Source organism: Doryrhamphus excisus, linkage group LG10, assembly GCF_037039965.1.
Source record: "Doryrhamphus excisus strain RoL-2023G ecotype Guam linkage group LG10, RoL_Dexc_Guam_v1.1, whole genome shotgun sequence".
Classification (NCBI taxonomy): Eukaryota; Metazoa; Chordata; class Actinopteri; order Syngnathiformes; family Syngnathidae; genus Doryrhamphus; species Doryrhamphus excisus.
In genome coordinates this window covers 5996467-6049367 of record NC_136366.1, presented here as the reverse complement: position 1 = coordinate 6049367, position 52901 = coordinate 5996467, and the positions used below count along the sequence as shown (strand labels likewise).

Below are 52901 nucleotides of genomic sequence, written 5' to 3'. Positions count from 1 at the left end.
GAAACACCAGAGCAAAAGATGGCCCTGTGTCAAGTGTGGCTGGGGAAATCTCTGACTCCCATCCTCTTTCAGCTCTGCTTAGAAGCAATAGTGTTATATAATGTCGCCATCTGCTCTTCCTGTTGATTTAAAAGTCAACAGTGGCCCATGCTGGATGCCACAACCGAGCAAGTGGATATCAATTATTTCCATCCCATTTGCCTTGTGTCTGACATACTTTCTCCATAAGGGGTGTTTTATAGCCCCCTTTGTGTTAGTGTGACTGTATGTGTTAATGAATATGATGGACTTAACCTGACTCTACTTGCTGTTTGACTAATGCTCTTGTAGGAGAACAACATCCAAACAAGTAATACACTTCATCAGTACAGTATTTTCATTCTTAATTTAATTAGATTTCCATGTACTGTAGTGAATACTTGCTCAACTATACATGGCAACACAGTGACATCTAGTGGCATAAAAAAGGATAGCTTTATTCATCTCCAAAATAAATGAAACGTAAACAAAAGCCACATCAGTCCCATTATTTCAATTAAAGATTACACTCATATTATTACATAATTATGCTTACATATTATATTTTCTCACCGGCATGCTGGAGCCTATCCCGAGAGGCGGGGTACACCCTGGTCGCCAGCCAATCACAGGGCACATGTATACAAACAACCATTCACATCCATGGACAATTTGGAGTCACCAATTCATCTAACAGGAATGTTTTTGGGATGTGGGAGGAAAAAAAACAGGCATATTTATTTATACTAATAATTATTGTTGTTATCATATTCATGTTTTGGGACAACCTGGGCTGTTCAGCCAACTTTTACTTTCCACGTCACGTTTCCACGTTTACTACATTTCACCTATGTAATGTTTTTTGGATCGCATTAACATTGATTGGCTATATGTTTTAAGACCCGCCCTCGATTATGTCATGCATTAAAGTGTATGTATGTAATGTATTCTATTAACATATAATATGGTAAAATTATGGACTTTGCATTAAAGTCCGAAAATGAAGCACCTTCCACAACTTGTATACATTCCAACTGGGCGTGGGCTAACGTAAGGACACGTCTCATTGGTTGATGATACCAGCAATCACGCCTACCTGGTACGTTATTGGCTGAGGCTATACAAGTCAAGTGTCACAATATTTCCAGAGGAGGTGGGTCAGCTCCTAGTTGACAAAAGCGATCTTGTCTCTGACGAACACTTTACCGAATATAAACAACCCCAGGTCGTGTTCTGGATCGGGGACACGCTGGCGAGTGTGTATCTTAAACGGTAAAATCGCCTTGTCTCCGCTGCGACGTCGTGGTCTCAAGCACCGGACTCTTCACCACCAACGGCACGACACAGCAGACGGCAAAAGAGAGCGAGAGAGAGAGAGGGGGGGGGAGAGAGAGAGAGGGGCAGCGGCAGCAAAGTGGGACTTTATTGTTCGAAGCTAGCTAGCTAGCTTAGTGTTTAGTGGTGTATCGCTGAGGATCGCTGGCTTTATGGCTGCGAACTACGAGCCGATATATGGACTTTCAGAAGATGAGGTAAGTACACAAACCGGAGCTGGCTCGATCGTGTGCCGCTGGACGGCAAGACAGCAGTAACAACACGGATGCTTCGGATGCTAGCATTAGCTAGCGGTCTAGCTAGCGAGCCCTCACCCACATTCCGTAGTAATGTACAAGCTGCTGTCAGTCACTTTCCTGCTACCGTTTTTTTCTAGCAGTTTACCTAAATTCGTTCCAGGGCATCAAACCAACCACAAGGGAGTGATATGTTAATCAATGCGAATCAAGTAATGACTAATCGGTAAAGCCCAGATGTGCATACATAATATTATGTTCTGCTTATATGGGATAGCATCACCTGTCATCACGAACATTGAAGATATTTTCCCATCATATAGAGCTATAAAGCATGCGCCTGAAGATGCATAATGGCTATCCTAGCAGTTGTCATCACAGCTTAAGTGGGTCAGTAGAGCTGATCCCGATTAATGACTTTTCACTTGTTCCTTTTTGGGATGTCAAGAAGCAGATTGCAGGGGCGTGCCTCAGCATGATGAGTTACCCCCTCAGCGTTCCATCAGTCTTCTTATCTGCCACTATCTGTCACTACAGGGGGAGATTTGCATGCTTAGCAACTGGCTGGACTGTGCAGAGTTTCAATACTTCATAGCCTGGCATGTTGTACTAGTAGTGCATTGCATATTTTGCACACCTTTTTAATTGAAAAGCCCTTGCATTTGAATGAGATGCGACAGAAACGGAGAGAACACTGAGACGTGTACTCTGAAGGCCAATAATATCAATATATGTTTTTTCTTGTTTAGTTTGTGAGCATCATTATAACACGAGAAAACAAGTTTATTAGATTATCAATTTTATTTTTTACAAGGTCACATCATACACAATGTTTAAAGTGAAAAGATGAAATTCTAATGACAATCGTTGATCTGCTAATTTGCATACAATGACATGTCTAAAACGATAACAAAGTGAACTGCTTGACAATTAATCAAAATTAATTTTAAATTTGCATGCATCGACTTCTTGTTGATTCTTGTAAGTAACAACGCTCAGCGCTGCCGTCTGTTGGCATCTAAACAAACTACACACATCCATCCCGGGCGCAGTAATATACCATCGATCGTGAACGCAGAAATCGATCGATTTGTGCGCTAACGATGGATCCATCTCGGACGCAGCGCTATCGATCGATCGCGCAGATCCATCGTTAGCGCGTAACACAAACGTTGATGCTATGAAATTGAAATCCCATATACAGATGCTCTTGACGGGCTTAAGATGTTAAACCAGACCTGATTTGACTACCCAATAAGCTGGATTAAACGTTTCTTTCTTCTCCAGCATGAAACCAGAGTGCTGCGGGTTAAGGTCATCGCAGGAATTGATCTGGCTAAGAAAGACATCATCGGAGCCAGGTGAGTTTCACAGAGCACGGAGTTGTATTTTATTTGTGAACACACCACACAAATATGCCGTGAAATAAGCCGAGTCAAGATATTGATGCCTGATCTTTGTCGCACTTTTGCCAGCTAAAGTCTTGAAGCTACAATTTCAAACACAATTAACACAACACGTTGGTCATTTGTAAAAAAAAAAATTAATTAAAAGGCTGAATTTTCAAGTATTTTATGTAGCCTCTTTGCTCTTTCAGGTATGTATGTGATCATAACGCCCAAAGCGATATATTTTAGTCAGCAATTCTTCCATACTGTCCTTGCCTCCTGTTTTTCTAGTTTATGCCTCCTTCCTGCTCTTTCCTCAGGTAATAGAGACTTACCATTCTTTTCTACACAAGGTTCTTCTCTGTAGTTCAGCATCTTGTAGGTGCAAGTAGAGGAATTAATGAAGCTGTTCTGATGTCTGCTTTTGCGTGGCGTTATGCAGGACCAAATAATGCCAGAACTGCTTCACGGATGTGGGAAGTGGTGATGACACAGCATATTTAACCCATGTCGTGCACTAGATGTGAACACACTTGACAAGGTGCAAATACGTCAAATACGTGGGAGTGTGGTTATTTTGTACCAAAGCAGATCATTAAAAAAAAAAAATGTAAACACCACTTAACACTGTAGCTAACGCAGCTATGCTAGCATTGCTATCCTTTGTGTCGTCCTGTTCCACTCTTTAATGTTACACCGTGTTCCCTGTTGGGCCTGGAATACTTTGCATAGTATGTTCTGTTCTTTTCTGTTCTTTTATCTTTTATGCCCTGAGCAGCCACTTTTCAAACTATGCTAGCTTTACATTAAGTTGCATCATTCCAAAAACATGCTAGGTTAATTGGCGACTCCAAATTGTCCATAGGTATGAATGTGAGTGTGAATGGTTGTTTGTCTATATGTGTCCTGTGATTGGCTGGCGACCAGTCCAGGGTGTACCCCGCCTCTTGAATTAATTCCAAAAACATGCTAGGTTAATGGGCGGCACGGCGGTCGAGTGGTTACTTCACAGACCTCACAGCTAGGAGACCAGGGTTCAATTCCACTCTCGGGCATCTCTGTGTGGAGTTTGCATGTTCTCCCCGTGCATGCGTGGGTTTTCTCCGGGTTTCCTCCCACGTTCCAAAAACATGCTAGGCTAATTAGCGACTCCAAATTGTCCATAGGTATGAATGTGAGTGTGAATGGTTGTTTGTCTAGATGTGCCCTGTGATTGGCTGACGACCAATCCAGGGTGTACACCGCCTCTCGCCTGAAGACAGCTGGGATAGGCTCCAGCACCCCCCACGACCCTCGTGAGGATAAGCGGTAGAAAATTAATGAATGAATTCCAAAAACATGCTAGGTTAATTAGCGACTCCAAATTGTCCATAGGTATGAATGTGAGTGTGAATGGTTGTTTGTCTATATGTGCCCTGTGATTGGCTGGCCGCCACTCGCCTGAATATATATAATAATCGGTAGAAAATGATTGAATCAGGTTCTATGGTTGTCGTCATAGTCCTCCCCTTGACCTTCTATGTTGGTGTGTCGAAACAGCTTGTAAAAGCCAAACATCTAATCCTTTAGATGTATTTTTGAGTAAAAACACTCTTAAATGGCCAAGCGTCTCATTTATGGTGGGAAAGAAGTGAGTTAGTGCCTTCAAAATGTCATCTCATCACCTTTTGTCCCATTCTTTTCAACCTCAACGTCACTTTTATACGATGTTGCATAATATTCCGCTTTGTTGACTTCTTGTTTTGCATCATAAACCTCCGACTGTTCCGCTTTTATTTCCCGCTTGTGCAAAGACATTGTGATCAATTATTAATTTACACCATGCAACCACCAGTCAATGCTTAACTTGTTATCTCCATGTCTCAGGGTTTTGAGCCACTGTGTGCCTTAAATGTCAACTTATTTAAGTAGGTGAGGAGAACGTTATAAATTGGTTTATGTGTTGAGGTTGGGTTTATAAGTCATTGTGTTGACATTCGAGGTGTTCACATGCTGACTGTTTGAGTCCAGACGCCATGATAGTTGCTCTCATCTCCTAAGAGCTGCAACTGAAACAGCCCTTCTGTTCTCCTCAGCCGGCTCTTTCTTTTTTTTCCATTTTTATTTTCCTCCAAGAAGACAAGTGAGAGTGTCAGTGAATTGAAGATACAGCAGGCCAATCGTTTCTGTTTAGTCAGAGCACATCACAGCAGCGCACAAACACGCAATTAGAGTTTGTGGGTTCCCGGAGGCGATAATTAGCAATCAAGTTCAGTTTTTTTTTTTTTTTTTAAAGGTTTGCAGTGGTATGAACACTAAAAAGGTAGCATGCTGCCTATATTAGCATACCAAAATGAGGGAATTATCTGAATTGAAATTCTCACTTTTAAAACACAGTACGGCCACCTTAATGTAACATTTATAAAGAACCCTGTCGCTGTGCCTTAGACCCGAACAGTGCTGTATTATATATACTACAGTCTCCACTTTACCCTTTGGATAAAAAGAAGTGTTTTTTCAGTGTGAAAAAGACAGTTGTAAAGGAATTTTGGAATGGACATCTGTTTTGAGTCTTAAAGGGGAGAGTTATTGTTCAGATCACTGTTAATTGTATGATCCCATCAGCGGTGTACTACAGCAATAGTGACTTACTACCTCAGTTGGTTCCATGAGTTCAGTTCCGGTCAGAGATTCGTGATGAGGAACTTAGTTCCGCTAATGGCAAATTCCATCCGCAATTCCATGAAAAGGGATATCATAGCGCCTTACAATCAGGGAAATCATAAACTGAGCTCATTCAGCTTCTTATACGCTAGCTGCGTGGGACTCGTATTCTTGCTGAAGTGTGATAGTAGAAGTATTAAAGAAAGATGCTTTAACCCCGCCTCCTCCGGACTTTGCAGTATTTGCACCTTGCATATTTACATACAATCCGAAAGGCAAAACGCTGATATACCGAGCTTGCAAGCTTGTTGCTTTATGTCATAATTGGCAGAATAACCAATGAGAACAATTGATGTTTAATTTTTATGAGAGTATTGGCTGATAATTATTACCCACAAAAAAAAGCTGAGATAAACAAACAAAATTTTTATTTGATGTATTGTCTCGCTTAGACTTTAGAGTCAATAATAGCAAAATAAAAGTCAAAATTCTACTACTCTGACCCCACACACCCCCCAGCATGGAGTGTTTTCTCACCTAGTGTCTGGGAGAAGGCTCTGCAGCATCCGCTGTAGAACAACCAGGTTTAGAGACAGCTACTTCCCCCTGGCCATCAGACTGCTCAATGCCAAATAAGCCCCTCTACCTGACCACACACACACACGCAAAACTTGAAATTTTTATTATTTATTCAAAATTATTTAAATTATTTGTGCAATTTACTGTTTACGCTGTTCATTGTTGTTCATATTTGATGTCATCTATTCTCCACATTGTTATGATTATTATTTATTACTATACGGGAGCCAGGCAATGACATTTCGTTGGCAATTTCACTGCTGTGATATTGTGCAATGACAATAAAGGAAGTCTATCTATCGAGGCTTCCATGTGAGGAGCATAGCTGTGCCTCGATTTGAGATCTTCCCTGCAGAATCCTCTTTTAAACCAGCCGGATGTCTTTTGGGGGGGAAAAAAAGCACACATGCTGTTGATTTTTTATTTTTTTTTGTTTCCGCTACTTATGGCAGTGGTTCGCTCTTTCCATTTTTAGCCCCCACGCCTTGTCAATAAGACATTACGGACCTTATCTCCCATTTTTCAAAACGCTAGCAGTTCTTATCTGGGGGTATTCTGGGTCGGCTCCAGTTACAGAGCTGTAAACAAGCAAGCTCTCAGGTGGTGACAAAGTACTTATCTAGCGCAAAGGAATTTTTCCTCCTCCCGCTTGTGAAGTTCTAAGGATGAGAGTGAAACGCTGGCTTCCAACAGACAATGCGACACCTGCGTTTGGTGATTTTAAAGTGACCCTCACTTCCTTTAATTTTTATGTGTCTTCAGTAGACAGCAACGCATATAGTTATCATCCAATTCAGTTCAAGTCAGACATTCAGGAAGCAATTAATGATGCTAAGAAAGGTTCACTTTTATCCTTCTTTCAATGTAACGATTAAATTGCTGTGTCCCAAATAGCACAGGTAACAATAACATGATCACCAGAAAGCAAACTGCATGAGCCTAAATCAACAGCACCTCCGATTGTTGCAGCCAAGTAGGGCAATTTAGTTGTAATTGCTTCAAGATGCACTGAATTGACAATTGCACGCAATCAGCAGCAGAATTCTTAGCCATAAATTAGTGGACTAAATAGCGTATCTACAGTATGTCCCAACACGAAAGCATTCATTCCCAAAAGCAGCATTTATGAATGTTAAACTTTCATAGACATTTAGGGTTAATGGAAGCTGTACTAAAAAAAACACCTTAATATACCTGTAACGTACAGTATTTAAACATGTTGTGCTTGCAAAAATATATAATAAAATTATATTATTTTGTGAGGAAAAGGGTGAGACTGATTATATATATATATTTTTTTTTCTGTGAAGTCTGATTTTTATGGTAATGGTAATTTATTTCATTTGAACATGCATCAGATTACAATTGAATGCATCACATAATCAGTTCACAGTTCCAAAAGGAGTAGGAAGAAGCAAAGCTTATTAAATCCTACCCCTCCATCTGGTACTTTTACAATCAGTAACTGTTACATTTGTTCACTTCCTGCTTTCCTAATATGGTTTAAGTTTTTTTAATTTTTAATTTTTAATTTTTAATTTTTAATTTTTAATTTTTAATTTTTAATTTTTAATTTTTAATTTTTAATTTTTAATTTTTAATTTTGTCTTGTTTTGATTTGTTTTGATTCCACATACTATGGCTTTTTAACGTAGTCCTAGCATATAAGTGTTTCAAATGTAGTTCTTCCCTGAGGATCATATTTCTCCTCTCTTGTAGAGAAGTATTGGATGACATTTTTGGCTAATTATAGTTAATTATATAGTTATTTAGTTATTTTTATTTCTTATTTTTGTTTCTTTCTTCCCTCCTGCAGTGATCCGTACGTCAAACTTTCCCTCTATGTCGCGGATGAAACCCGAGAACTCGCCCTGGTCCAGACAAAAACTATCAAAAAGGTAAGCTGTGAATGACCAAACGACACCTGCAGCATTCTCCAGTTTCTTCTTGGCCTCTGCTGAAGCTTAGCATGAGCTCTAATTTGCTTTAACCTTATTAGATTAGCCATGCCGGGTCTAATAATGTCCTCCTACACCTGCAGTACACAATTACCGGCTAGGTACTTACATTTGTCTCTCGTCACACATGCCCACTTCAAATCCAGTTGCTTTAGGAAGAGGGCTTTTTTTCTTTACAAGCGTATTTGCCAGGCTTTTTTACCCAAGTGGGCTATTTTCAGGTGCAAATGTAACCACAGCAGGGGAAGCTATTGCTTTCTGCTGTGCAAACCTCACTCTGAAGATATTTCACCTTTCAACATAACTTCTTATTTATTACCTGCATTGTGAGATGATTTCAACTGGAAGTCTTAACATGGGACTTTTTTTATGATTGATTGCTCGCTCACCAAGCAATCAAAGCTTCCATCTTTAATATTACCCAGGCAGGCAGGCAGCCCCATGCTCCCCCCCTTGAAGCAGACATATGCTGCCAGTGGCCATGCTTGTCTTACAGGATATAAATAGCTGACAATACACTGCTATGTAGAGCAGAAAAAAAGAAGAATCACTGCTCCTCTGTGGACTTTGTGTCTTTTAAGTGGGACACCTTTTCATCTTTGTTGCAGAGATGAAAGTTTTAGCTTGTGGCAAGAGGAATTTGATTGTGTATATTTAATCACCCTTAAGGCCGTGGGTTCGTTCGGTTGACGCTCAGCACAGATGAAAATGTTGCTAAGTATAATAAATGGTAATGTTTAAAGGACCAAGGGCGTAAGATCTCTGACTATAAAATACTGAAAGTATAATGGGAAGATGGTTATTATAAATTAACTCATTCAGTCCCAGACATTTTTCAGTACCGGCCATTTCCGACGATGTTGACCGACTTTTCAATGCACGCTGAATATTGTTTTTTTCTGGTTATGTAAACAATGAATCTACCAAAAGAAATATTAGACTCTTGTCTTTCATCAGAAAAAGAGTTTATTTCTACCTTGTGTCTGTGAATGCAGCGGCAACTTTGAACTGAATGCAGCATTCAGGTGCATTCAGGACTGCACTGACAGCAGTTTACTCGTTTTGATCCTTCTTGTTGAGTATGAAGTCCCAGACATTTTTCAGTACCGGCCATTTCAGACGATGTTCACCGACTTTTCAATGCACGCCGAATATTGTTTTCTCTGGTTATGTAAACAATGAATCTACCGAAAGAAAGAGTAGACTCATGTCTTTCATCAGGAAAAAAGAAGAGTTTATTTTGTACCTTGTGTCTGTGAATGCAGCGGTAACTTTGAACTGAATGCAGCATTCAGGTGCATTCAGGACTGCACTGACAGCAGTTTACTTGTTTTGATCCTTCTTGTTGAGTATGAAGTGGCCATTATCTAACTGGAATCTTTCCATGTCCCAACTCTAAACTCTTCAAAAACAAAAACCAAAAAAAACACCACCCCCTTCTTAATAGTATCAGAAGTACAAAAATACATACAATGAGTGATAAATCCTCATTTTGGGGTTCATCTCCACTCAGTGACGGGTTCTCACTGCTGCGTCTTGCCGGGATTTTTCTGTAAACTTTTTTTGCATTCAGACTAACCTTGTGAATACGTTGTGTTCCAGACTCTCAATCCCAAATGGAACGAGGAATTCTACTTCAGGGTGAGTGGTCATTAATTTTTTTTCACTTGTTCCTTATTGAGTCATACGTTAGGCTTCCTCTTTCCACAAGATCCTCCACCATGGCGGGCTGTCTTTTGCGCATTTTGATTAATGGAGCATGTGGTTGGAGTTTAGTCGTTAGAAGTCACTGCACTGTATCATGTATTTCGAGATCTTCCCGACTGGCTGTGGACAAAATGATCATAATTCAACTTCAGTCCTACGTTATTATATTCTAAAGATGAACTTGATGACATTATTAACACTTGTCTTATTGTTTTTTTGTCGCCAACGCAGGTGTGTCCACAGAATCACAGACTTCTCTTCGAGGTGTTCGATGAAAACAGATTGGTAAGATTGAACCTTCCACCTTTTCATCAGGTGCTAATTAGCATCCCAGCCTTTATATTTCCATGCAGTCATGCCTTTTTTTTCCACATTTGTTTACAAAACTCAGTTTCCATTGTACAAGACATGATGGCTTTTCCAGTAGTGCTATGACTCTTTTATGTTTTATAATTTAATATCAGGGTGGCACGGCGGTCTAGTGGTTAGCGTGCAGACCTCACAGCTAGGAGACCAGGGTTCAATTCCACCCTCGGCCATCTCTGTGTGGAGTTTGCGTGTTCTCCCTGTGCATGTGTGGGTTTTTTCCCAGGTATTCCGGTTTCCTCCCACATTCCAAAAACATGCTAGGTTAATTGGCCACTCCAAATTGTCCATAGGTATGAAGGTGAGTGTGAATGGTTGTTTGTCTATTAATGCAAAATTAATGCATGAATGAATGAATTTAATATCACCCAAATGTAATGTCATGATCATAAAAATGCTTTTGTTTGCCGGCCTTTACTACATGCTCACGTCGCCCTTTGGAATCCCTTTACTGTATTTTTTTTTTACCGCAGGAGTCATCATTCATCGATGCCTTGCCAAATTTAATAACATTGGTTTTGAGAATTGCAACTTTTCTTTTGCCGGTAACAACAATCGTCCTTCTATGTCATTTTCCTAAGGAAAAAGCAAGTTTCATCGACTTGTGAATCTAAGCCCTGTTGCCGTAGCAACAGTATGTAATGTCAAGTGTTAGCAGTTGAAAACGGCACACTTGATGATGAATTCACTAATTCACACATCACCATTCACTTGTAAGCCATAATGAACCGAGATAGAGAAGAACACAGTGTTTTGCTGTGGCTTTCAGGTGTAGGACTTTTGCCGTTTATTTCTCATGGTTTCTCAGTAACTTTAGAACCTGGAAGGTCATTATGACGTTTGGTAGAACCATTAGTGGATTCATCCCAGGATACAATTTATCTTCCTGGCTGAGTGTCTTCTTTTTGGGGAGATGATGAACACCAACTCCTGTTGTGGTTTTATGGACATACACAGTGTGTGTATATTGTGCTCCCACAGCATAGACTGGGGGGGGATTGCTGGGATACTTCCAAGAAAAGGGCAGCTCCCCCCCCACCCCCCCCCCACACACACACACAAGTAAGCCTTGAGTTGCAGTGGAAGCGGGATGACACGTGAAAGTGGAGCTTAAGCAAGCTTCCAGCTCTCTCCTTGTGCTGTATGTCGGAGGAGGGGCTTTTCCGACCATCACTGGGTGCATGCAAGGACATCGGTCTGCGTTATTTGGATGCACCTCCTTACACTTCTTCAGTTATGCTTTATTTTATTTGTCTGAAAGGATGAAAGATTGTTTTATATTGGCATGCGTGTAATGTTAAAATTTTAACAATCTTTACTGATTTTTATTTATTTTACTTTTTTTTTTTTTACTAATTTTACCGATCAGTACATTTTGGACGATTGAATGCTTCCAAATTCATGTCAAAACAAAATTACAGTCATCCCTCACCACTTTGCACATTGAATTTTGCAGTTTGACTGTATGACGGTTTTTCAAAAATATATTAATTGAAAAATTATGCTCTTTTGTGGTTGAATACAGTTGATTATTCGTCCAAAACTTTGCATATTTTAGCAGTTGTTTCTTTGTTTCTTTTACTCAAATCAAGTATTCACGCATACAAACAAACAAGTGAAGTAAAATACAGATTTAATGCATTCAAAGACATTGATGATATGTAGTATTCTACACTGGTCACTAGGTGTCAGTATTGTTACTGTAATGTTTGGTGAGATCGTTCAGACTTGATCGCCGGAACAGCAGCATTATAGTGCAGGTTTCAATTGCCTCACAACTGGTGCAATAATCACTAATAACCTTCTGTAATCAAAACAAACCAGCTACTTTTGCAACCGTCACCCACGCAAAGATGAAACTCCGCTGTGAACCCATTACATCATTTCCTGTCCGCCTCTTTCAGGTCACAAGTCGTCTTAAACGACTCATTTACTCTTTATTTAGAAGGTTATAAACAGGTTTTCTATGTTCTAACTGCGAAAAAATTATATATATATTTTGCCAAAATTCACTTATGGTCAACGTGTTGACGGTGGTAAAAGAGAGATTACTGTATATAAAAACAGTGTTGTGCATTGTTTGAATCCAGCTGGTTATGTCATTGGAAAGCTGGGCTTTGTGCCATCAGACCACACATTGACATTTTGTTTCTTTTATTCTCGACACTCACCATAGCATTCCTTGCATACAAACTTGTACTGACCGTGCTTAACACTGTTGGCAGTGTCTCCATCAAGACTCCTCTTCTGTTTCATAGTCGGTATAGTCATTGTGGCCCTAAGGGCAAAGTGCTGTAAAAGCACAATTTCCTTTGCTGAGTCATTGGTGTAGTGGTAATGGTTTTATTTCATTTGAACATGCGTCAGATTACAATTGAATGCATCACATAATCAGTTCACAGTTCCACATGTCCAAAACGAGTAGGAAGAAGCAAAGCTTATTAAATCCTACCCCTTCATCTGGTACTTTTACAATCAGTAACTGTTACATTTGTTCACTTCCTGCTTTCCTAATATAGTTAAAAAAAGATTTTTTAATTTTTTTTATATATATCATATATATATATATATATAGCACATCATGACTGGTTCAAGACTCCTGATCCTTGTATTTAGCAAACATCAACTGCTTGTATTGTTTCTTGAATTTGCTTGTATCATGTTTATCAGTCACAAGACCGATTCAAGTGCTTCAGCACCTGATTTGTGGACAAAAATAGCATCAGTGGACAGAGAAGCCTAGAAAACTAGTATATGTGCTTAAGTTCAGAGGAAACTATAGAAAAGGGGTCACCAACGCTGTGCCAGCGGGCGCCCATGTGCCCACGTGGACCACTTAAGGCGCCCCCGAGGCATCTTCTAAAAATAGCACTGATCACAAATTATCATTGTTATTTTGTGCTTTAAAATTTGAATCAGAATTGCTTACATGAATGTATTTTTTTTATCGTCTTATAACATCAAAAATTAAAACAAAAATATTTTATAACAAACTCTTACCTCAAGTCAAAGTTCATGTGTGCGCACGTGTCTGCTCACCGCTTTTCTAATATAGTGCAGCGGTGATGAGGAGTTAGCTTACTCGTGCAGTTTAGCCCCCAAAAACATGGCAGAAAAGCGAAAAAGGACTTACATTTTCCAATGTGATTTTCCACATTTTCCACTAGGCCACAGTGGGAGGAAGAATTTTTCTATACGTATTTTGAAGAAAAATGTATGTGTCTTATTTGCGGGACGACTGTTGCAATACCAAAGCGGCACAATGTGGAGAGACACTTCAAAATTTGTCACAAAAGCTTCAATGTGCATTAAAGACAGAAAAGGCCCGTTTGTTAAAGGCAGCTTTGGACAAACAAAGGACTTTTTTCACTAGTCAGGTGAAAAAAATCACAGAAAGTTGTTCCCTCTGACTTTCAAATATGTGAGCACATAAATAAATGTTTCTTGTTAAAAAAAATGTTTTTGTTACCAGTATTGTGGAAAATAATTAACATTGATATGTGAGCAGTCGCTTCACATAGTGTTACTACTACTATTCATTTTGTTCTGATTACTAAAAAGTGATCCGTGCAGTTTTTGTCATTTTTGGAAGTTCACCGCAAACAGGTCATGTAGCAACAGTAAACCTCGGATATATCGGACTCGGATATATCGGAAATTCGCTCACAACGGACAGATAAAAAAGAACCAATTTTTCTGTAATGCATTTCCAATAAAAATTCATTGCATATATTGGATATTTTATAACAGATTTCGCCTATTTCGGACAAAATCTCCAGTCCCATTCCAATTTCCCTCGCATATATCGTATGGCCGCTCGTGTCTTTCTCCTGGCTCCAGATTTAGGACAAATATAAAAGTGAGTGACGTCAATAATACTAGCACAGCAGTGAATGAGATCTTAACCTCACTATTGGAAATAACGTAGGCCTGACGGGCGTAACAGGGCCTAGCTTAATTAACAATTTGTTATGCTCAGAGTCCAATAAAGTTAAATTCTCATTACCTTACGTCTCTTTTCATTGCCCAGTCCAGGTACATTGGAAACATAGTCAAGGAAGTGCCTTTTTATAACGGATAAAATCCGATTTACGCATATACCGGATATAAATCCGATATATGCGTAAAATGGACATTTTCTGGTATACACATATAACGGATTTCGCTTATATCGGACAAAACCAGTGGGAACAATTGAATCCGATATATCTGAGGTTTACTGTACTTCATACTATCCGTGCTCACAAAGTAGCCCTCAGCCTCAAAAAGATTGGTGACCCCTGCTATAGAATATTTCTCCACACATGTATCTTTGTTTTAACAAAGTTATTTTTAGCCCTGCCTCATTTTACATCCTCCAAAATGAATACTAATGACGGTCGTCCAAAAAAAAAAAAAAAAAAAAAAGGGATCACTGTGTGATCGTGTTAGGGTAGCCCTTCTCGGCTCACCTTCTCTGCACTTGAGGGTAGCATTGCATCGCTACAGCGCATGTTGATGGGGCGGGTGTCCCTGGGAGTCATTTGTATAGTCACGTGATGCGACAGACAACCCCTCTCTGTCACCCTGGAAACCAGAAACGCTGGCCGCTCTTATCCAATCATGTCAGGAATGCTGGCCTGTCACTGTGCTCGGGCTATTTCTGCTGTCTGTCACTAGTGCATGGTAGCGCTGAGAGCTGATACAGACCTTTTTTTATTTTCTTCTTATCTCTGTAGATATCGTTACTTCAAGGTGTTTGTTTACTAGCAGCTGCGCTAATTTTTGTAGAGGGACTTTCATTTTTTCCTTTCCTTGTGGAAGAAAAGTTGTGGAAGGGGTTTAAAGTGGGTGGGACCTAGTGGGAGGTGGGCTAGAGAGAGAGAGAGAGAGGAGGAAAACCGAGTCTCAGTCATCAGGCCAACCAGAAGTGTGAAGTCTGCGATTCTTGAGAGGAGCCAGCGCTGTCTTCTGGAGGGAATAGAGGCTTGTGGGACAGGAAGTAAAAAAATGGCACGTCTGCGTCTGTACTTCGGCTCCAATCGAAGTAACACAGCTCCGGAGATACTGGAAGGAGACACAGAGGAGCAACAGGGAGACAGTGAAGTAACCACAGCACTTCACCCTCAACCACCTTTTACATTAAGTCCTTCTCAGGAGGCTGCAGAGCAACCAAGTTCTCCAAGGCCTTTTGGTTCTCGCTCAGAGGCATCGCTGAAACGCAGCTCTTCTATGTTCATACCTCAGCTTGCAGCCTATGCCGAGCCGCGGCCCACCAAAAGCTCCTCCATGCACATCTCCTTACAGCGCTTGGGGGCCAGAAATGGAGATTCCAGTGACCCACCACCCAGTTATACTCCTCCGGGACCTGCGCCTGCTTACACGGAGGCATCAAATCAAGCAGATGTTCCACGTCAACCACCTCCGCCGTACTACAGCCCAGATTCTCAAACATTTGTGACGGAGCCAAACTTGCCAAAGCGCCGCGTCTTCAGCATTGGTTCTGATGGACATACTGTGTATCGCAGAAACCAAACTGGTATCAGTGTCGGCGGAATTCGTATTCGGAGCAACTCTGATGGTTCTGACATACAGCAACTTCGGATTTCACCGTACGGCTGTTCTGGCTGGACTGTACAGCAGCAGTCTCCCGGTTGCAATAGCGGTTCACAACGACTTGTGTTTCAACTTCAGCAGAACCAAGAGCTCAACCAGGGGAGGCAGCAATCGGACACATTCCAAGACGAGCGCACCAATGTTGGATTTGCTCGATCAAGCAGTGGTCATACGGCCCGATACCCCAGAATACGACTGGAAGGAGGCTCCTCTCCGGTTTTGCTGGAAAACCAATCAGACGATGAAGCAATGAGCCAGACATCTAGTCAAGACGGCCAACCTGTAGAGGAAAATATCCGAACAGAAGCTAGATCGAATGGTTGTACTTTTAAAATTAGTGGCGATACCCCGAAAATGCAGCCGCATTTCAAGATTTACTTTACCCCGGGTGGAGGTGGGGATCCAGATGTGGTTTTTGGCAGCAGTTCCTCGACAAATAAACCAGAGGTAATGCTTGTTTGGAATAATAAGTTGCACTGATTGAGGATTCAGCTAGGAGACCAGGGTTCAATTCCACCCTCGGCCATCTCTGTGTGGAGTTTGCGTGGGTTTTTTCCGGGTACTCCGGTTTCCTCCCACATTCCAAAAACATGCTAGGTTAATTGGCCACTCCAAATTGTCCATAGGTATGAATGTGAGTGTGAATGGTTGTTTGTCTATATGTGCCCTGTGATTGGCTGGCCACCAGTCCAGGGTGTACCCCGCCTCTCGCCCAAAGACAGCTGGGATAGGCTCCAGCACCCCCGCGACCATTATATTTCCTCTGATGAGGAGTGTTCTGCAAAATGGGTGATGACATCCGAGTGAGCGAGCGCACTTTTTACCCTTACAGCCGCAGGAATCTGAAATTTCACACAGCGGTCGATTCAGCAACAATCATTGGTGGTTAAATTCTGTGTCCGTTTCACAGATACACAACAAGTTTGCTGGTAGGCTCAACAGTGGCCGCTGATCTTTGAAACTGTTTCTATCTTTAGACCGTCTCAAGTGTGCCTGCCTGATTTTGACAGCAAGCAGCCTGTATACCTTCTCTGGATTTGTGCGAGTATTCTCCGGAATTATAGCATCTGCTATCATGGCGTTAATATTCCTGAAAAAGGAAAATTAAGATGTTAATATATGTGGAATTCCTTATAATCCTTTCTTTAATGTATTTATTATGTATGTATAGTTGTGGTACAACTATATTCCACCTGTATCCGGACTAAGATTGTAAATACTGTCACATGCCCCTACACCAGGGCATTCCATTTGTCATGCAGCAACCCCCAAATAGACTGTAATGACAGGTCTTCCCCAAATCCCGCAGTGGGCCTTTTTAAAGACCGCAAAACCCTGCTTGTGCCAACTAGATTCGCCTACTGTGCCCTGCCTGGAATACTCATTCTCCGGTGGACATTTACCAAAGATTTTATATATACAGTAAAGTCTCGTTATATCGATATCGGTTATAACGAATTACTACTTATTACGATACTATTTTCATTTCCCGGCAAATTTCTAGTCTTTTATGATATAATTAGTTCCGTTAGTACGTTATCCGGTTATTATGATAATCCGGTTACTACGATGCCCTTTTCATCTCCCGCCAGCCAATTTGGTCTGCTTATATCGATCATGCTCAACCCGCCCCACGTAGCTGGCCAAACACATGCCTGTATAGAATCTATACACACGAGAGAAACCACGAACGCAGTTGGTTCTTCTGTTGCAGGCATGTGTTTGGCCAGCTATGTGGGGTGGGTTGAGCATGACCTGTGAACCAGGAAGTGCGGGAATCGGTGTGTGTGCTGTGCTCTGGTGGTGGAAGTGTGAAAAATAAAGTTGACTGGAAGCAGCCGTTCGCCGTGTTCTTTTTTGGTATTGAAATCCTTAAGCAAAGATTGATTTAAGCTGCTCGACATTGTTCTATACTATAGAACAATGTCGAGTGCATTATTGCCCACTTTTAATGCAGTTCGGCGCAGGATCGGATATATGGATAGTCCGGTTATATCGGTATTTTTTCCGACTCCCGAGAATTTCGATATAACGAGACTTACTATACTACTGTATACCGTATTTTCCGGACTACAAATCACACTTTTTTTCATAGGTTGGCTGTTCCTGCGACTTATACTCCAGAGCGACTTATAAATGAAAAAAGTGTTTGTATGTTTGTTTTTTTTTACCTAATTATATACCATATTTTCTGGACTATAAGTTGCTTCGGAGTATAAGTCGCACAAGACCAAAAATGCATAATTAGGTAAAAAAAAACAAAACATACATAAGTCGCACTGGAGTATAAGTCGCACAAGGCCAAATGCATAATATGCATATATATATATATATATATATATATATACACACACACACCGTATTTTCCGGACTATAAGTCGTGCTTTTTTTTTTATAGGTTGGCTGTTCCTGCGACTTATACTCCAGAGCGACTTATAAATGAAAAAACTGTTTATGTTACATAAACACTGGACACCCTTTTCTGTTCATGTTTATTTTTTGTGTAGCTGAATAAGCATTGTGTTAGCATATCTTACACCTATTCAGCCTGTTCTCTATTCTCTATAAGTAGTTTGGGAAATAAATTACCCGCAAAAAATGCGACTTATACTCCAGTGTGACTTATGTATGTTTGTTTTTTTTTTTTTTACCTAATTATATACGATATTTTCTGGACTATAAGTTGCTCCGGAGTATAAGTCGCACAAGAACAAAAATGCATAATTAGGTTAAAAAAAAAAAAAGACATACATAAGTCGCACTGGAGTATAAGTCGCACAAGGCCAAAAATGCATATATATATATATATATATATATATATATATATATACACACCCCCCGTATTTTCTGGACTATAAGTCGCACAAGGCAAAAAATAAATAAATAACAATAATAATTTCTATATATACACCCAACGAGTGAGTTTTCTGGTGAATTTAGGGTCCAATAATAGTGTTTAATAGAATAGTGAAAGATAGGAAAAAGGTGGAAAAAATAATAGTGAAAACTTTCTTTCTGTCAGATGGACAGGGAAAAATATCTTGGAAACATTTTTTTGGGTCAGCCAAATCCCGGATCGATGAACTAATGTAGGTAAAATGTGTATCCTAAGACATTCAAATTGCAAGACAGGTAATGCTTCTGCTATTGCAATGCCGTTGGTACACACAATCACAATCTATACATCTGGAAAATTGAAGTTCAGGATGCGTTCAGGGTTACTCAGAGAAATACTAACAAAGTGACACAAAGGAAACTCCATTTAGTTGTTATTTCGGCATATCCTTTTTGGCGTTCCAGTCGTTAACAAGCCATATGCTGCTTCCACCTTTCAAGCTCTTGGTCATTCACGACACCCTCCCAACCCCGAGTGTAACCTGGCCCTGGTAGGCAGCTGCACGGCTCAACTGTGACCCTTTGATGACTTGGCAATTATAGCCCAGCGCATTCACATACCCGCAGCTTAAAATGCTCCCTGTGTTAAAACACAGACAAAACAGCCGTGTCTCCCTTGAGTGCTGTTGTGTGGGGCCGTTTGTTGCAGTTGTTTTATTGTATTTCAAGATAACGTTTGCAGGTCGAGGTACTGAAAGTATTATTCAGGCCACAAAATGTTTGGTTGATTCCGATGACAAAATGGACACATGACGGGATGATGTAACTTAACACTCTTTCTTGCTTTTGCACACTCCTAGTTGGGACGGAGTTTATGATTCACCGTTTTGGGAGTTGATTTGGGAAATAAAAGCAGATACAATGATATCCTTTTTTTCCAGTCAAAGGATTGTTGAACTGTGTGTTTGGGTGTGGAAGAGATTCACACATCTCTGTTGACATAGCTGCACTTGAATAACCGAGCATTGACTCACCTTTCAGCATTGGATTCTAGGGCTAGTAAAAGTGTTACGCTATGCTTGAGGATGATGAGGCTGGTTATGCGTGGCCCCCCCGGTTACCCTTATGTATGTCTTGATTATATGCCAGAATGCAGGCATAATCTGGATATGGATTTATCATAAAGTCCACTGATATTTACATTTTTCTGCCCTTTTCATTTGGTGCAGTTCAGAACAATATGCATTTTTAGGTGTTTATATTGTAAAGTACGCCAAAATGACCGCAACAAATCTGTTTTCAGTCCACCGTTTGTTTTGCCATGTAGACTTTTATATAGATTTCTTTCCCGATGAAAGAAAATAGACAATTGAGACCCACTGGAAAAGAAGTGTCTCAAGGTTGGACAGGTTGGACTGGCACCATGCCGGATCTACGGCGTTTCAACATGACCATTCATTCATTTTCTACCACTTTTCCTCACGAGGGTCGTGGGGGTGCTGGAGCCTATCCCAGTCGGCGGGGTACACCCTGGACTGGTCGCCAGCCAATCACAGTGCACATATAGACAAACAACCATTCACACTCACATTCATACCTATGGACAATTTGGAGTTGCCAATTAACCTAGCATGTTTTTGGAATGTGGGAGGAAACCGGAGTACCCGGAGAAAACCCACGCATGCACGGGGAGAACATGCAAACTCCACACAGAGATGGCCGAGGGTGGAATTGAACCCTGGTCTCCTAGCTGTGAGGTCTGCGCGCTAACCACTCGGCCGCCGTGCCGCCTCAATATGACCAACGAAAAAAAAAAATAAATTCAAAATAATTATAATCTGCCGGATCCAGCCAAACGCAAACTCATTGTAGCTATGCGGTAGGGCTCTGAATGCCCCCCCACCCCCCAAACTGCTACTGTCCAATCCCAATTATGCTGCGTTCAAGACAACTCTGGGAAAAGTGTATGTTTTTGTGTGCTGTGCTCCAAGAAGCTTGTGTATGCAATAAGAGTGGAGCCGAACCCGAATACGGTCTTCGGAATGACACAAATAATGACTTTTTTATGAATAATTAATTTGAACAAATACTTTTTAAAATGTTTGTATTCGGGAACAATTAAAACATATCAGAAAGCAGCGTTTCTACGTGAGACCGCAGTTCTCAGGGTACTCCGGTTTCCTACCACATTCCAAAAACATGCTAGGTTAATTGGCCACTCCAAATTGTCCATAGGTATGAATGTGAGTGTGAATGGTTGTTTGTCTATATGTGCCTTGTGATTGGCTGGCCACCAGTTCAAGGTGTACCCCGCCTCTTGCCCGAAAACAACTGGGATCGGCTCCAGCACCCCCCGTGACCCTCGTGAGGGGGGTGCTCGTGAATAAATTAATTTTCAAATTTCCCAGCTCAGACTGAGAAACCGCCAAGCGGATCAAACCAATGTCTATGAACGCTGCCATCTAAATAAGCTATGTCCCACACACAGGCCTCTACCAAGAATGGCTTTTTCCACATTGGACAGGTAATCTTTGTCCCCCCCCCCCAAAAGGAGGGGCGGCTGTTGTGCAGCGCAATCATTTGCCTTTACTTTCTCTTTCTCTTTTCCCTCTTTCCAGTCTGCGTTAATTACGGCTAAGGGATGGACAAATCTACAGGTTTCCTTTTTTATTTGAATCACAAACCTTTCCTGGTTCCTTCCTGTTGGCACATCAACAACGCTTTTCTTCCTCTGTTTGGTTAATGTGGCTTTTATGTTGCAGTGGGAGGGTGTCTTTTTCTCTGGGTTTTTGTTTTCCAATAACAAAAACTGGACTGGACACTTGTATAAACTAGGATAAGATCATAAGGAAAAGGAAGACATTTTTCCAAACATAATTATATTTATTAAGGGTTGTTTCTGGATTTGACTCTTGGTCTCTGACATAAAATTCTCCTGGGTTCTCTGGTCCGTTTGGCATCAACTGAATACCTTCACTCTCATTTCCCCTTTCTATCCTAGTTGGAAGTGTAAATCCCTAAATTATTCCTGAAAGAGGTTATAGATACTCACCTCTTTTCATCTTTTCCAGACCAGAGATGATTTCCTGGGACAAGTTGATGTTCCTCTTAGTCATTTGCCGGTGAGTTTTTTTTCTTTTCTTCCTAATCTAATTAATTCTGCTTTACGTTTGGCAAGCCCAAAACCGTCGCTGGTGTGAGAAAGGACACACAAGTAGCTTCTTGTTGTGTTTCTAACAGCTTAGCACTCCCAGTTTGGAAACACAGGGACGAGTCTAGAATGTAAACAGAGGCAACTCGCTGAGATGAAAAATCTTCTACAAAAGCGACCTGGGCTAAGTGGCAAAAACACAATAACAAACTTTTTATACATTATAACCACATTCAGGGCTCGACAATAACAATGTACCGATGGCCCGGGGCAAGTTAAAACAAAATTGGGGCAAGTAAATCCAATCAGTGATATTCCCGTCGGGCAAGTGCACTTTGGCATGCCATACTACGAAGAGTTTTTTAAAAGCGGTTCATGTTGAGTGTTGGTAAAACATGTACTGCGTAATTCCGGTGGTAATTTGCAAACCAATCCTTGCAAATCTTGAAATGGACCAATCAGAATCGTTTATTTAGACCGCAGTCCGCGTTTTACCCACATTCGTTCTTGTTCGCGATCAACCAATCAGCGATCGTTTGACTAGGAAAACATCTATCATGGCGTCCCTGCCAACATCGTCTAATTCTTACAATGCAACAATACAATGCATCAGTACTATTATCTGATGAATTATCAGCATATATTGATATATGATATCATTATGGCAGTCTTTTCATTTTACCCGGGGCAAGTTCGGGCAAGTAGTTCTCACCTTAAGGATTCCCCATGGGCAAGGCATTTTTGTTTTTAACGTAGAGCCCTGAACATTACATAGAAAATAGTTTACATGTGCACATATTAAAATAGTGTATCATGGAGTTAAATAAAATATTCTGAATAATCCACTCAGTGGCACCCTTTGGAAAAGTTACCTCCATAAAAAATCTGATGAAGCCATTCCCGAAATGGGAAGGAAGTTGTCCATTTTGTTAAGTCGTATGGACAAATTGCTTGCAAATCTGAGCTTACCTGTTATGTCAGTGGATGATGCATATATGCTTATAGATTTATCCATAAGTCATTTTTTTCATTATCTCCTTTAATCTTACACTTCTCACACCTCTAAAAGGTTGTTCACTGTGTAAGGTGGTTTGGCTCTGACTGAAAATGGTGGAAGACTGCTGAGAACGATAAAATAGCTTTTCTGTTTTTTAACTTGTAACAGGAGAAGTGAGGCGTTGTGTAACGTTTCCATGAGGGTTGCACACAAAGTGTTTTTGTTTTGTTTTTTTTTGGCCAATTGTAATGTTTTTTTTTACTGTTCTTACTTTATTTGCAGACGGAGGATCCCACCATGGAGCGTCCATACACGTTTAAAGACTTCTTGTTGCGCCCCAGAAGGTTAGTTTCATCTAAATGTGACCGCAAAACACAAATGTCATAAATAATTTAAAACCTGCTCATTATTCCTCAGTCATAAGTCCAGGGTGAAGGGTTACCTGCGTCTAAAGATGGCCTACCTACCCAAACAAGGAGGACAGGAGGAGGAAGCTGGAGATATGAGGGAGGAGGCTGAGGTAAGCTCCCTGCTGTTGTTTTTTGTTGATGAGTCTCAAGTGGAGGCTCTGCATGAACTCGGGCATCCCAGTTGCTTGCTAATCATGATCTGGAAGATTCCAGTATTCATGATTTCCTTCCACATGGAGAAACAGATGAATAATATCTCTAAGCTTCAAGACAAACCGAGCTAAACTGAAAGAAATGTGAGAGTTGTTTTGTGACAAAGGATGAAGACAAGTCGGGGTCAGTCTTTTTTTTAAAATGATCGCTGATTATTTTCCGTGACCATTGCAGCGGCCAGAATCCACATCAGGATCTGGAAGAACCATCTAATTTTGCTCCTTTTGTTTGAGAAACAGAAGCCAGAAAAGTACAGCGGAACCTGGGTTTTCGTCATTAATTCAAAATGTCAGACGAAACATAGGAAAACTGAGACAGTTCAGCCGTTTTTCTTTGTGTTTATGCTTCAGTTTTTGGTTGGGGGGAGTTTTTATTTTCATGTTTTGGTGTGTTTTTTTGGTTTAATTAACAGCAGGTACACTCATTATTACACAATCAGTTCAGAGTTCTTCATTTTTCTGTCTGCATTCTATAAAGAAATAAACAATCCACATAATAAAGATGATTAATAATAATAATAATAATAATAATAATTAATTTATATGTAGTATGTTAATGTGCAAGATAAATTATATTGAGTTTGCAATTTGGATGAAATGTTTTGACTATTGCCCTGTGGTTTAGGTATTTTCATTTGTATATTTCATGAACGATAGGTGCATTGAGGCAAATCTTTATTGATAATCATTTCTGAATGTTCCTCAATAGACTTTTTACTCACAAATATTTAGAGTATCATAAATAAACTAATCTTATTTAAAAAAAAAAATAATAAAAATTGTTTGTGACAGTGTGAAAGGTCTCACTCGTTCACATTTTGTATTTGCTGAACATTTGGGGGTGCGTTTAAGAGCTAATATGCTAATAATAGATAAAAATAGTAACACAAAAATATACTTGTTGACTGTATTGTTTTAAATAATGGCTCATATTGTAGTTCCCAAATTGATTTACATAAAATGTTATGTTATGTTGTAGTTACACAATGAATTGTTTACCACAAAGAGATTTCCCCTATTTACTATACATAAAAACGTATTTCTATCTGCGATTAAATGCGATTAATTCTGAATTAACTATGGCCCTAAATTTGATTAATTGCGATCAAATATTTTAATTGATTGACAGCCCTAGTAATAATGCATCCTTTATTTGTTTGCATACTTTGTGTTTTCGGGCCCGGGCGGGCCCAGCCCAAAGAAGCCACACGGGATCTCCCCCTCGTAGACCCACCACCTACGGGGGCAAGCATAAGGGTCCGGTGCATTGTGTGTTGGGTGGCGGTCAAGGGCGGGTGGCTGGGCGGCCCGGTCTTCGGCGGCCAAATCTGGTTCTTCCCGGACGCCTCCCTGGTGAGGTGTTGCCCTGCCTGGGAAAAGGCCCCGGGGGCAGACCTAGGATACGCTGGAGGGATTATGTCTCACAGCTGGCCTGGGAGCGCCTTGGTGTCCTCCCGGTGGAGCTGGAGGAGGTGGCCGGGGACCGGGAAGTCTGGGCTTCCCTACTGAGACTGCCGCCCCTGCGACTCGGACCCGGATAAGCGGAGGAAAATGAAAGGATGGATGGTGTCTTGTTTTCCGCACATGCAACCACCGTCCTGCTTGTGTTGTGGGTCTGATACTACATTCGCACCCGACTGGCAGTCTTGGAGACAGCTCTTTTAATAATTACATTTTGCCTGACGTGGATAATTGTGCCTACGTTATTTTAGGGCTGGGATGAGTCTGCAGACTCGGGCTCACAGCGACCCCAGCAGATGCTACCGCCACTTCCTCCAGGCTGGGAAGAGAAGGTGGACAACCTGGGTCGCACCTACTATGTTAACCACAACAACCGCTCTACACAATGGAAACGGCCCTCCAACATGTATGTTGTGTTTCTCTCACTACAATGGTTCATCCATCTTAAATGGACTGGTTGATTGACATGTTTTCCACTGATGATTTTTATGAGCTGTTTGCATTCAAATTAATATTTGTATTCCTTTCTAAGGGATGTGATTTCTGAGACCGAGAGTGACAATCGTCAGCGTCAGATCCATCAGGAAGCACACCGCGTTTTCCGTTCAAGACGCCACATCAGCGAGGACCTGGAGAACGAGCACCTCGAACCACGAGAAATTGACAATGTGAGAGTGGTTTCTGCACACACACACACACACACATATTTATATATACCATATTGAGTCAAATGTAAGAAAGTATTTTTTTCATTCATACATTTATGTAACATTTTTATTGTAATCCTCCAGCTATTTTATTGATTTTTAAGTTATGATTGATCTAACTTTGTATGTTTTTCGAATACTATTTTTCCAAAAGGGAAGTATTCAGAGTCAGTACAGTTGTACGCTACAATACAGTCAATAAATAATAAATTTTTGTAATGGTTTGATCTCCTGTAGTCTTGGGAGCTCATCACAGAGGAAGATCCTAATGACAGCTTGGCTCAGTCCCTTCCGGGAACGTCCTCCATGCTTACTCCGCAACCCCCGCCGACGCCCGTCTCCCAGGAGTTCTCTGATGACATGAATCTGAGGCTGTCGCTCACCCCCGACACTAATGGGGAAGTGGCAGGACCCAGCTCGGTTCTGGTGAGATATTAACATTGTACTCCACAGTACAGTACTTAACAGTGGAGAAGAAACTCAAAATTGTGTCTCTTTAAAAAAAAAAAGAGTATAAATGTTTTCTTAAAGGGGACCTACTATGTTCTTTCCACTTTTTTGACCTATAAATGTAGTTAGAATGTATTATTCTTATGTTTAAAACATGTCAAAGTTTCAAATAATGAGGTTTGTACATTTGGATGTGAGCCCTGAAAGATGTTTGGCGTGGCTCAAAATGCTGAGGTTTGAAAAAGTGGTAAAACTGTTACTTTGTGATGTCACAGAGGGACGGACTTCCTTATACTATATAAACTCTCTGCATAGCTGCTCTATAGGAGTCCACAACCCAATAAAAACGGCCGAAAAATGAGCATAATAGGTCCACTTTAACAGCCGGCAACTTATTTTTACACTGAAGGATGTTAAACGTTACGTAAAAAGTCTTATGATGGCTGCAGCTTGAAACAGGAAGTAGTGGAATTAGTGGTTTTGCATCTAATATTAAGAGTTGTTTACTTACTATGCCAATTTCCCCATGGGGATGAATAAAGTATCTACCTACCTACTTCACACGACTTTCCTTTAGGCCAGGGGTCTCAAACTCAATTTACCTGGGGGCCACTGGAGTTAGGGTCTGGGCAAGGCTTGGCCGCATCAGGTTTTCCAAGAAAAAAAAACAACACATTTATTAAAAACAGAAAAATATACAAACTTTTTCAGTGCTTTGGTTACGATTTTCTACAATAAAAGCTCTGATAAAACATTCCACTGTTCTCAAATATCTTAATTTTTATTTTTCTGCACAAAATAAGATGAAAAATAAATAAACAAATCAAGAATAAAGAAAATCAATCAATCAGTAATAAATAAATATAACAATAATAATAAAACGGCAAATAATAAAAACTTAAGAAACCACATATAGTTGGTGAAACTTACCACTTCCACACGGATAGGGAGGATAACTATTATAAGTTATGTAACCTTTAACATGAACATTAATCAAAGGTAATAATTTTTTCTGGGTACATGATACCATACAGCATCCATATCAAACTTGCGCGGGCCGCACTAACATTAAACTTTCATATCAAGGCGGGGGCCTCAAACTAGTGTCCTGCGGGCCACATTTGGCCCGCGGGCCGCATGTTTGAGACCCCTGCTTTAGGCCTTTGTCATGAAATTGAGCGTTATTGTTTTACATCAAATATACATACCTGGGTTGGACCATTTTTACACTAATTAATAATACTTCAAAATGTTCTCCCCCTTTGACCCCGGAATGGATCATTTCTATTTACATGACTTAGTATGTGTTTAACTCTAGAGGTATTTTAAAACCCGTCAACAACTGTCTCTCTCGGCAGACTCAGCTGTCCAACAGACTCCGCTCCTCCAGTATGACAGACGGAGTCAACGATCAAGCCCAGGCTCCTCCTCTTATGGTACTTATTTCCCAACCCTCGCATTTCCGCCTGTCCTGTCTTGCTGGTGTGACTTCCTCCCTTTTTTCTTTTGTTGCGTCAAGTACACTCAACTTTCCTGTCCTCTTTGTCTCCATGAATGCTCAAGGCATGTGGGTGTCTTGATCTTCATCTTCTTCACATTCACATCTCCAAAATTGTGGGTGTACGCACATTTAAATTGTCCCTTTTTTCCACCCCAGGCAAGGTGTTGCTAACTCCTCACTTTTCCTTCCCCCGACTGCCACCGTTCATTCCTTTCTTCTTGCCTCACTAGGATTACCGCATCGCTTCCTTCCCCCCCTTTATAGCTGACTTGCAGCAGCATTGAAGGGAAATGCTTAGCCATGTTCCGGCAGCATGACCGCTCCAACTCAAGCCAGTATATATCAAGTCAACAACCGCATCTTGAGTCACATGAGTCTGACGTGTACTCACACAGTTTGAGTCACAGGGCTGGCGAATCAAGGATTAGCACAGGTGGGGATGTCAGCCTTTTGCTTTGTGACAGTGGGATTGTGTAATCTGTTCGCATTGGCTGGCCTAGGAAACAGGTTAGAATCACTGGACATTGTTTAGGTTAGCTTGAGGAAAAATAGAGAAAAATATCCTTTACAAGACTTCTTAGAAGGCTGCACGGCGGGCGAGTGGTTAGCGCGCAGACCTCACAGCTAGGAGACCAGGGTTCAATTCCACCCTCTGCCATCTCTGTGTGGAGTTTGCGTGTTCTCCCCGTGCATGTGTGGGTTTTCTCCGGGTACTCCGGTTTCATCCCACATTCCAAAAACATGCTAGGTTAATTGGCCACTCCAAATTGTCCATAGGTATGAATGTGAGTGTGAATGGTTGTTTGTCTAAATGTGCCCTGTGATTGGCTGGCTCACCATTCCAGGGTGTACCCTGCCTCTCGGCCGAAGACAGCTGGGATAGGCTCCAGCACCCCTCGTGAGGAAAAGCGGTAGAAAATGAATGAATGAATGAAGACTTAGGTCGGGCTATTCAAACGTTTTTCACCAAGGGCTGGATACTGAAAAATTGAAAGACGCAGGAAGCCGCAAATTTTTTATGGTAAAAAATATATATATTTGTAATTATGGGGGGAACATTTTGTAATTGTTTTGTAAAAAATACACTTTTGTATTTTTTTGTTTTAAAAAAAACTACATTTAAAAAATGTGAAATAATTTTTGGGTCACAATTTTCAATTAAAAAAAAATTATAATTTTATTTCTTTATCTTTTTTATAAATAAATGAATTAATGAATAGGCTGCGGAATGTGGGAGGAAACCAGAGTCCCCAGAGAAAACCCACACATGGACGGGGAGAACATGCAAACTCCACACACAGATGGCCGAGGGTGGAATTGAACTCGGGTCTAATACAGCATATTACTATAGGCAACTTTATTATATAGAGATTGCCATAAACCCGGTGCTTCTCAAAGTTAAGAAAATGTTTCAAGGCTAATATTGCAATTGGCTTTCTGACGTCCTGTTTGTCTTTTCTTGCATAATGAAATCAACCAATCAGAACTGCAGTTACTTTCCGATTAACAACCGATTTCCCCCCACCTCTTAGTCAGTACACCGCAATGGATTTCCCTCTATTGATCTCAATCGCTCCCGCCCTAAAGATGTAATCACACCCTTTTTGTCCCTTCAGCCTCTGCCATGCTGCTCCCTAAATTCTCTCCCTCACCACCTTCCCGTTTCCGTCTAATAACAAAGCGGTGAACTAAAAGAACATCTTCCATTGTTGTCTACCACCAGCAGAGATCCCATTCCAGAAGAACAAGAGCTCAAACTGTCTCAGGTGGTGAGGATGCCATGGTAATGTCTACGTTCTTCTGTACCTGTAGTTAACAAATGTTTCATTGCAGGAAGATGACAAATATTAGCTTTGTATCTTGTACTGTCTTTCCACATACAGTATATATAGTACATCCATGCTGACCTCTTGCATCAGGATTATTCAATAAATTGTTCCGGGGGACATATTTTTGGAAAGCTAAAGATTGCCCATGGCTTATGATTATTATTATTGGTATTTTCTGTATAATGTCAATGCAAGGATATCTATATGACAGGAAGTCTGCTGATTTTAAGGACCTCCTGCCAAAACAATTAATTCATTAGGCACACATTTTTTTCTCTATTTTATTCACGTACCCCCTCTAACAATGTGTACCCCGCTTTGGGGACCTAGGCTCTATATCAGGTGTCTCAAACTCAATTTACCTGGGGGCCACTGGAGCTAGGGTCTGGGTGAGACTGGGCCGCATCAGGTTTTCAAAAAAAAACCCACAAAAATTTATTAAAAACAGAAAAATGAATAAACTTTGCTTTGGTTCCGATTTTCTACAAGAAAAGCTCTGATAAAACATTCCACTGTTCTCAAATATCTTCATTTTTATTTTTCTACACAAAATAAGATGAAAAATAAATCAAGAATAAAGAAGATCAATCAGTAATAAATAAATATAATAATAATAATAATAATAATAAAACGGCAAATAATAAAAACTTAAGAAACCACATATAGTTGGTGGGTAGACAAATTATTTTTTTCAGATTAAAATGAACAAAGCATTATTAGAGCCCTGTAAACATGACAAAACACGACTATAGTCACATTTATACTCTTTTTATTTACAACATATTGCGCAACTGCAGGGTCTTGAGACACATGCTAACTCGCAAACTAGAGAGCTAGCGACCTAAACGGTAGCCTTCAAGTTATTTCCTTTGAACTTAAATAGCCAAAAACTTACCACTTCCACACGGATAGGGAGGATAACTATTAACAGTTATTTAACCTTTAACATGAACATTAATCAAACGTAATAATTTCTTTCTGGGTACATGATACCATACAGCATCCATATTAAACTTGCGCGGGCCGCACTAACATTAAACTTTCATATCAAGGCGGGGGGCCTCAAACTAGTGTCCTGCGGGCCACATTTGGCCCGCGGACCGCATGTTTGAGACCGATGCTCTATATGACAGTAGAACTATCCTGTTTTTCGGAACCTATTGCCAAAATTATTACCAAGGTCATTTATGTCTTGCGTTATTTATTGTAATAAGGACCTTGAGTGAAGCCTCAAAATTCAAAGCGCACAGTGGTGAGGGGTGACTGTATACGACAGTAGCGCGCGTTGGCGCGTTGGATTTTCGGAACCTAGTGCGAGTTTAAGAACCTTTAAAAGAATTTGAGTGCACTGCTGTTTTTCAGGACCTACTACCAAAACGTTAGTCAGGGGTGTTTTTAGGAACCTGCTTTCAAAATATGTTTGAACTGAACTCATAGACCAGAGTCTGACTTGGTGTTTGGTTGAATTTGGCCCGCAGGACGCAACTTGAAGATCCCTGTCATATACTCTTTCTTGTATGTTGTTCTTGTTTTCTGCTTTTAACATGCATTGTTAAATGCCAGGATGTTGTAAAACACTATGTAGTGTGTCATTATCGCTGAGGTGTGTGTATTGATACTGTAGTGTGTCGCCCACTTCCACCAGGTTGCGTCTTCTGTGCCTTTTTTTAATGGAAATTCATCTGAAAACTCCCTCATGTCCTCACAATGTCGCCTTTCGCTTTGACTGATTTTATTTTTGCTTTCTCTGGGCCAGTCTCCCACAGCAACCCCTTTCAACTTGACGACCTCGGGCCTGCCCCCCGGATGGGAAGAGAGGAAGGATGCCAAGGGGAGAACTTATTACGTCAACCATAACAACCGCACCACTACCTGGACTAGGCCCATTGTGCAGGTACAGCAGGTCAGAAGGCAGGAGCGGATCTTACCTTGGCCCCCGTCGTGGCGTCAGTTCTCTGTTCCCACTTGTGTTTGCAACCTCAGAGTCTTTTTTGTTTTTTTTTTCCTTCTATCCAGTTCTTCTCCTGGTGTCTTCCTTCTCTTGTCTAGCATTTTCTGACACTCTGGATTGGAACCACCAATGTTACTCCTTCCCATTTGTCCCAATTGTCTTGCCATGCTTTATTGTCTGTGTACGGCAGAAGTGATCCTGAAGTGAAGCTACTGTGGATCTACTCTATCTCTTGGGGAAAAAATGTCAACAATTTATGACTGTCTTTCTTCACTTGATGGTTGTGTTGTATCTGTTTATTGTCATCATTGTGTGTTTCCCATCTTTTGCCGTGAATGCCCAGATGGCAGAAAGAGGGGAGGTCATTCTGTAACTGAACTTAATGTGGCAACTCCGCCAAGGCTGGACAATGCTAGTTTGGATCTGCACCAAATTGGAGTAGTTTTGCCTAATCCACCTAACTAGCAAACAACATCCTTGGCGAAGTCATTTTCAAAGGATTTGTCATTGGTGTATTGACCATTTCCCGCTGCACAGTACTTTTTTGCTATACGTGTGTGTGTTTTATTGGGAAAGAAGTGACAAAAAAGTAATCTGTATTTAAAAATGCCACAATAGTAATCACTTTTCCATTATATTATTGTAACATTGAAGGGCATTTTTGGGCCATGTAATTTTAGTCTCCACACTCTTTAGTGATCAGTTATACTTTGATTTGATAACATATTGATCACGTTTGTGGCATTTTTTTTCTCCTACAGATTACTTTTTTTTTCATTTTTATCCCAATAAAACACACAACAAATAAGGCAAAAATTTTAATGATTATTTTTTTTTACATATTAATCATAACTAATTATAATACTATACTGTAATACAATGTAGCCCAGGGTTGTCCAAAATGCAGCCTGGGGGGTCATTTGCAGCTATTGGCTAACATTTTAAAAATATAATTTATCAAGAAGACTTAGAAAAAAAAAATCTGCATTTGCAGCAATTTTACAAGAATAAAGTCAAAATATTAAAGTAAAAAAGTAAGTCATAATTTAAATTTTATGGTGAAAAATACAGTCATTTTATTAGAATAATGTTAAAATATTTTTAAAAAGCGACATTATATTTTTATATTTGTAATACTATGAAAAACAAACAAGCAAATTAAGTTGTAGATTTGGGAGAATTAGGTTGAGGAACAAGTTAGTGTAATGAGAATAAAGTCAAAATTTTGTGGACAAAGTCATAATTAAGTGAAGAAAAAATGTCAACAGTTGGAAGTATAAAAGAAAAACAAAACAAGAGCAGAAATGGCAGAAAAAAAAAAACAAGCTGTAATTTCATAAGAAAAAAAGAGCAAGTTAGGGTTATATCACAGAGCTGAGATGCAATTTTTTCTTGAAATATATATAACTTCTCAGCATATCTACATAATATCAAACCGACTCGTTTCAGTCTATGGCCCTCACTGGAAAAAGTTTGGACATCTTTGATGTAACCTAAAAAGTTTAATTGCTACCATTAAGGGACAAAGATGTCGTCCTCACATATCCTAATAATATTTTCCGTCCTTATCTTAAAGGTTAAAGTTCTGAAAGTAATCAAATATCTGGTCATTTATCTGGTAAAAAAAACCTGTTGATTTATGAATAGAAAATTGGTTGCACCTTATGCAAATAGAGTAATATGTATTGCAGTTTTGGTACTATTTGACTAGAATCAGAGCCGATACTGTGCAATGGGAAAGCGGCATCAGTTCCTGCATGGTTAGCACCCAGCTCTGCTCACCATGTTCCTGCATAACTTAACCTCAAAGGTGCTTTTCTCCTTCTGGCAGCTGACTGAAGATGGAGCCAGCACCTCTGCGGCGGCAGTTGCAGCATCAGGAGGAGCTTCGGCCCTGGCACCTACCCCTTCCTCCTCCTCTTCCAATGTTTCCAACAACCACCTCCATGAGCCCCAAGTCCGACGACCTCGTAGCCTCAGCTCCCCCACTGTCACCCTTTCTACCCCCTTGGAGGTGAGAATTAGTCACCAGTTCCCTTACTGCACTCCTTATTTTCATTCCCTACCCTTAAATCAGCTTTTCCGTTCATTCCTATATCCATTTGCAACCTCAACCGTATTCACACTTATATAGAAAATGTTATATCTGTCTTGCTTCTGCTCACCATTCACCTTCTTCCAACCCATGAATGTCATTTCTTGACCTGAACTGGACGCTTGAGCTCCTTGTTAAAGTGCTTACTTTCAAATCTTGCAGTCTGGGAATGAATAATACTGTAAAAATAACTGTATAACTACAGAGGGAAGCGACCTGATAGAGCTTTAATTAAGGTATGTGTAGGCGCGTGGCTGTTGATAACAAGACACAGTTGAGGTGAGAGCAAGGTAAAAAAAAAAAAAAAAGGCTGAACGTAATTACAACATCCAGTTTAGACGGGAGAAGTCTGGGGATTAATTAATGCGAAGGTTTGTTCTTGTCAAAATCCAGATCAGTACGTGATAATGACTTATTAGATTTACGCCTCAATGTACGGTTTTCAAAAGAGCAGTGCAAGGTCGGTAATACTTTGGAGGTCAGAATGTTCTTGAAGGTTAGATAGAGTAGACGCTCGGAACTCAACTCCCCAACATCACGGGGACTGTAGTTCTTTTTAGCGTGAACAAAGCTAATCTACTGCAATGTGCGGTCTATTTTGCATCTTTCAACAATCATGAGCTAATAATTAGCATCAAACTCCAACAATCATGAGCTAATAATTGGCATCGAACATCAACAATCATGAGCTAATAATTGGCATCGAACATCAACAATCATGACCTAATAATTAGCATCGAACATCAACAATCATGAGCTAATAATTAGCATCAAACTCCAACAATCATGAGCTAATAATTAGCATCAAACTCCAACAATTATGAGCTAATAATTAGCATCGAACATCAACAATCATGAGCTAATAATTAGCATCGAACATCAACAATCATGAGCTAATAATTAGCATTGAACTCTAACAATCATGAGCTAATAATTAGCATCAAACTCCAACAATTATGAGCTAATAATTAGCATCTAACATCAACAATCATGAGCTAATAATTAGCATCGAACTCTAACAATCATGTGCTAATAATTGGCATCGAACATCAACAATCATGAGTTAATATTAGCATCAAATTTCAAAAATCATGAGCGAACAATTTGCATCAAATTTCAACAATCATGAGATAATAATTAGCATCAACCTTCGACAATCATTAACTCATAATTGGTATCAAACTTCAACAATCATTACCTAATAATTAACAACGAACTTCAACAGTCATGAGCTAATAATTAGCATCGAACATCAACAATCATGAGCTAATGATTAGCATCAAACTCCAACAATTATGAACTAATAATTAGCATCTAACATCAACAATCATGTGCTAATAATTAGCATCGAACTCTTAACAATCATGAACTAATAATTAGCATCGAACATCAACAATCATGAGTTAATATTAGCATCAAATTTTAAAAAATTATGAGCGAACAATTTGCATCAAATTTCAACAATCATGAGCTAATAATTAGCATCAACTACGACAATCATTAGCTAATAATTAGCATCAACCTTCGACAATCATTAACTCATAATTGGTATCAAACTTCAACAATCATTACCTAATAATTAGCAACGAACTTCAACAGTCATGAGCTAATAATTAGCATCGAACATCAACAATCACGAGTTAATAATTAGCATGTCTAATTAGCAATTAGACATCACGGGGACTGTAGTTCTTTTTAGCGTAAACAAAGCTAATCTACTGTAATGTGCAGTCTATGTTACATGTGTTACCCATCAACATAAATTACTAGTTATAGCATTTACAAATGCTGACACTATTTTAACTTACTTTAAACCTAACTCCAACCCTAATAATTTTGAGTTTATGCTTAAAATTGCGTCTTATTGTCTCATTCTCGGAAACCCAATATCATTGATCGTCTCATCTCTTGAACAGAGAGTATCGTGACTCCCCTAAAAGTGACTGTTAGTATCATAAGTAAAAAAAAAAAACACCCGCTAATACCACCTTAATGTATATGTCTTCCGATTCTAACGATGTAAATATTCATAGAACATACACTACCGCTCAAAAGTTTGGGATCACTTTGTTGGGCCAGATATGGTGACGACCTGTGAGGCGTCTTTGTCTTAAACTACACACTCTCAGATATTTGTCTTCTTGCACAGTTGTGTAGCGTTTTTCTGTCCTTGTTAGACACAGTTTGTGCTGAAGCGAGTAGTTAACAGCATGGTAAGAGATTTTAGATTTAGTTTAGATTAGATGGGTTTTCTAATCATCTATTAGCCTTATAAAATGATGAACTTGGCTTAGCAGCCATACCAGGAGATTGATGCAGAGGACTGACAGTTGTTGATAGTAGGCCTCTATGCAAAAATGTACATCCTTCTTTGAAAATCATCTCATTCATTTTCATTGTTTGTGAAATGGAAAAATTTGTTTGTGAAATGCAGGAAAATGTGCTTTTTCTTTGGAAAACCAAGACAAATGATCCCAAACTTTTGAGCGGGAGTGTATGTGTTGAGACATCCCTTGTAATTGCGCTTCCAGGGCGCCAACAACATCCAGGCGCGGCGTGCAGTGAAGGACACGTTCTCCAACCCGCAGTCCCCCCAGCCATCGCCCTACAGTTCGCCCAAGTCCCAACACAAGGCCCAGCAGAGCTTCCTTCCCCCTGGCTGGGAGATGAGGATAGCCCCTAACGGACGGCCTTTCTTCATCGACCACAACAGCAGAACGACCACATGGGTGGGTTAACGTTTTTTGGGGTTTTTTTGCATTGAAACCACCTCTCATACGCTTTCTATTCTCTTTCTCTAAAAACTAGGAGGATCCCAGGTTGAAGTACCCAGTCCATATGCGGACCAAGAACTCCATGGAACCTGGTGACCTTGGCCCTCTTCCTGTAAGTACATTTTGCTAACCTATACGCGAAGTAACCCTGAAATATTCAGGTGTTGTTGAAATGAGGCCGTGGCTTTTTATGTATACAGTGGAACCTCCGAGAATAGGAATAATGGAAATGGATTTTATGTGGAAAATAATTGAGAACCATTCTTCTAAATTGACATGCAAAAGCATTGTGGTTTTTTTTTGTTTTTATTACGAGTGTTACAGCACATCCAGGACATAGACATGAGTGGAGAGCACAAGACATCATCTCTCTTTTATCGTGGTTAATTGGCTCCAGACATGACCGAATTTCTGCAAAATAGGATTCAATATTAATATATGAAATATTTTTGTAGAGAATACAAAACCTGTTTGCCTTCTAAAATGTTTTTTTACATTATTAGTGCCCCCTAGTATAGATGACAGTGTTTGATGAAGTGATGCTGGCTTTGTTTACACCGCATTGGGTAACTATTAGGAGCGGTCTGCAGGATCTCTGCAGGGACTTCAAAGATGGCTGCCGCTTGAATCATAGCAAGCTACCGAATGAACTAGTTAAGTAACTTAAGTTACTTAAGAAAGGGTTTGAAATGGAGTGGGGGAAGAAGGAAAAAGTCACGTCAGATTCTGCATCTACGTAACATTACTGACACCGGAGCTGAGGGAAACTACGGCGGGGTATACCCTGGACTGGTGGCCAGCCAATCACAGGGCACATATAGACAAACAACCATTCACACTCACATTCATACCTACGGACAATTTGGAGTCTCCAATTAACCTAGCATGTTTTTGGAATGTGGGAGGAAACCGGAATACCCGGAGAGAACCCACGCATGCACGGGGAGAACATGCAAACTCCACACAGAGATGGCCGAGGGTGGAATTGAACCCTGTTTTCTCCTAGCTGTGAGGTGTGCGCGCTAACCAAGAAGACCAAGAAGTCTTGTAAAAGGATATTTTTCTCTATTTTTCTCAAGCTAACCTGAACAATTTCCAGTGATTCTAACCTGTAGCCTGTTTCCTAGCTGCGAGGTCTGCGCGCTAACCACTCGACCACCGTGCTGCTCAATTGAGAAAATAGGATAAGAAAAATAAATAACTCACTGAGGTAAAATTCACATAACAATTACTAAATGACAGTAAATTCACACATTTAGACAAACAATCATTCACACTCACATTCATACCTATGGACAATTTGGAGTGGCCAATTAACCTAGCATATTTTCGGAATGTGAGAGGAAACCGGAATACCCGGAGAGAACCCACGCATGCACGGGGAGAACATGCAAACTCCACACAGAGATGGCCGAGGGTGGAATTGAACCCTTTTTTCTCCTCGCTGTGAGGTCTGCGCGCTAACCACTCGACCACCATTGCAGCCTTCTAAGAAGTCTTGTAAAGGATATTTTTCTCTATTTTTCTCAAGCTAACCTAAACAATGTCCAGTGATTCTAACCTGTAGCCTGTTTCTTAGCTGCGAGGTTTGCGCGCTAACCACTCGACCACCGTGCTGCTCAATTGAGAAAAATAAATAACTCACTGAGCTAAAATTCACATAACAATTACTAAATGACAGTAAATTCACACATTTAGACAAACAACCATTCACACTCACATTCATACCTATGGACAATTTGGAGTGGCCAATTAACCTAGCATGTTTTCGGAATGTGAGAGGAAACCGGAATACCCGGAGAAAACCCACGCATGCATGGGGAGAACATGCAAACTCCACACAGAGATGGCCGATGGTGGAATTGAACCCTTTTTTCTCCTAGCTGTGAGGTCTGCGCGCTAACCACTCGACCACCATTGCAGCCTTCTAAGAAGTCTTGTAAAGGATATTTTTCTCTATTTTTCTCAAGCTAACCTAAACAATGTCCAGTGATTCTAACCTGTAGCCTGTTTCCTAGCTGCGAGGTCTGCGCGCTAACCACTCGACCACCGTGCTGCCCAATTGAGAAAATAGGATAAGAAAAATAAATAGATAAAATTCACATAATAATTACTAAATGACGGTAAATTCACACATTTAGACAAAGTAATAAAGTGCATTTTTAACTGTGTTCCATTTTAGATGTTCCATTATACTTCTGGCATTTTATCTTTTGACGCTTAATTAAGGTATTATCTCTCCATCAGACGAACAAGGCATTTCCTTTTTAGTCCCGCGACATTGGAGGCATGACGTGACGGATGTGATTATGTAGCTCCAACTCCAAAAAAGGAGCCGACATTACAGTAGCGCCATGTTGACTTCATGTGAAGCATCATGGGTTTGTACATCTTGACAGGCGTGTGTGTTTGTGTGTGTGTGTGTGTGTGTGTGTGTGCTGTACGCATATGTTCTCTCTCTTTCTCCTCTTCTGTTCTGGTGGATCTAATATACACTACTTCTTCCGCACCCGGCCATGTCTGTTTGGCAGAACCTACCAGAGGAGGTTGGTTGGCTCCCTCCTTCTGCCTGCCTACCTACCTTGTCTGGTCCTTCATGCTGTGGTCACATCATGCCTGCAGACAGCACTGCGCTTTTTTTTTTTTTGTTTTGTTTTTTTTTCCCTCTGTTCTCTCTCGCTCTTATGGCCAGCATGGATGGGTTGTACCTCTTCCCTTCTTTTTCATCCATCCCTTTTCCAGCTTCCTCTCTCCGCACAGCCTCTGCACTACCACCACCACTCCCTTTTGGCTCTCTCCCGTGGGCCTCTAAGATTACGCTATGTCTGTGTAACTTTATCATTGGGACCGAGAACAAAGCACCTTGCACATTTTTTTTTTTTTTTTTCTAGCAAGGATTCATAGAAGGTGTTGCGGTTTAAAGAGAGGCAAAAGCAACTTCAGATAATAGAAACTTGCATGTCTGCATTTCTTTCTCCTGCAGCTGAGGACAACCACTGTAGATGTTTGGCTGGTACAGCCTCGCCCCCCCTTACGCCCGTCAATGTCTTTATTTTAATTGCCTGATTGCCGGTGCTGAGTGAGTGCGTGTGGCCTGTGACACAGTCATTGATGGCACTCGGGAGTTGTGATTTAACTTTCAGTGTCGTGTGTTCCGACAGTACGTCGCAGTCCTGACTCAAAACAGGAGAGAAAAATCCCTTCAGTTCCTTTTTGTGGTGTTTGATTGAGCTTTGCAGTGTGTTTTTTTTTTTTTTTTTGGACCAAGTTCAATCAAGCCTGAAATAAAGAAGGACGGATTTGAATGACTATTTGAGCATGGCCTGATTAAATGGTGACTTCCCCTCTCCCCGTACCTCCATCTGATGTTTCATTTTGTTTTATTTTGTTTAGCCTGGATGGGAAGAGAGAGTTCACACAGACGGACGCACCTTCTACATTGACCACAGTAAGCCAACAATATGATATTACATAAGATTTTTTTTGCTTTATATAAGCGGAATCTTAGACAAAACAATAACAAAATCCAGTCTGGGATGCTCGATTCGGGTTTAGAAACTAATCTTTTCAGCTCAAGACCCAGATTTTAAATGTAATTTCTGTGTTGTACCCAAACATATTAACTGTGACTTCTGAATACCTTTTTGGATATGTAATTTAGTTGCTTTTTGCCCTTTTTACACCTGAAAATGCATAGTTTAGGCAAAATAAATGTCAAATTTTAATAAATGTATTAATATTTTTTTTTACTAATAGCTTGTATTCAACTGCATTCACAAAAGAGGCTATTACTATGTTGTCATTCTTGAATACATTACTACATATTTAGAATTTACCACCCAGTTGGTTTAAATTAGATGGGTTTTCTACCAAATGTCGGCCTAATTATGGGGGGGTGCACAAATGGTAATGGTTTTTATTTCATTTGAACATGCATCAGATTACAATTGAATGCATCACATAATCAGTTCACAGTTCCACATGTGCAAAAGGAGTAGGAAGAAGCAAAGCTTATTAAATCCTACCCCTCCATCTGATACTTTTACAATCAGTAACTGTTACATTTGTTCACTTCCTGCTTTCCTAATATAATTTTTTTTAATTTTTTAAATTTTTTAAATTTAAAAACAACAATTTTTTTTTTTTTTTTTTTTTTTTTTTGTCACGTATCGAAGTACGAGGTGATATGACCATACAGTGCCATAATGTGTACCATAGTAACTCTACCCTGCCCCCATAAGACTACCCATCTAATTATCATACGGCAGTAATGTGATTACTGAGGGTAGCTTGGTGTAAATAAATTCCCCACATTAGATTTTATCATTTAAATTGAGAAGATAAATTGAGAAATTAAAAAAAATAATATCCACAAAATGTCTCTGTCTTTCCATATAATGTGTTTGTCTCACCTAGATACGAAGAACACGCAGTGGGAGGACCCTCGCCTTCAGAGTCCTGCTATCACTGGACCCGTGAGTTCTTTCCACTTCTTTAGCTGCATGGAAACAACACACTCTTTCATTTAACACTGGAAGTCCAAGTCTGTCATCAGTCGGGGTGTGTGGAGAAGTCACTTAGCATGCCAACACCTCAGTGTCAGTTCTTCAAGTTGGCACAGAAAGCCGTGTTTCCACCGGGTTACTACCGTTCAGTTCAGGACTAATATGCAGTTTTTTTTGGGGGGGGTTCTCACTTTAGGACCTGTTCTATTCAAGTACCAACTTTTATGGTGGTGGTTGAATTTTATTTCGAGCATGCGTACAGTTTGTATTGAAATGCTTCATGTTACACTTCATAATTCATGTCCAATAAGGAGTAGCAAGAAGGAGAGTAGTAAAAGTATTTTTTTATTTCTACAAACCAACCAAATGTATGGATCTATACAATTACTCTTTTGACCCGAGTGTAATTTGGAGCACTGGGAGGATCGTGTCGTCGTCATCTCATCAATTATATTTGTCATTTGCTTAGCGATAGAGTACAGTGACACACCAGGAGAAAATTGTCTGCACCTTCATAGTCATTCCAACCTACCGTATTATGGTAATGGTTTTATTTCATTTGAACATGCATCAGATTACAATTTAATGCATCACATAATCAGTTCACAGTTCCACATGTCCAAAAGGAGTAGGAAGAAGCAAAGCTTATTAAATCCGACCCCTCCATCTGGTACTTTTACAATCAGTAACTGTTACATTTGTTCACTTCCTGCTTTCCTAATATAGTTTATTTTTTTTATTTTATTTTTGTCACGTATTGAAGTACGAGGTGATATGACCAGTGCCATAATGGGTACCATAGTAACCAATCAGTAACTGTTACATTTGTTCACTTCCTGCTTTCCAAAATACAAGTTAAGGTTTTTGTTGGGTTTTTTTTTACCTCCTACCGAAGTACGAGGTGATAAGACATTGGCATTAGACATTGATTGCGTTCTCGTCTGTGCAGGCTGTTCCATATTCCAGAGAGTTCAAGCAAAAGTACGACTACTTCAGGAAGAAACTGAAGAAACCGGTAAGAATTGCAGATTGCTTGCTGGGAATTGTGCTAATAATCACACATCGGAAAACTCCCTGTTTTTTTCCGTTGATGACGCTTGATTGCAGCGTCATGCTGTCAGCGAGAAAATACGGATGCTCTTGTCTGTAGGACATTGAATATTCATTGTGATCATTTTGCTTTGCAATTATCCTAATTCTAATGCTGGGCATAAATAATTGTAGATGAGGACCAGCTAGAGCATGTTAAATGTCAAAAACGTGACCACATCAGTTCTGTAATACTGGTTTGTTCCAACCCTAAAACTGACAACATAACAACATTTTTGAAAGTAACATTTTAATATGTGTGAAATTTAATTTAAGTGAAAAAAGTCAATTATTGTAATAAAATAAAACTAGAATAAAGTAAAATGGCTCATCCTTTGTGAAGCCAGACATACCAATATTGATGTTTTTAATAGATATTACTGGAATGTATGTCTGTCAGCAGACACCATAGGAACGCATCTTAGTAATGCTTATTTAATTAATTGCATTGCTAATGCTGCCATTAGCTGGCCACCAGTCCAGCGTGTAGCCCGCCTCTTGCCCAAAGACAGCTGGGGTAGGCTCCGGCACAACCCTGCGACCCTCGTGAGAATAAGCAAAAATGAATGAAAATGAATGAAAATGAATGAATGAATGAACATTTAACAAGTGAAAAAAAAGTCAATTACTAAATAAAACTAGAATAAAGTAAAACTGCTCATCTTTTGTGAAGCCAGACACAACCCTGTGACCCTAATGAGGATAAGCGGTATAGAAAATGGATGGAAGGCATTACTAGCAGCCATAACCTTTTGTTCCGTTTTTGGTTCTGTGGTTATCATCACACTTTTCCTGGTAATTATGACTAGCTTTTGGATATTGGATATTTTAGCCACTGTGTCAGCCATTGACTGACTAAATACACATTTATACGAATTTTCCATCCATTTCAAATTCATTTGTGAATACAAAAATGACAGTTTGGTGTTACATTACACATCGCAATGCATCTACGCATCACATCACGTATTAAAAGTGGCTATTCTTGTGAATTTTATGTTGTTGGGAACTTGGTCTGATGATAGTGCGACCATAAATACTGTTAAATGTGTCTTATAGTACTCCTGTGTGACTTGTAGTATATGCTTTTCTCCCTCTTTATACACATTTTTGACGTATAATCCATAAAATAGGGAAAGAGCAAATTGAATGTCCACTGCACATTAACTTGTGTGATATAAACCAAGTTTGATTTGACTTGTCATTTGTGCATGACTTCAGGCTGACATTCCCAACCGTTTCGAGATGAAGCTCCACCGTAACAACATCTTCGAAGAGTCATATCGTCGAATCATGTCTCTGAAGAAGCCTGACGTCCTGAAAGCGCGCCTGTGGATCGAGTTTGAGTCGGAAAAAGGCCTGGACTACGGCGGTGTTGCACGGGAGTGGTTCTTCCTCTTGTCAAAGGAGATGTTCAACCCTTACTATGGCCTCTTTGAATACTCAGCAACGTAAGTTGTGGAAAAAGATCTACCTTCTGGAGGTGATATCCCATTGTTGGCTCTGCTGCTGGTGTTTCTCGCTACTTTCACTTTTACTTTTTCCTGTCATTCAAAAAGCCTTCCTGATCCAAACGTTTTCCCACATTCAATGCAGAAGAACATAATGGAGTGCATACATTGGGTTCCTGATTGCATGCTTTTTTTTTGGCATGGCAAACTGTAAACATTGACTTTGTGACACACAGACCCTCGAACTCGGGGCTTCTCACCAAGGGCCCTTATTTTGAAAAGCAACAGCGCCTCCATCTCAACTTTATGATATAGATGGAAACATGCATTTTTAGTCTGAACTTTTTATGCTGCTTATTCCTACTAGGGTGGAGCTGGAGCCTATCACAGCTGTCTTTGGGCGAGAGGCTTTGTACACCCTGTACTGGTGGCCAGCCAATCACAGGGCACATATAGACAAACAACCATTCACACTCACATTCATACCTATGGACAATTTGGAGTGGCCATTCATTCATTCAATTTCTACCGCTTTTCCTCACGAGGGTCGCGGGTGGTGCTGGAGCCTATCCCAGCTGTCTTTGGGCGAGAGGCCGGGTCTACCCTGGACTGATGGCCAGCCAATCCCAGGGCACATATAGACAAACAACCATTCACATTCACATTCATACCTATGGACAATTTGGAGTGGCCAATGAAGCTAACATGTTTTTGAAACGGGGTAGGAAGAACGCACGCATGCACGGGGAGAACATGCAAACTCAGAGATGCCCAAGCGGAGATTCCAAGCCAGGTCTTCCCATCTCCTGACTGTGTGGCCTACATGCTAACCACTCGGCCACCTTTTTAAATAAAAAAAAACAAAGCTGTGGCCTGCAAATGGCTTCCTGGCCACACTTTGGACACCACTGCTCTAATCCTGCCCTCCAAGAAATTTAATTGCTTGCGGAGTATTCCAAAACTAACATTATGTTCCAAATCAAAGTGTTACAAAGCAGCATTAGGGCCAAAAAAACAAGATAGCAAAAGTTGTCATTTCCTTTGTCATCTCGAGCAAAGCTGAAGTGTAGACTTTTGTTCTTTAAATACAGTAGGAGAAAAGGTATTCACTTTTGACTTATTCTGTATATTTCAGTGTTGACCTGCAGTGAGTTGCATGATTGACTTAACTTTTCCCACTGAGAAACATCTAAGTCACCGATTTATTTCTTTTTTTCCGCTGTGCTTTCCTCCCACGTCCATCCAGGGACAACTACACTCTTCAGATCAATCCCAACTCGGGTTTGTGTAATGAGGATCATCTCTCCTATTTCAAGTTCATTGGACGTGTGGCAGGAATGGCCGTGTTTCATGGAAAACTGCTGGATGGTGAGTAGTGGAAATATGGGGTAATAACTATAAAAGCAATCTTCACTCGCTAAATGTACTGCAAAAAAGGTCAGTAAGGATAATTCATAATGCCTCCTACAGAGAACATACTAACTCCTTATTTCTAAAATCACAAATACTTCAACTTGCTGATATAGTTCATCTTCAAACAGTTAAAATAATGCATAAGGCTAAAAATAACCAATTAGTTAAAAATGTCATCCAGTACTTCTCTACAAGAGAGGAGAAATATGATCTCAGGGAAGAACTACATTTGAAACACTTATATGCTAGGACTACGTTAAAAAGCCATAGCATTTCAGTATGTGGAATCAAACTATGGAATGGATTGAGTAAGACCCTCAAACAATGCACAACGATGAGCCAATTCAAGAAACAATACAAGCAGTTGATGTTTGCTAAATACAAGGATGAAGAGTCTTGAACCAGTCATGATGTGCTATATATATCACTATATTGACACTTACTATGGTACACATTATGTCATTGGATGGTCATATCACCTCGTACTTTGGTATGGGACAAAAAATAAAAAAAAAATTAAAACCTTAAACTATATTAGGAAAGCAGGAAGTGAACAAATGTAACAGTTACTGATTGTAAAAGGATTTAATAAGCTTTGCTTCTTCCTACTCCTTTTGGACATGTGGAACTGTGAACTGATTATGTGATGCATTCAATTGTAATCTGATGCATGTTCAAATAAAATAAATGAAATAAAACAATTACCAAAAAAAAAAAAAACTTAAACTATATTAGGAAAGCAGGAAGTGAACACATGTAACAGTTACTGATTGTAAAAGTACCAGATGGAGGGGTAGGATTTAATAAGCTTTGCTTCTTCCTACTCCTTTTGGACATGTGAAACTGTGAACTGATTATGTGATGCATTCAATTGTAATCTGATGCATGTTCAAATGAAATAAAACCATTACCATTCTTAATGGTAATGACGTTTGTCATATCCCTCCTGCAGGTTTCTTCATACGGCCCTTCTACAAGATGATGCTGGGCAAACAGATCTCTCTAAAGGACATGGAGTCTGTGGTAAGCGCTTGACTTCTAACTGCAATCCCGAGTGTCTCAGTTTGACCGTGTTTTAAGTAGTTAAATGATCCTTGCAGGATAGTGAATACTACAACTCTCTCAAGTGGATCCTGGAGAACGACCCCACTGAACTCGACCTGCGGTTTTGCATCGACGAGGACAACTTTGGACAGGTGTGCATGGACGCTACAATTTTAATTAGCATTCCAGAGTCATTGCATTCATTTTTATTACCGCATGTGTCTTCCAGACGTACCAGGTTGACCTCAAGCCCAGCGGCTCAGATATGGTCGTCACCAATGACAACAAAAAGGAATACATTGAGTAAGAACTTTAATGGTCATAATGATAATAAATGTCATAAATATTAATACATGCTCACAGAGGTTCTACAGTGCAGTGATGTACATGGTTTTATCTTCTTACAGTCTGGTCATTCAGTGGCGGTTCGTCAATCGGGTGCAGAAGCAAATGAATGCTTTTCTGGAGGTATTTCTTTCTGCATTAAAGCACAGTGGCCACCAGGGGGCAATGTATGACAGTAACCCATTCACTCATTGAGCCATGGCATGAAGGCAGGAAGGAAGGAAGACAGGAAGGAAGGCATGAAGGAAGGAAGGCATGAGGGAAGGAAGGAAGGCATGAGGGAAGGAAGGAAGGCATGAAGGAAGGAAGACAGGAAGGAAGGCATGAAGGAAGGAAGGCATGAAGGAAGGAAGGCATGAGGGAAGTAAGGAAGGCATGAAGGAAGGAAGGCATGAAGGAAGGAAGGCAGGAAGGAAGGCAGGAAGGAAGGCAGGAAGGCAGGAAGGAAGGCATGAAGGAAGGCATGAAGGAAGGAACGAAGGAAGGCATGAAGGAAGGCAGGAAGGAAGGAAGGAAGGAAGGAAGGAAGGCATGAAGGCAGGAAGGCATGAAGGAAGGAAGGAAGGCACGAAGGAAGGAAGGAAGGCACGAAGGCATGAGGGCAGGAAGGCATGAAGGAAGGAAGGCATGAAGGAAGGAAGGAAGGCACGAAGGCATGAGGGCAGGAAGGAAGGAAGGCATGAAGGAAGGAAGGCATGAAGGAAGGAAGGCAGGAAGGAAGGAAGGCATGAAGGAAGGAAGGAAGGCAGGAAGGAAGGCAAGAACGCATGAAGGAAGGAAGGCAGGAAGGAAGGAAGGAAGGCAGGAAGGAAGGAAGGCAGGCAGGAAGGAAGGAAGGAAGGCAGGCATGAAGGAAGGAAGGAAGGCATGAAGGAAGGAAGGCAGGAAGGAAGGAAGGCATGAAGGAAGGCATGAAGGAAGGCATGAAGGAAGGCATGAAGGAAGGAAGGAAGGAAGACCGGAAGGAAGGAAGGCAAGAAGGAAGGAAAGAAGGCAGGCATGAAGGAAGAAAGGGAGGGGGGGGAGGAAGGAAAGAAGGAAGGATGGAAGGAAGGCAGGCATGAAGGAAGGAAGGAAGGCATGAAGGAAGGAAGGCATGAAGGAAGGAAGGTATGAAGGAAGGAAGGAGGGCAGGAAGGAAGGCAAGAAGGAAGGAAGGAAGGCAGGCATGAAGGAAGGAAGGAAGGAAGGAAGGCATGAAGGAAGAAAGGGAGGGGGGGAAGGAGGAAGGAAGGAAGGAAGGAAATGTCTTTATTGTCATTGCACAATAACACAGTCAATAACGAAATGTCGTTGCCTGGCTCGCGTATAATAATAATATGGAGAATAAATAGATGACATTATGTAATTAAATATTAGTTTTTGGAGCATTCAAGTGAAATTGGGTTTTGGGAATCACTGTTTTAACTGACCTGCCTGTCAATTATTGCTATGACCCTCTTCCTTTCAGGGTTTCACTGAGCTCATTCAAATCGATCTGATCAAGATCTTTGATGAAAATGAACTGGAGGTAAAGCATCCGTCATCATCTTTGATTTAATGCAGTTTTTTTTGTCCCTTAAAATGTGTGCATTTGAACGCATCATTCAGTGATTGCATCCTTGCTGTGCAGTTGCTCATGTGCGGTCTGGGCGACGTGGACGTCAACGACTGGAGACAGCACACGGTTTACAAGAACGGCTACTGTCCCAACCATCCGGTCATTCAGTGGTTCTGGAAGGTGAATCTGACAAGTTATTCTGTCTTTTCCCTATATTCTGTGCTGTTTTTTTTGGGGGGGGGGGGGGTTAATGCTGACCGTGACTTCTCTCCTGACATCTGCTTTTGAAGATCAAAGTCTGTTTGGAAGAACAAGACATGTTTGCACTGATGAAAGAGCTTAAAGTCTTCACACACACACAGTGCAAATACCCCCCCCCCCCCCCCCCCCCCAAAAAAAGCATGTTGCACTACTAGTGCCATCACTTCATAACACAAGAGTGCAGCAACTTTGCTATCTGGGGGCGTACATGTGGCTTGGCAGGATATGAGATGACGGAATATGACATCTCTTTGCCTTCTTTCAGGTTGTCCTGTTGATGGATGCCGAAAAAAGGATCCGACTCCTACAGTTTGTCACGGGGACATCCAGGGTGCCGATGAACGGTTTTGCTGAGCTTTACGGTGATTTTTCTTTGAAGTTATTTCAATTCCCAAAATATTTTCCATAGCAGTGGCCAAGCAATGTTTTTCCAACAGTGACAGATGCTGTATTTTCCTGACAAATCACACTTTTGTCATTGTTCTTGTTCCAGGTTCTAATGGTCCGCAGCTGTTCACTATTGAGCAGTGGGGAACCCCAGATAAGTTGCCGAGAGCCCACACGTGGTACGTTACTTCACTATTTTACATAAATGTAGTTATATCCCACCTAGATACTGTGAAAGTGACTACACCTTCACATGGTGGTAGTGTGGTGGCTTTTGTGCATAAAAATGGCTAAATGAAATAAAAGGCATTCAGAAGACTCATTCAAAGACACTACTCTGGCCGCTAGTCATGTTAGTGTATTGTACGGTGCGACACACAAGCACCAGACTTGATTGCTGGAACAACATGCACAAGAATCCCGACTGAAAATACGGATTTCTGTTGCAACTGTAACCCATGTGACGCTAAAACTCAACTCTGAACCAATGACATCAGTGCCTGTCCGCCCGCCATTAGCCCCCCCCCCCCAGAGGGCACATGAGCATGGGTTGTAGTCTACTGGACAATATCTATATCTATTGGACAATATGAGTGTAAAGGTGGGCTGCACGGTGGTTAGCACGCAGACCTCACTGCTAGGAGACCCGAGTTCAATTCCACCCTCGGCCATCTCTGTGTGGAGTTTGCATGTTCTCCCCGTGCATGCGTGGGTTTTCTCCAGGTACTCCCACAAATAATGATAAAAATATCATATACCATGGACAATCATACGTATGGACAATTCTGTTATCAAAATTTAAATTATACGGATAAAGAATTTGAATCATCATAATGACATAAAATGATTTAAAAACTATGAAAAATGAAATTAAAAAATACTTTTTAAAAAGTCAAAAAATGAAATCTTGCACTATGTCAATAAAAAAAATATATATAATAAAATAAATCCAGGCGGCACGGCGGTCGAGTGGTTAGCGCACAGACCTCAAAGCTAGGAGACTAAGGTTCAATTCTACTCTCGGCCATCTCTGTGTGGAGTTTGCATGTTCTCCCCGTGCATGCATGGGTTTTCTCCGGGTACTCCGGTTTCCTCCCACATTCCAAAAAACATGCTAGGTTAATTGGCCACTCCAAATTGTCCATAGGTATGAATGTGAGTGTGAATGGTTGTTTGTCTATATGTGCCCTGTGATTGGCTGGCCACCAGTCCAGGGTGTAGAAGACAGCTGGGATAGGCTCCAGCAACCCCTGCGGTAAGCGGTAGAAAATGAATGAAAATGGTGACTGTGGGGGTGTTATACGTACAAGCTGAACACTGACTACTCTAAGGTGTGTAATTTCTATAGTATTGACCATTTGAGAAGATAAAGTGGAATAAAAATGTTTGCTGACTTTTGTGTATGCATCTTTAACCCATTTTTTTGTTAAAACTCATTTTTAACAAAGTCCATATCTTGCCAGTTTCAACCGCTTGGACCTTCCCACGTACGACTCGTTCGAGGACCTGAGGGAGAAGCTCCTAATGGCCGTGGAGAACGCACAGGGATTTGAAGGCGTCGACTAAGCGGGCAGACTCCACATGGTTGTCCCCCGATCCAACCAACCCGACTAATTACAGGATATAACAGAAAAGATAAATAAGTGGGCAAAACAACAAGAAGCTACAGGGACACCCAAACTAGCCGCCCGTAGCATGCAGCTAGCTGACGCCTGACTGTTAGCCATGCCCGACTAAGTAGGTGCTGTCAGTAGGATGCGCAGCGCACTTGCAGCGGGAAAGCAAAGGGAGATTATTGAATCCCCTGGCAATGAGCATGAATTATCACCGTTCTTTCCCCCGCCACCACGACGACTACAAAAGAAAGTGCTGGAACACACGACTGCATTTCACACTACACTCGCACCTTCACAAGTGGGAGGGGCTTTACCTAGCATGGCCTTAAACATGCACTCTTCACTCTTCACTCTTCACGCCACAAAAAAATCTTTAGACCAAACACCACAATTACCTTAGGGATAGAACTAGCCAATCACATTTCAGGAAATCTGCCACACCCCCTCTACAGAGCCTTGTGTGATCAGATGACGCCACAGGAGCCTTTTTCTAGCCTTTTTAGCCTCGATATAAAGCATCCCGAAAAGGATTTTTATACATTTCGGTTGTCGGCGAGTTTTTTGCTTTTTTTAACGGGATAATTATTGCAGGAAAATATACTCTTTGTACCGAACAATGTTTACTATTTTGCAATTCTATGTGATGAAAAAAAAAAAATCACATGTGAAGTGGAAATTTGGCTCCATATCATTTGTGATGGATAAATAGATATGTTTTTATTATTATTATTATTATTATTGTGGTAGTAGTGCGATGAAAGCAGCATGAAAAAAAAACGTACTTTGTGTTTGCTTTGACTACATAGTGATTCGGATGTGGTGTCGCGCTGGGAAAAAAAAAAAAAACAAAATCCATGGCGGGCGAGGCGGTGTAGTTTCTGTGAGACGTGATATTAATATACATGCCCGTTGCTGTTCATATTGCTGTACATCATTTTTAAGTTCCTCATGATCTCTCTCTCTCTATCTCTCTCTCTCTATACACACATATATATATATATATATATATATATATATACATATATATATGTATAGTATGTGTGTGTGTGTGTGTGTGTATATATATGTATGTATGTATGTATATATATATATATATAGTATATGTGTGTATATGTATGTATGCATTACATTAACAGAAGTATTACTGATCAACACTAAAATGAAGTGTGTGTGTGTGTGTGTGTGTATGAGAGCGAGTCAAGCTGTGATTGAACACTGAATATTAAACAGCACGTTTTAAGTTGTTTTTCTAACACATTAAAATCTAAAAGGGCACTTTATTATACCTTACCCAGGTCACCTAATCGCGTTTGTCACGTCTTCAACTTGAATGTCTATTCGTGTTTGCATTCAGCCGCACTTCCAAGGTGCAATATGACAAAACAAAAAAATGTGGTTTAGGATGCCGCTAAGGTAGTCAAGAAACCACATTTTAAGTACTTTTAACTTTTCCTGCTGTTGTTTTCCTTCCTTCGCACTATGCCCTTTTTATTCCTTTCTTTGTTTTTTCATGGGTGACGGACAATATCACTTTTGGTAAAGATGCCAACACTCTGTGGTTCATTTAACTTCAGTAAAATAAAAATGAAAATCCTTATTTTTGCTGGTCTTTTTTTGTCATGGACGTTGTAGCGTTTGATAGGATTTGCAGCGGATTCAAAACAGCACAGCGACATGGTAAGTTTGAATTTTTTTTCTCTTCCTGACAAAAATAACAGCAATATAATTTGATTCACATAGAGGTGAAATATTTTTTATAAAGGAAATTTAAAAAAAATCTTAATATTTGAAATAAAGTTGTATTTTTTGGAAAAAACTTATATTATGAGAATGAAAATATTATGTCAATAAAGCCATAATTACAGAAAGAAATTGTATTTTTAACAAGAAAAAAGTCACAATTTTCAAAGAATAAAATAATATAATTAAAAAGTGATATCAGTGTACTAGTATAGAGTTGAAATATTACAGAAAGAATTCTAATTTTAATAATGCTATCTCAATCAATGCTGTCTCTGAGGGAGGGAGCCAGAGGAGCCCAGAGAGAGGCTGATGTCATTTCAGCATCGCACTGAATGAGGTGCTCAGATGCAATGGATTATGATTATTGATTGAAGAATATTTCACTCTTTTATCAAAAGAAATGTTTGCCCGTGTTCTGATAAACATACCTATACTGCTGACAGCTACACGGGGCATACTTTCATAGTATTACTGTATACCTGCAGCTATGCTAGGATATGCTACAACAGGGGTGAGTGAGCAAAATGCAACATTTTTTAATTGTACAAATAAAAACTTCAAATTTAGTTTTCCAGTATGTAGAAAAATTCTTAATTGGCTCCAGACACATCCACAAACTAGGATTCAATATTAATAAATGGAATATCTTTGTAATTAGACCGTTAAAAAAACAAACAAAAATGCGACAAACATGGCAAAATGTTGAAAGACAGAACACAAGCTATCAAGCATACCTTGCGGTGAGAATATATGGGTATTTTTTGGGGGGCATTTGTATTGTGTGTGTATATTTATTTGTATGCATACTTTGTCTGTGTTGTTAGAGCTTCAGATTGCATCTGATTCTCAAGTCCCAAATAATAAATAAATTGGAAATGTATTAAGACGCTTCACAGGCCTGATGTGGCCCGTGGGCCGCAGCTTGCCCATACCTGTCATTGCACATATAGCATTCTACCCAACTAACTAATTAGCTTCTTGATGTGTTCTATAAAAAGTACCACTTCCACACGGAACGAGATCATGTTGTGTATATTATGGTTGACTCCACACAGTGTAAAAGGACAACTGTAATACTTTATTGTATTTTTTTTAATTAGGTGGATAAATGTCAAGGGACGTTTACAATGGACATCAGTTCCATACAGTGGATGCCCTCCACTTTTTTTTTGTAAATTATTGGGGCTGAAGCAGATTTTCGGGACTATTTAAGTTATCATGCACATGCTGTGTGGTGAAGGGACGTCCGTTCATTCACACACATAATCTACAAGTTATCAGTTCCAAGGACGAGCAAATAAACGGCACC

General features: G+C 40.3%; 1 protein-coding gene across 14 annotated transcripts; it reads left to right on the top strand.

Moving 5' to 3' along the window:
• The first annotated feature begins 1141 nt into the window (after positions 1–1141).
• On the top strand, positions 1142–51446 carry nedd4l (NEDD4 like E3 ubiquitin protein ligase). 14 transcript variants are annotated; one of them, XM_058053907.2, is made up of 35 exons: positions 1142–1550; positions 2877–2950; positions 8016–8097; positions 9760–9798; positions 10096–10149; positions 21149–21184; positions 21279–21317; positions 21732–21782; positions 23091–23152; positions 23226–23328; positions 25143–25297; positions 25424–25559; positions 25836–26024; positions 27407–27484; positions 27612–27662; positions 29273–29332; positions 31135–31281; positions 33161–33343; positions 35956–36153; positions 36233–36310; positions 38730–38744; positions 39592–39646; positions 40615–40673; positions 41653–41718; positions 43014–43243; positions 44490–44611; positions 45609–45679; positions 45757–45852; positions 45930–46003; positions 46108–46168; positions 47496–47555; positions 47658–47765; positions 48112–48208; positions 48340–48412; positions 49697–51446. In XM_058053907.2, the coding sequence occupies exons 1-35, from the start codon at positions 1506–1508 to the stop codon at positions 49797–49799; spliced, it is 3150 nt and encodes a 1049-aa protein (XP_057909890.2). In that variant the 5' UTR covers positions 1142–1505; the 3' UTR covers positions 49800–51446. The 14 variants fall into 14 exon arrangements, with proteins under 14 accessions (XP_057909890.2, XP_057909899.2, XP_057909910.2 ...); XM_058053916.2 differs by lacking the exon at positions 21149–21184; XM_058053927.2 differs by lacking the exons at positions 21149–21184; positions 21279–21317.
• The last annotated feature ends 1455 nt before the right edge of the window (positions 51447–52901 follow it).

Bases quoted from the DNA above. Each gene is read 5' to 3' on its own strand.
- nedd4l (XM_058053851.2), top strand. From the start codon at position 15,220: ATGGCACGTCTGCGTCTGTACTTCGGCTCCAATCGAAGTAACACAGCT. The intron at 45,853-45,929 runs GTGTGCATGGAC...TGTGTCTTCCAG, and splicing joins ACGAGGACAACTTTGGACAG to ACGTACCAGGTTGACCTCAA. The intron at 48,209-48,339 runs GTGATTTTTCTT...TTCTTGTTCCAG, and splicing joins CGGTTTTGCTGAGCTTTACG to GTTCTAATGGTCCGCAGCTG.